General features: G+C 39.5%; 1 protein-coding gene across 1 annotated transcript; it reads right to left on the bottom strand.

Moving 5' to 3' along the window:
• Nucleotides 1-24,794: 24,794 nt before the first annotated feature.
• Nucleotides 24,795-55,393, bottom strand: LOC104257305 (transient receptor potential cation channel subfamily V member 5). The gene is given in 17 exon segments (XM_009812030.2): nucleotides 24,795-24,857; nucleotides 24,859-24,900; nucleotides 30,854-31,088; nucleotides 32,554-32,660; nucleotides 33,691-33,959; nucleotides 34,558-34,624; nucleotides 34,909-35,074; nucleotides 35,382-35,458; nucleotides 36,604-36,690; nucleotides 36,998-37,210; nucleotides 41,709-41,855; nucleotides 42,744-42,919; nucleotides 43,136-43,234; nucleotides 43,775-43,915; nucleotides 44,828-44,950; nucleotides 45,498-45,595; nucleotides 55,263-55,393. Coding segments are annotated over 17 exon segments (2,241 nt in total).
• Between the last annotated feature and the right edge of the window lie 16,696 nt (nucleotides 55,394-72,089).

The raw sequence follows: 72,089 nt of genomic DNA, 5'->3' as shown, positions 1-72,089 counted from the left end.
TATCAAAAGCATCAGGCAAACAGCATTTGTCCTAGTTCTTTTAGGTGGAGAACAGTCTCTTGAAAAGTGCTTAAATATCAAGGGCCTGACTTTTGACAAGGAAAAAGTCTAAAAGGGGTGAAATCCTGTACAGCCCTCTCAAAACAAACTCTATCTCACTCCCTATCAACCATTTAGGTGCTTTGAAAGAGCTGGCACATTATCTTTACTCAGAAGAGTCACATCAGACACAACATACAGAATTTATTTTCCTCACAGTTCAGCAGCCACCAAAACAAAGTACAAGTTTATCCACAAGAGGACACAGACAAGTTTGGATGCCACAGCATTCACATTGGTGCATATACCAAGGGGGAATTCCTGCAGACCAGTGATGGGGCTGAAGTAAATGTTAGAAACATAGCAGTCAAACTGAGAATTATTGTTTTAAATAAGGTTACTCCAACGCACACAGGAAAATGGAAATTTGTCCAGACAAAAAAGATTATGTAACAAATGCTCAAGAGGCTGTTTGATTGACTGATTTTTCCTAAAGTTTGTGGGGAAAATATTTTGGAATATTAAAATATTTTTCTAGTGTTTTCAAAAAACATTTCAGTTATTTGAGTGCAGATAGGCTTTTGTCCTTATAATTTAAAATTTATCTTTTTCCTCCAAATTTTACACTATTTTTATTTTCTTGATGGGGTACTTTTATTTCTGGCAGCTATTTCTCATCCTAGAAAATTCAGCTATGCAGCAGCCTGATACATTGATTTGACTGAGTAAGGAGGCATTCTTTTTATCAAGACTTTCAGTGTTTGGAGTGAGAGGGAAGACCTAACAGGAATGAATCAAGCTGCAAATTGCTAGTGAAATGACATGACCTGTCTCTATACAATACTATTGCTGGTCATCTAAGTATGTTCCCCTCACACTTGTGGGTGTCAAAAGCATAGATAACTGAGCTAGACTTCTGATTCACATCAGAGTTTGGATTTAAGTGTTCAAATTTTTTTTGTGTCTTTAACACCAATCCAGTCAGTGCTGCTGAAAAATATAAAGGTCTCAGAATCACAGAATGATTGAGCTTGGAAGGGACCTCTGGAGGTCATCTGGTCCAACCCCATCCTGCTCAAGCAGGGTCACCTAGAACAGGCTGTGCAGGACCATGTCCAGACTGCTTTTGAGTATCTCCAGGAATGGAAACTCTGCAACCTCCCTGGGCAGCCTGCTCCAGTGCTCAGTCACCCTCAAAAAAAAGTGTTTCCTGAAGTCCAAACAGAGCCTTCTGTGTTTCAGTTTGTGCGCACTGCCTCTTGTCGTGTCACTGGGCACCACTGAAAAGAGCACAGCTCTGTCCTCTTTGCATGCTCCTTTCAGGTATTTGTGCACATTGATGGATCCCCCCTGAGCCTTCTCTTCTCCAGACTGAACAGTTAGCCTCTCCTCATAGGAGAGATGATCCAGTCCCTTAAGCGTCTTTGTGGCCCTTTGCCAGACACTGTCCAGTATGTCCATGTCTCTCTTGTACTGGGGAGCCCAGAGCTGGACACAGACTCCAGATGTGGCCTCACCAGACCTGAGTAGAGGGGAAAGATCACTTCCCTCGACCTGCTGGTAATACTTTGTCTCATGCAGCCCAGGATACCATTAGCCTTCTTTGTGGCAAGGGCACATTGGTGGCTCATGGTCAACTTGGTGTCCAAAAGGATTTCGAGGTCCTTTTCTGCGAAGCTGTTTTCCAGCTGGGTGGCCCCCACCATATATTAGTACGTGGGATTGCTCCTCCCCAGGTACAGGACTCTGCACTTCCCCTTGTTGAACTTAATGAGATTCCTGTCATCCCATTTCTCCAGCCTGCCAAGGTCCCTCTAGATGGCTGCGTGACCCTGAAGTTGATCTGAGCCTATCCAGTACATATTGTGTATAACCAGCAGGACAGATTGAGGAAAAGATGTTTCTTTTACTTACTACACCACTATATTTATCTCAGGTATTATACTAAAGTGACATTAATGTGACAGCAGCTGTGCTGCCAAATACTTTTATTTCCTTGGGCAGCTCAATTCTAGATCTCAATTCCATCGTATGCAAAATGGGAACAATAACACTAAATTTTATTTGTTTTAGTGTAACCAATTAGCTCCCAATCTTCAATGATAATCTCAAATACTACTATGGTAAATGGCTTTTATGTCCTTAATATTTGTAACTCTTTTTAGGCAAGAGATGCTAGTAAATGCTTAAGAGTCATTGTGCAAGGCACAGAAAGAGTATCAATTAATTAAATACTGAATTTGCTGTGCTGATGGTAAGAACTATTGCAGGGGGTAGGGAGAAGGGAGTACGTGGTCTTGTGGAGGTTACAGCTTGCACGGGAGTTAGCAAGGCAAGTTTAAGCCTAAGCAGGCTATGGTGCTACCTCTTAACTGTAACACTAACAAGAACCTTCTCTCAATTAGGACTTCATCATGAGTTAGCTAACTTCAGGTGAGAATTCATTCCCACATTCCCATTTCCTCCCTTCCCTCCATAAAATGCATCCAAGAACAAAAATCTGGTATTTGAGGATACTGATTGTATTATTTTCTTATTCAGCCATTTTAAATTGTAGTTCAGCTTTGGGAAGTGAACCCTAAATATGGAGCCTACACAGACCTCCATACTTATCATATACTCTTTGGTAGTACCCTCTCACATTCAACTTTTTAATTTGAAAATTAAAAATGTCTACCTCTACATTAACTGTCAAATTTAAAAATTTAACCTGGGGACTAAGAGGCAAGCATTCTTGTTTCTTGTTCTCCAAATTTAGTCATCTTCTAAAATAAAATGTTGCAAGGCACACTAGGTATCAAAAGGGTAACAGATCAGCAGTGCATGATGACAACTCTCACACATTGATACAGGATTTTGCATAGTAGCAAATAAAACAGATACATTAAATTGTGATGCATTTCAAAATCAGATAGTAATGGCTCTGCTCCCTGACTGGATTACTGACATTTTTAAAGCATGGAAATAACAAATGGCTCAAATAAGGAAACTCTTTTTGGTGCAGCTTTTCAAATCCTAATAATCAGACAAATTTAAGGACTGATAGACATTTGTGAATATAAAAGTCTTCTCAACTGAAAAAAAAGTGTTCCAGGAATAGCAATGGAGTGAGGGATGTGACGTTCACAAATTCTTCTCTGGAGAATTCAAAAACAATCTCTAGATACCGTATTCAACAGTTCAACAACATCACTGAATGTTATATGGTCAGGTTCCCAAAAGGTATGACGTGCCAGCCATATCGGTAAGTCTGGTTACCTTTGCAACTCCTGCTACTTTCTGAAGTAGAGGATGAGGAGAACAAGCTAAAGTAACATCTCATAGTGAGTTGAGGATGAAGAGAGCAAGCTGAGCTAGTGAAAAATACATAACGGAAGGATTTTGATGGGTGGAAAGGAAGCAAAAGCCCTTCAGAATGAGGAAAATAGTTAGTGAGTAAGCAGAATTGAAGACACAGCCCAGAAAAAAATCAAAAGTAAACAAACAAAAATTCTGAAGAAATAGGAAAAAGTAGTAAGAACATTAAAAGGAAATAATCCTGGAATTCAATGTAAGTACAGTCTCTCATTTACACTTTAGGGAGTTGGTATTTACAGTATTTTAAATTTTAATCTCATTTGGAAGGGGGCTACTTACAGTAAATATGAACTTCATGCCTGTGGAATAATGTCCTGCGTTAGAAGTGAGCTACTATGTGACCAGCAGTTTCCAGTAAGCCTTCTTGACATGCTAAAAATGCCTTCTGGATTTCTGATTGAAAAGTAGCCCTAACTTTGATATTTGGAAGCATTCAGTTCATACTGCAAATGAGGCTATTGAAGTCAAAGCAGAAAGCAGATCTACAAAGTGATACTGAGCCAGGTGATAGAGTTGAGCTCTTTTTGTTTTCTATAATTACAAATTGTCCAAAGTGCAAACATTAAGTAAATGGACACTTTCAGTATAATCTCAAAAAAGGCAAAGTGATACCTGTTTAGGTGTGTTGCGCTTCCACTTAGAAAGGGAAAATGAAAGGAAAAACATGAAAGTTTAAGCTTTATCTAGTTTGCCAATGCTGTTGTATTTCTGGTTCAAATGCAGCTGTGTCTCTTGTAACAGCTGTCTAGATTTTTATCATAATATAGAAAAGGCTCCCAAGTGGGTGAAGTGATTGTTAAAAAGTAGACCACTTGCAGAGGAATCAAAGCTGAAATATACACCCCTAACTGTTGTTACTTGCAGAGTTCATAAATAACCATTAACCTGCAGTTACTGTTAATTTAGACCGGTCACACATGCATGTTTTTAAAAGTAACAAGTATCTTACCGCAGCAAAATCCTGCTAAGCAAGTGAGCTCTAAGGAAAGAGACTTCCTTGAAGCTCAATATATTAGGTCTTGATTGGTGCAGAGGCAGATATCTAATCTAAATGGTAGACATCTGTATGTCCTTAGTCTGATCGTCAACAAGTTCCCTCTGTAACTGAGACAGGCTTCCAAGGCAGGATGAGTTCCCATCTGAAGCAGTCTCCCACTGCAGACCATTGAGAAAAACTGACATAGAGCAGCTGCCTAATATTCACATGATTAAAGTTAAGGGAAATCCACCACCTGATGTCAAAAATGAACTTCTGGGTAGGTTTAGTTGGAATTGAGTAGATGCCCTTGTGTGCAGAAGTATGTCTATGTTTTCCATTGTAATTGTTTGGTATGTTTTTCACGATTCTCTATTTGTTTGTTAGATTTCTTTATTTTTTATTGTTTGTGTGATTTATTTAAAGCTTGTTAAGTTTGTGAAAGGGATTATATGGTCATATGGTCTTGTGATAGAGAGGCATCAAACTCCATGACCCTTCCTGCCACATAGTATACATAGTTTTGCACCGTGGAATTTTTTACCTCTCTGCACTAGCAAAAAAGCTAACATACTTCCTGCTTTAAAAACAATCTCTAAATATAGTCATATGAGCAAACCCTGACATGATCTGTATATAAGGAATGAAGGAAAAGCCTTTTAACATGTTCTTAAATTGCATCAATTCCTGAACAAAGAGGCTTTAGACAAGGCAATTACAAAGGGGCTGTTGGAGGAAACAGTCCACTTGAGTGCATTGTTAGGTCATCTCTGCTCTGAACAGAGAAACACATTCACTTAGCTATGCATCATTAGTATCATACACCTAGAAGCTGATAGCCATCAGTTAAGTGGTTGGTATCTGAAATTTTGTTACTATTAAAACATAAGATCTGGCTATAGAAGACTATAGAAGACTAATGCCTTTAAGATTCCTTGTAGACAGAGTTGTTGTCTATATGAGAAACAGGTTTAGAGTGTTCTTATATGGGCAGCTGCACTACCAATTCTCTATATGTCCAACGGGAAAAACAAGCTTGAGTAACAGAGAGTTGTAAATTACTTGGAGATTTATGGACTGAAGAGAGCAATGCATTGTCAACATGGAAAATTTCCATTAATCAACTTAACCCCTACCTGCTGCTCCTGGAAAGTAAGTGCCAAATTACTCTGTTAAGTCAGATGACGTAGTATGGGAAATGCTCATTCCTAATGAGTACTATAGTCAATCTTAATCTAGATCAGTTTAATTCTCCACAAAGAGTCAAATTAAAAATCTCAGTAAAGCTGGGCCACAAGACATTGCCATAGGAGGTCATGACAGGAAGACAGTCCTGTGGTTGGAACATGTAAGAACAAAGAGAACAGCAGTTTTCTGTGTTGAGGTCTAATAGTAGTTTCTCATGCAATCTTGGACAGTATTTAGGTTGAACACTCAGGGATCTTTAGATTTTGTGTGCATGATTTGAAAGATGCAGTAACTAAACTCCCTCTAAACTGTGGGAATTTTAAATGAGTCTACTTTTTAGTTCCTTAAATTTGATTATTGTTAGGATGAATAATTATGTCCCACTTCATAGGATATTTCAAGTGTTTTGACATCTTTGCATGATTCAGGATATGGAAACGTAAAATCTTACTGACAGCCTAACACCCAAGATAAAGTTACAAGAAAGCAGGTGAAAGCCTGTTATATATTACACACTCCTGAAACAAAACAGAGGAAGGTTTTGAGCTGAACTGACCACTGATTTTGTCTTAGAGAGCAAGATGCAATTAGAAATTGGGAGCATATGTCCAGCATTATAAATGTGAACTCTTGTCTCCACAATGGGGAGAGTGGACACTTCCACTCTCCATAGGCAGGCTGCTTATTTATTAAAGCCTTTACAAGAATGGTCACCAAGTGTCTAGAATTACTACAACACTTGCCCCAGTTCCAAAAAGGCTGAGCGGTTTATTGCCTAGAACATCTTCTAACCTCCTTTGGGATCCAGAGAATAGGAGATCTATAGCAGAAGACTTCTGATGAGCTTAATCTGTTTCCTGAAAGTGCTGATTCTGCCATTGTTTTCTTACAGACAGATATTGCAGAAGAGTTGTTTGTTAAGACAAAATGTTCAATGTTTTCAAGACAATGTTTTACCTTTACAAAGCAACTTCTATCGAAGATATTGAAGAAATTGCACAGGAAAGAGAGAAATTACGGAGAAATGTAAAACCATTGCCTTCTCTGTTCCATTCTTCATCTACCTCTGTAATAGCTCCTGTAAAGCAGAGGAGTATCTTGTCAATATGGAAGGGCAAGAAGAGCTAGCATACTGGTAAGGTCACATCAGAAGGGCATTATTTTCATTACAAAACCAAACTTCCAGACTTTTCGCTTCTTCATGTGAAAATACTAGTGTCCTGGAATTAATTGTCTTATTTTAGTTTATACCTTACCAAGGAAGTGGCAGCTTAACTTCATAAAACTATACTTTATAGCACTGAGTTTTCTCAATGCTCTGGAAAATGTAAAGGCAAAACCAGGGACCAGTGTAACTGATCAGCATGCAACTGGATTTGCATGAAAGGAAGGATGATTAGTGCTGCATTTGTTACAAAGATCCTCATATGCAAAATCCAAGGTGTCATTGAAAACACTTCATATGGTGTATTAGAGATGACTATGTGAATAGCTTCAAATATGAAGGCTTGCAAATGTCTAAAAATCTGCCTGGCTTTTACCCTTTCTTACATGACAGAATGATAATTTAACTTTCTGGATTTTTGCATATATGTAATTTTTATAAATTAATTTGAATATTGTAATTGATTTTTTATAAAACTTTAAAAAATTGAGTTGAGACGTACTCTTACGTCGTTGAGAGCTGAAAGAAAAACATGCTAGAAAACACATCTGTCATTGGCAAAATTTGAATCTCTATTCCAAAATCCTAATCATCATTGATTTCTGTGATGCCATAACAAATTTTTGTATTTTTTAAATGGTTTTCGGTATAAGACAAATTAATACTGTCTTACCATGTCCCTTCATCTGATGTGTTTTACCATTTCAAACCAATTGGTGACTATGGATAAAAGCACTATACAGGCATAAAACCGGAGCTGCTATGACAAATATCTTATTTGGATGGTTACCTTATTTTGACTACTGAATTTTCCATATGCTCTTCTGTTATGATACAAATAGTTCCCAAAAAATGTTTATGCTCTGTGGTAAATTTGGAGGGAATTTTACTAGTACAGAGCATTGTCTATTGAGAGATTTTTACAGTGTAAGAAGACAAAAATAAGATATACTATTAGTTTAAAGAAGGACGTATGAAGAGAAAAACGGAGACAATGCTGTTCAAAAAAAGTAGAAAGGGAAGTTAACTGCTGGTGAGAAGAAAGATTGTCTGTCTTATCAGGCACACTGACAATCAAGTCCAGTCAGAAAATGGAACCAAAAGTTTGGATATCACTTAAGGTTGTAGCTGAGGATGATTTGCTTAAATCTGTGTAAACAGAATTATGAGGGGGTTTTTTTCATTTCTTTTTCATTTTTTTTCAAAAAAGGAGACAGGACAATTCTGTATATAAGGTTCACCTACACTAACAGCTGTAGATTTTCTAAACATTTCTTTAAAATTTTATTTTCCAGTGACCTTTATTTTAAGAAAAGGAAAATCTGTTTTGACTTTTTTACTTTTGTCATTGTTTTAATTAGAGCAGTCAGCAGCTTCCAACATACACACAAATTCTATTCTTTCTTTCTTCCCACACTTACCTTCAAATTTGACTTTGCAGTTCTAACTCCTAGTTTATTTGGTTTAGCAAATGCATTTAATTATTTTTTTTTTTTTTCCCCAGTTCCATTTATCCATTATCATTTTGCAGCATTCATATTTTCCTCAGAGGAAAAGTTTGACTTATACATTGTTGTTTCTCTTTGAAGCATGGAGGTCTGAATACTAACATGACCCAACACGAACAGGTACTGAAACTGTCAACTATGATTTAACAGTTTATTAAGTAAATTAGGCAGCTGTTATGAGAAAGAGCTGTTGATATGACACCACTCAGCTAAAAACATCACTGATATATAAATGTATCCCTAACAGATTGCCACTAGACTGACACTGACCTTCCACAGGTATGGAAGGGAAAAAAATATGACAGAAGCTGAAAGCAAATTCATACACATGAATGTGCACACATGAATATTCACAAAGTGACAGGCACACAGATATGAATGAGGCCAAAGCTCAGAGTCCTTTGCATGCTTACCTAAAGGATAACATTTTTTATTTTAATCTTCTGTAATGAAATTGCCATCCCTGTTAAGTGCTGTGGGAACATCCAGCAAGTCATTGGCCCTCTGAATAGTCAATAGTTTTTCTAGTTTGCTTTTCTCTATTTCATTTCATGGCCTCATAGACACTTCTCTGTCTGTAATGAGAAGTCAGAGCTATTTTCTACTTCGACCTCCTTCAGTCTACGCCGGATTTTTTCACCTCTGCATTCTTTGGCATCACTGAGTTCACAGGGAGAAACATAATAGTCGATCTGCCTTTAACCCCTCTGATCCTCTGTTATCTTCTTTGATCTTTAAGATTTTTAAGGTTAAGCCAAAACAATACTTCATAGTATGTCTGACAATCCAATTACTGAGGACTGTTGTCTTCTATTTATGCCTTAAGCAAAAAACATAAAGGAAAAGGCCTGGCAGAATCTGGTGTGTGCATTGCATTGGATCCATCCTCATGTCACAATGTTTTAGGGTTTCCTGTTGCATTTGCTCCATGTCTCTGGGAAACATCTCTCTTTCACATATGTACCGTCGGTCTGTGAGCTCACTTCCGAGAGATTCAGCTTCCACCGCTCATTTTAATTATGGGTTGGCCAAGGCTGCTGATCAGGAAACTGTCAGCCACAAATGGAAACTTCAGAATATCTTTTAATCTTGATTCGTGTGGATCTCTGCTGTGCCAGGATTTTAATATATGTTAAGGACAATAATTCACACTCCTATTCTAGCAAATCTGGGCAATGTTTGACCTAGCAAATTATTGATTCTCTCTTTTCCACCTACTCTTTTTGAGATGTAGCTTGAAAGAGTAACTAATGCCTTTATTTTCTAAGTACTGTGTACTTATGATGATATTTGCAACTCTTAAAAAAGCCCCCCAACATTGTTCTCTTAGACAATACACATTGTGAAACAATGTCTATTGTGTTGACAAACAGAAGAAACAAGTTACTGGAAAGGAAAATTGACTTGGCAAAGAGGATACCACATAGCAGTAGAGGAACAGGAATAATTGAATCCACATCTCCAGATGGAATGTTTCATGTATTTTCTCAAATAAAAAATAAATCATACACACAGCTCTGGAGCAAGCTTAAGAGAACCTAAACCAGATTCCTCCGAGCTATCCTTTCATAAAGAAAATACTTCAGATGTTCTTTATTGCTTTGATGAGAAAGGATGAATGCTGGGATTTACCAATGCTCTGCTGTCTGTAGCAGGAGCACATCCACACTCTGTTGGCACATCTACAGATGTTGTTTCCTTTTTTATGATCTTCAAATCAAGGCTGTATGAACTGAAGTCCTGCACCACCATTCCAATGACAGTTCAACCAGTGATACAGAGCAGAACTTCACTTGCTTATGCAAAAACTTCCTATGAAAGTCATACCTCCTCCAAGACTAATACAAATTTATATCCATTATACCCTCCACTTTCTTCAAGCCTATATTCCCCTTTGCCCCAAGATTAAGGCAAAATAGACCATGGACCATGGAAGCCTTTCTTTTTTTCTGTCTGTGATGCTGATGTTGTAGTTCGACTTTACTAAACTCATATGCCCCATGCTTACAAAATGAAAGAAGGAAATCTGGGGCGATATTTTTATTGTTTCTTTTTTATTTCTGAAGTTGTAAATGCGGATCACAATACCATTGGGTAGAAATCCCACCCCTTCACATCTTCAGTGGAAACACTCATCAGTACTCCCTGCAGATCTGTGATCACATGGGTGGTATGTGAACAGGGTTCAAGCTGTGTTTTAGAGGGAGCATTCACTTCCTGTGATGATGTTGGAGAAGCTTTTCCTTATTTTCATTTTGGCATAAAATCTTGTAGATCTGTTTTACACCTTTTTGAGAATTACTTAACACTTGCCTTTTTCCCTTTTTTTTCCTCTTATTTCTATCTGTCCTCTATGCCTTCATTTCTGGTCCTATCATTTTTCCTTTTTCCTTCCCCTCATCTTCTCCCACTTGAAGAAACATATATTAGAAATGTGGAATGTAAGAAAGTAGAAAGACAGAATGGAGAAAGTCTGCTTGTTCTAGTCAGACAGTACTCTGAATCTACAATTGTCCTCTTACAGCTAAAAATTGCATTTCTGCTGTCTTACACTTAACCCTCCAATTTTGATTCCAGTTTCTGGAGTGGAGGATTGGAGATCAGTTGCCAGACTTCCCGTATAATATCAAAATTCTGGGCTAAAGTGACTTATATTCAGGTATTCAGGAGTCTACTTTTAAGGGAGGATTGTTTGGGGGTCTGCCTGGGCTATGGGCATTACTCATCTCACAGGAAGTCAAGAGGGCAAATGTACTAAAACATGTGAGGTCTTCATATAATATGGTAATACAGTCTTAAAAACACTCAGCAAGGTGGACATTTCTTTACAGATTTTAGAAAAGGATAAGATTACAATGTTTACTTAGGTTTAACTTTAACACCATAAAATAATCTTGAAGACATGCACTGAAATTAATTACATTAAAAAAGAATTTAAAGATTGTCTCAATTTTGCCTTCTCAAATGTAGGTCTGAGCTTAGCAGAAAATTTTCCTTTACAATCAAAATGATTATACATCTAGTTCCACAGTCACAAAGCCTTATGAAAATATCCAGGTAGTACTAGCACTGTAGAGAACAAGGTTGTTCTCAAGCATAGCAGTTCCTGAATGAAGCAGTTACAGCACTGGGCCCAATTTTAAGCTGCATCTTTACTAAATGAAGAAAAGTTAAATGAATCCTCAAATGGACGATTCTCTGACAACTTCATGATGTTTTGATGATAAAAAATTTCCCTTTTTTACTTGCTAAAAGTTATTTTTAACTGCTTTCTTCTCATAGTTCTGTTTTTTCTCAGACACATTTCTAGTTAGTCAGTAGAAATGTAAAAATGTAATAAAATTGTGAGACTTGCCAACCATCATTTTGCATAAATTCCTAATTTCTAGAGACAAGTGTCTTAACTTACTGAGCTGGCGTAACTTGAATAGTTAGGCTAATGTCAGAGGCCCACAGTCTAACCTTCCCTATGTTACTATTAGGGAAGTAACTTTAGTTAAATAAGCACAATTAGAAAGGTGTTATAAAAAAACCCCACATAACTGACAGAAAGAAAACTTATACAAGAATATTTGTCTGGCTACTTGCCATACCAGTCAACAGGAAGCAGCTTGAAGCAGTTCACCAAGCAGTAAAGATCGAACTATTTGGAAGATGTTCTCCACCTCATAGAAATGATCCACCTCAGCACAAAGTGGGACAGTACAACCCTGCCATCAGGGATATCTGACTGTGGAGGATCTCCAGGGATGTCTGGGACCCAGCCTGACCTGACATGGAACGCCCTGTTCCTCCCAGCTACTGACAATTGCCATTACGATTATTCAAGAAGCTGGAAAATAGGGCCTGAATAAGCCCTAACAAATAGGTGTTAGCATCAATATTTAAAGTCTAACATTAATATTCAGACTTTCACAGCTGGGAAGCTCATTCAGCCTCATGAAACACTTGGGGCTGGTATTCATGGATTATTTATTTTCTTTCTCGCCTACCTTGAAAACAAGCTCTTCATCGTGATGTTTTGAGAGAAAGCCACAAGGGGATTTTTTAAGTAGAAAAGCTTTAAAGAATTGAGAGCTGCCAAAGAGTCTTGTGGCACTCTGGAAAACATGAGTTCAAATTCAGACAGGATATGGGATGTAAGAGCTGCAGCACTGTGTCCTCCCAAGGTGCAGGCTAAACACTGCCATGAGCACAGCCTGAGAACATGCCTAGAAGATTGTGCTTCACACTGAGGTTTCCAGGGGAGTCTGAGAATCCCTCCAGGGTTTAAATACTTTATAAATCAGTGTTGCCAGGATTTGGGTAATTGTGTGCATGTCTTGTCAAAGAAACGTTGGCAATTAGGGTACCTCATGAGCAGAAACATGGGGTGAAGAGTATTTAGGAGTCTTCAGCATTAGACTGCACCCGTGCAAAGGATTCTGTCAGAGGAATGAGCAATTTCTTTATTACCATTTTCAGATCCCAATAAATAATTTTCTTCATAATTTTTGGATGCCTTTGTTTCTTTTTTTTCTTTAGTGATACTTAGGACCTGATCCGACAAGACTTAGTATCAATTAAGTGCAATTGCACTGTAACTTTGATGTTATACTTGGAGATTTTCCCAGCATCTATGTGAATAAAGCAGAAAGGGTTTGGTTCCCAACATGACAGATCACCAAAGTTTCCATTGCTCCATATGTAAACTTCCATATACTACTTCTTTTTAAATTCCCCAGCAGAACTACATAAGAATAGTTCCATGTTCTTCCTCAGCCTCAACTGTAAAAGACCTGCACATCTTCCTGTTCATTGTTAAGAAATATTTACAATACAGCAGTGCATGGTGTTTCCACCCTGTAAAACCACCTCCATTAATAGGATCTGAACTCATCATGGGCTCTGTTCCAGTTACTGTGTAAAGTCAAATTACTAGGAAACCACAGTCACTCACTGCATTGCCTGCGATTATGTTTTCTGCACTCAGTAATACGTGGAAAACCCCTCATTTTCTTCAAGTCTTTTGGAAAAGCACTTATTTTCAATGAAGTTCTCATTGCTTTAATTTATCTATGCACGGTCAGCGCAGTGCAGACAATCTAGTATGAGATTTTTTCCACTTTTGTCCAAGGAATCTCTTCCTGCTCTAATGCCAAGGGTGTATATCTCCTCTTATCAGATCTTACAGTTTGCAATTCCCCATGACTGCATAATGTCTTCTAAATCATCTGGGTCTTACTGAAATAGACTGATTTTTAAAAATTTTTTAACTTAGCTCTGGATCCAAAACATTACATGTAGCCACACTTCTTCATGCTAATCACTTCAACTCAAGTAGCTGTTGTAATTAGTGAAGAGTGAATAGAGTCTTATGGCTGTAAACTCTGTAACAAAGCCCGGCCTCTATCATAGTTTGAATAGTAAGCACAATACTCTCGTCTAGTAGCTGTACTAAACCTCGTTTTGTCTATGAACTGCTTGGCACCTTTCCTCTCCACAGCTTTAACAGAAGAGATCCTGAGTCTGCTTTTTTTATTTTTAGTATTTTACGAGCAAATGTTCAGTCGTGGGAATATATTCCCATGATACTATGCTAAAGTTCAGTCTGAAGCAAACTGCGAGCACTTCAAGATCATATAGGATGCTGATGAAAAGCTGAGTTTCAGCGTTCTTCCTTTGCTTATGCTTCCATCATCCATGGTGACCTGACTTTAATTCAGATGTGTGCTTCCATTAGATAAGCAGAAAGTGAGAACACGTTTATGTACTGAAGGAAGACGAAATGTGTACTTACCCATAAGTGACCAAGCAGAACAAAGTTACACACACATACTGTGATGACATTCAGTTGCTTAAGGAGCATCTTTCAGATTTTGCTTTGTCAGTCAGCCATGTGTTTGCTGTGGATAGATTAATACAGGATTTAAGGAAGAGACGAACATCATCCTATTTATCCCCATTTACAAAGAAGGCGTCTCAGATAAACACCAGTAATAGCTGGGTCTGACCTGCCTTCAGCGCATAAGCCTACCCACACTCTGACGCAGACTTAGTTCATATGTATTCAGACTGTTTGCATAAAAGATCATGCCCCAACAAGGATTTGGGCAAGGTGATAAAGATAGACAACATAGACCCAAACATGGAATTGTTTAGAGTATGGATGGGTCAGACACATTCATTCCTCTTTAGTTGAAGTCTAGCACCAAGCATATCTCGTAACAGTTTGTCCTTGCTCAGCACTGGATAATAAATAGGGCATGGCTGTTGAGGATGCTCCCTCCTAGTTGCTGTTATGCAGCAAAGAATGTTGAGGTAAACAGGACAGCCTGAACTTAGCAAGGGCATGCTGTACTTCAGCACCGGTACATTGGCTTAGCTGGCTTTCCAAGGGACAAGCCACCCTTTAGGTCATCATCACACACAGCCAAGGTGGCCTATCAAAATGAACTTAGGAAACCCTCAGCAGCAATAAAACACACCATTTTTGGTGACACTTTGCTTCTGTTGGTATTACATCTAGTATATCTGATGGATGCATTCAGTATATTTTCACGATTATTATGCCTGAACGTAGGTGGATAAGAAGTTTATTCGGAGAACACCACTATATCATTCCTCTACTCTGACATGGGTAGTTTTTAGGTAGATTGGAAGAATACTGTCTGGAGGCAGAACGGAGAGATTACTGTCAGGATGTCTTGACTCATGTCAGCAACTTGTGTTGATTCATTTTGCTGGATGTATCAAACCCCCGAATCACTTAGATAACTAAGCGCCCAATGTGTTACATGTATTGTATGATTACATTACAGGATGCATTGCATTACAGGGTGACAGCCTCTATTCTTAGGACTTACTTTGCACAGCTTTTCCAAATTAAGGCACATTCATTCCAGCACAAAACGTTTCACTCTTTTTGCCACTGTAGTGAAATACTACCAAATAGAGAGTACCAAGTACTGACTACAAAAGGATTATCAAGGCTTCAAGCATCTCCATGTGCCCTAAGGAACACAGACCCTATTTATTATATGGATCAGTATGGGAATTTACATAAAGCCTGGCCTCACAGGCTAACTCAGCAAAATCACATCCAGGAGCACAGAAAAACTGGGCATGGAAGGGCTACCTAAGCCCAGTGTTGCCCACATGAAAAGGAAAAAAAAAAACCCCACAAAACCTCGTTTTGTTCTATCATACTAAATCAGTGAATCTTCAGTTAAACTCTTGTTGAATTATCATGCAGCTACAATGAAAATGTTCTCAGAAGGACTTAATAAGCAGGAAGAACTGGTTGCAGATGTGATAATCAGTGGCATCCTTGAAATAGGGGAGTTCAAGGTACTGAAGGGTGTGAGAGTAGCAGCGTACAGACCCTGGATTTCAGGTGAGCAGATTTCAATTTCTCGAGGGAACTGGTGGGTGGGATTCCACAGGAGGAGGATCTAAAGTGAATTCTAAAGGAGCTCAGGAAAAACTGTAGGTCTTTAAGGACAGCATCCTCTAAGTGCAAGAACAGTCCATCCCAGTACTCAGGAACATAAATAAATGTCTCAGGAGATTGGTTTGGCTAAGCAGGGAATTAATGATGGAGCTCCAGTGCAAAAAGGCAGCATACAGCAGTGGAAGCAAGATCAGATTACAAAGGAGAAATATTGCATAAACAGGTAGGAATCTTGTTAGGAAAGCTAAAGCTCAACTAGAGTTGACACTCACAAGGGCATCGACATCAACAAAAAAAGCTTCTATTGCTATGTTAGTAGTAAAAGCCAGAACAAAGAAAACGATGGCCTGTTGTTGAATGGGAGGGTAATTTAGAGTCAGTGGACATAGAAAAGACTGAGGTACACAAGCTCTCTTAGACCTCTGTGCTTGGCAGAAGAGTTCAATGAGAAGGAAAACTACCAGTGGAAGATTGAGTCAATGATCACAGGCTGGGGAACGTCAAGCTGAATAGCTTCACTTTAGTCACTGGACAAAATCATGGAGCAAGTCCCCTGGGGACATGAGGAGAAGGTGATTTGGAACAGTCAGCATGGATCTGCCAAGGTTAAATCATGCCTGACCAACTTGATTGCTTTCTGTGATAAAATGATCTGATTTGTGGGTAAGGGGAGAGCAACAGATATTATTTACATCAAATTTGGCAAAGCTTCAATGCTTTCTTGCTCAGTATTCTCAGTATTCTTGTATTCAAATTAGAGCATTGTGGTCTAGATGGGTGGACAATCACATGCATAAAAGCTGATTGAATAGTCAGGCTCAGAGGGTACTGGTTAATCAATAAGCAGACTGTATTCTGCCTGGAGACCAGTAACCAGTGGGTTATGGCACTGGTTATTCCTGCAGCCTGTCTTATTCAACATCTTTATCAATGACCTGGAGGAGGTGACAGAGTGCTTGCTCATCACCTTTACAGATGATGCCAAATTGAGAGGACCAGTTGATACATGTAGGAACAGGACTGCCATCCAAAGTGACCTAGACAGACTGGAAGAATGGACCAAAAGGAAGCTTCTGAAATTCAGCAAGTGTACATTCCAAGTCTGCACTGCAACAGTGCAGGCTGGGAACTGATTGGCTGGGGAACAGCTCTGCTGAAAAGGATCTGGGGAGTCTTGGTAAATAGCAAGCTGAATATGAACCAGTAGTGTACCCTGACAGAAAAAGAGGCGAACAATATTCTGGGCTGTATTCAAAGGCACATAACAAGTAGATTGGGAGAAGTGATTACTTTCCTCTGTGAAGCAATTCTTAGACCACATCTAGTGTACCGCATCCAGTTTTTGGTTCCCCAATACGAGGAAGACAAACTGAATGAGATGAGAGGAAGGCCACAACGATAGTCAGAGGAGTAGAACATTTGCCCTGTGAGCAGATGCTGGAGGAACTGATCTTGTTCAGCCCAGGCAAGGGAAGGCTTCAAGCAGACCTAATACTAGCCTTCAAGTACATACAAAGAAGTTATTGAGAAGGTGGAGCCAGGTTCTTCACAGAAGTGCATGGTGGGAGGACAAGAAGCAAGAGACAAAGTTAAAATGAGAGGTTCCAACTGGAGATAAGGAAAAAGCTTTTCACTATGAGGGCAGTTCAACATTGGAACAGGTTTCTCAGAGGGTTTGTGCAGTTTCTTTCCTCAGAAGCTTTTAAGATCAGATTGGAAAAAGCCCTGAGAAACCTTGTCAGGCTTCACAGATGACCCTGCTTTGAGCAGAAGTATGGACAAAATAACCTCCTGATGTTCCTTCCAACCTGAATTATTTCATGATCATATGATCCTAGTTCTCTAATCATAGGAACTTGCCCCAACAGAGACTATGTCAAACAAAATAGATTGTACCCTGTTCTATCCGTGTTCTGTATCACCTCTTAAAGATATAGAATAAGATTGTTAGAGAGAAGATTCTCAGTACTATCCGCGGGCTTCCTTGGCTAACTCTTTTTGAGCTCTTACGGGAACAAGGACCTAAACTTGAAAACTCAAAAGTCTCCTTTGAAAACTAAGTCATGTCTTCTCCTGTAGCTTTATGATCCATATCATGAAATGGGGAGCTATTCCATACTAAACAGCTCTACCTGGTTAGGTTTCTTTTCTTTTGACTTTTCAGTGCCAAGACAATGGATGAAACATCACCCACAGAAAGGTTAAATAGTGGTTAATCACTTCTAGATTTGTTTCATGCATTCACTTTCCTTCAAATCACTTTTTAAAAACTCGCCTGTCCTTAATGGATTTTGTTTTGTTTAGTGACATGTAGAACTAGTCAAACAGGACTCTCACCATTGCTGACTTAATTTTTTTTATGCGTGACAGGGCTTTCCCAGTCTCAAAGGTAAAATATACAAGTAGGTGGGAAATACAAACAGGAAAGGGTTACTGGTATGCACGCTGAAGTTTGTAAGTGAAGAAAGTGCTCAATGGTTGCAAACAATCAGTTCCCACTTATGTATATGTGGGGGTGTTTGATGTGATCAAAATGACTAGAAATAGACTAACCAAGTGCCTCCAAAGGTTCAGAAATCTTATTTCAAAAGGATGCAACTCATAAAACAAACATACTGATTTGAAAATGGAAGAAAAAGGTAGAAATTGAAGATCAGTTGCAGATAATAGAAGAGGACTGAAACAGCATGACTAAGGAGCTCCCTGAAAATGTATGAACCTTAACTTATGGAGACTGTGAAGGCAAATGGGAGCAAGGAGCGCATAACAATGAACTACCTGAAATACTCAGGGGGGAAAAAAAAAGCAAAGACTGCAGGAATTCAGGTACCATTATTCAAGAGAACAAAAACTACTGAGCTGTAATATTGCACTTCTCTTCGTTAGATCTCATAGTATTTTATAAATAATGATGAATATTAATAAAATCTGATCAGAATACAAGTAAAACACTAGCACATTTACTCTGTAGTTTGTGTTTTTAAGACACTTACTTAGTGTTCAGAAGGTCAAATCCACATCTTTTTTTCAACGACTAATTACAAAAAGGTTGACTAGCTTCATGAGGACAGGCTGAAAGAGCCACAGCCTAGATGTAATGGCTGTGTATTCTGGTTTTGTATCTTGAAAATAAGTTGAACCATTTTTAGACTCCTAAGTCCAAGGAAGTTTTGAGAGCTGCCGAGATATCTCTCTTTGATTTGACGTTATCTGCCAAGAATATGCAGGACTGTCTGGTCATCTCTGCTTCCTTGAGTGTTTCTTATTTTCTGACTCAGATGGTTTCTCAACCAAGTTCCTGTGTAGTATGAATTTCTCTTTTTTTTGGCGTTTCACTGTTGTGGGTTAACCCTGGAAGGCAGTTAAGCCCCACACAGACCCTTGGTCACTCCCCCCTAGTGGGATGGGGGGGAGAATTGGAAGGGTAAAAGTGAGAAAACTTGTGGGCTGAGATAAAGACAGCTTAATAGGTGAAGAAAAAACTGAATATGCAAGCAAAGCAAAATAAAGAATTCTTTCACTACTTCCCATCGGCAGGCAGGTGTTCAGCCATCTCCAGGACAGTAGGGCTTCATCACGTGTAACAGTTTCTTGGGAAGACAAACATCCCCCTCTTCCTCCTTCTTCCCCCAGCTTTTATTTCTGAGCATGACATCATATGGTCTGGAATATCCCTTTGGTCAGTTCGGGTCAGCTGTCCCAGCTGTGTCCCCTCCCAACTTCTCGTGCACCCCCAGCCTATTCACTGGTGGGGCAGTGTGAGAAGCAGAAAAGGCCTTGATGCTGTGCAAGAGCTGCTCAGGAATAACTAAAACATCCCTGTGTTATCAACACTGTTTTCATGACAAATCCAAAACATAGCCCCATACAAACTACTGTGAAGAAAATTAACTCTATCCCAAGCAAAACCAATACATTCAGTTAATTTTCTCTGTATATAATTGTGCAGGAAGCCTAGATGGCTAAATGACAGCAGAAGATAACAGCGCGTGGGAGAAACCCCAAAATTAGTCAGTACAATAATGATATAAGACAAGAGCCCAGCCCCCAAACCTCCAAACTCAGCCCAGATGTCTAATGAAGTAATGCGCAGCCCCAGGAGAATGCGTTAAAGCAACCTGCATTAAGTACCCAGTTACCTTATGTGCTTCTATATCCTATTTGCATATTCTTCAGGTATGCTTACAGAAAAGAAAATACTATGGAAATTGCCTGAACTTTTCTGTAAGTCCTATGTTACTCTGTAGTTCTCAAAATGCTTTTGAAGCTGCTATGCAATTCCATTACAAATAAAGAGTCTAATAACAATGCAGCATTTGTGTCTGACCATAAAGACGAGTTCAAGAGTAAAATTGCAGTTCCTGAGAAGAAAATAAATATGCTTTGTATAAACAGAGGAGAACTTAGGTGTAGGTGTCTTGCAAAAGTGATGGTATTTATAGATAGACTTATTAATGGATTTCAGCAAATAAGAGTCTGCAAAGGTGATAATGGAAAACTGATTTGCAAATTGGTAAGCTATCTCACTTCTGACCTTCGGCAATGTCACTCTGAATGACAAGTTCATTATGAGGAGGGACATGGTAGCTTTTTTCACATTACTATGGAAAACAAATGCTTATGCCTTTGTTCTCGTGGGCCCCATCTTTTTAGTACATTATTATACACAGTCAGCACCACAGGTGCAGTTATGTTTCTCTTTATTTCAGTTTTTTGAATTAGATTCCTTTGCTTTTTACATACTATTCAGCCTACACTGAATGTACTGGTTTGCATACCTTTTGTATAGGGCTCAGTGCATAAGTGGAGGTGCCCCACAGACAAATACAATTCTAGGCTTCCTTGAATTGTATGTCAGTCCAGAAGAAGTTTGTGTCTGAAGATGAAATTGATGCAATTAAGAGGTAGACAGAAGACTAGAAGACCCAGGGGAAAGTATATATGTGAGGAATATCTCAGAAGGTTGAGATTTTTTCTGTATTTTTGCCCTAGGATAAAAGATCTTCCTATAAAATCTCATTTTCTAACAGGCTATGCAGATTAGGTTTAGTATCAGGTTGCATGTGATATTAAAAAGGGAGCTTTTATTTGTCACAGAGCTGCAAACCCCTCTAAAGCAGTTTGTAAGCCTATCATGCAATAAAACTAGGGAAAGTCTTGATCATATCTTTTCCTGTCAGGGAGTGGCCCCAGTGCTACTGATCAACAAAAGGCATTTGGGATAAAAATAAAGAGTTTTAAAAGACAAGATGGCAGAGTATTCCATACTCAAAGAATTATATGGAAGTATATAGGGGAGGAGCTGCTGGAGTAGAGAACAAAGAGAAGGACAGAAGGACAGAAACAGAAAAATATTTCTTTATTCCTACTAAAGAAAATCCAGACATATGGGAGGTTAAAAGATGAAGACAAATGCACAGCTAAAGGAAGTATTTTTTAGCATAGATCATCAAAAGGAGTGTCAGAACCACTTATCACCAACAACACAGACACAACTGTTCTGAATTAAAGTATTTATTTAATCAGCTATTAGCAATATAATCTGACCAGTCAATAGGAAAGCTAGTCTCACATGGGCAGACACACTTAAGTATAAAGATTTTATTACTTCAGCGCTCGATCATATGCCTGAGTTTTTGGACATAGGTCTTTGGAAAGCATTGGTGATGAAAGGTTTTAGAAAAAGATCTTCCAAGAAAATACAGAGTTCCTGACTATATCGCTTTACACTTTTGCTTTTAGTAGCGAAGAGTTGTGCTATAGTTAGAAAGTGCCCTCGCTTTTCAGCATTCATATATATTTGAGTTTAAACAGGTCACCTATTTGTATTGTGAGGAGGTAGTTCTGACACTAGATCATTTGGTCTGTATTGATTGTTCTGCCAATAAGAGAAGCACTACTGTGGCTGCATTTGTACTTTCCTAATGGAGCGCTCCCTCAGGCTCTCCCAGCACCTAGTTCACCAACTACTGATATTGGAAAGCCCTCTTAAAAACACTCAAAAATCGATTCCAGTGATGCTCGCTTTACCTGAGCAGTGTTCAAGACTATAGATCAAATATTAACGAAAGAAGACATTGAACAAAGCCATAAATGGCACCTCCTGTTTAGAGTGAGGAAGAGGGGGAAATACATTGCTACTGTATGTAAAAAGCATTTCAAAATAGCCTATCTTTGCCCTTCCCAGATAATAGGAGAACATCCAGGCCTGTTGTGAAAAGGTGGTGGCTAAAGATCTCAGCACAACCAAGTAACCTGGCCTGACCACATGCCTTCTTTCAGCATGGATTCCACCAGACCATGACTCTGATGAAACTGTTATGCTCTAAGTCCAGCTAGGATCACCATCTGCAAGCTGATGAGCCACTCCTTCCATCATCCCCTCCCTGGTGAGATTAGTATTTGTTAAAGGTCACTTGCTTTAGAATTATGATTGACACCCAGATACGTGCATGCAGGCTGTCCAGAGCCAGTGACAGCTGTTGACACAATGCCATGAAGGTGACCTTTTGCACATTGACATTTATGATCCATTCCTGATTAGTTAATATGGGGAATATCATGTGGTCTTAGCAACGGGAGGTGGTGAGGCCCATCCCAAACATTGAGACACAGGAGGAATAAGCATGCCAGTGTTCTCAAGCATCTCAGCTACATCCCCAGTGTATCACATTAGAGTGAGCCAGTCTCGATTGCTTCAGCAGTCCGGGGCACTGTCCCCAGGAGACCAAGCAAGATAACAGTATCATAAGCATAGCCTGAATAAAGAACTAACTCCTGTCTGAATCCATTAGATTCTGTTTCGTGTCTGGCATAAAGGATAATGTGTGGAAGCAGTATGTACATCTGTGTGCAGAAGTAGCATAGATGGAATTCTGGGAAAATTATGAGCAGCTGTGATCTCATTGCTTTGTAAAAAAAAAAAAGGAAACTTAGAATAATAGTTCAAATTCTGCTTGCATCTGCCTTGCACCTCCTTAAAACCTATCCTTGTCATTTTATTATCTTTCAGTTCAAGTGCAAGAAAATTAATTATATCCCACTTAGTCTTTTAATCTTTGAAATGTTTGGATTTGTCACATTTAGTTCAATTTGTAGCATTTGCTATGTAAGTCATCATAATCTACAGCTAAAAGTTTATAACAGGTTTCTTCAGAAACCTAGTCTGAACTCACAGTTCATAACCAGTTTAAACAAATAGTTGAAGAGAAAACTTTCAGCCTATAATGCACATTTCTCATTGATTTAGTGTAAAAATTGCTTCAGGAATTGGCTGTCTGTGATTCTTTTCTCCTTTTCTGACTATAGCATTAGTATGAAACTCTTTCTCTAATGAGAGAGGAAAAAAACCTTTAAGGAGATGCAGACATTTTTTGTAGAGGCAAAGTGGCCCTGCTGTCACTTATTAAGAATGGATTTTGCCTTGGTCAGGTAACAACATGTAAACTCAACTTCAGCACTTCAGATGAAAAAATAAGTCATATGGGCCTCCCCCCTGCCCTTCCCTCCCTCCCTTTTCATCCTCCCTCCGTCCCTCCCTCCCTCCCTCCCTCTTTCTCTCCCTCCCTCTTTCTCTCCCTCCCTCCTTCTGCCCTTCCCTACTTCCTTCCTCCCTCTCCTCCCTCCTTCTCTTCTTCACTCTTTCCCTACTTCCTCTCTCCCTTCTTTTCTTCCCTCCCACCCTTCCCCGCCTTCCTCCCTCCTTCCTTCCTTTCTCCCATATGATTTGATCGTATCACAAACACCCTGATATCTAAACACTCATATCTGTTCCTTGTTAATCCCCCACTTAGTAAATTTTTATGATGATCACTAAATTCCATTCTTATTTCTGCCAAAGAAGTGTTTCTGATTTTTGGAATCTATCAACTCAAAGATATTAAAAATGTACCACAACATCGCGATATTATAAAGATATATTCCTGCTGTAAAGCAAAGTTTTAAAATGGTGAGCAACTTCCTCTAAAGTTAGGAGCTAAATAGTTGTTTTTCAGTGTTTACCCATTTTATTGTCCCAAAGTTTGGAAACAAAGTTTATAAAAATTGACTTTCCTGACTTGTTCACAGGGACACTACTCTGAGAACTGTGTGATAGTATGACACAGCAACCAGTTTCTTCTCCAGCATGTACAGGCCTAATCAACAGTGCTGATACCTTTTCATTAGTCTGAGCCCAGCCATGGCCAGCAAGCCTGAGACGACCCTGGGGTGGTGGAGTAAATTTTACATGTATGTGCTGTAAGCTTGGTGAAACCAGGGAAAGGCTGAATCATGAACTACAACTTAAGAAAAAGGTGCCAGGCTAAGGTGGGGTGCAGAGTCGGCAACTTAGGAGGAAACCCTCTTACTTTCTTTAATGACAGGCCAAACTATTTAAGTCTTATTTTCTGTAGCACATAAACTGCAAACCTTGCAAAATACAGTGAGCTTAGCACTTTCAAAAGTCTTCTTTGAGGCCACAAAGCAAAAAAAACCCTTCCGTTGTCTTGTTGATGTGACTTAAGCAAGACTCTCAGGGAGCACAGTTTTCAAAATTCTTGTTCTTGTCCTAATTATCAATACACGGGGTTTTGTGTGAAGCCTACTTGGAACTTTATGAAGACCTATACACTCCAAATTACTTCCAGAGGCCTTTCAATATGCTACGGCTGATGTCCTTCAGCAGGTAAGGACTTCACAAATTACTTGTTTGTAGGATGACCCATAAGTCTATCGGAATGGCACTATCAAGTATATCCTTAACCCCAGGGGATACAAGGTTATTGTTCATACTGGGGATCAGAAAAACACCAAGACAAATGTCCAGCTTTATACTATTTGCTAAGTGGCATTAAGTAAAATTTTTTTTACCTCAGATTTTTCACCTGTAAATATAAAACTCACCTCTTCAGTACTGCAGTAATTAATGTGGTTTGTATATGTATGTATCTAAGCCTATACAAATGCATACTGAGCTCTAAAATGCTGGTGGAGGACAAAATATAGGCACAAGACCAGATGGGAGAGGGAAAATTACAGGAGACAGTAAAGATGGACTTGCAATTTCATTTTATTTTAAATCTTATTTTCTGAGGGGATGAGGATTCAAATTAAGAAGGCTATTAATGTCTGAATAATAAGGGACAATGATCAATTGTGACTTGAGAGGTTCAGGTTGGACATTAGGAAAAATATTCTCACCACAAGGGTGGTGACAGCACAGAAATAGGTAAACAGAGGATTTTTGGATCTCCATCTTTAAGATTTTTGAGACTCTGGAAGATAAAGTCATGGCAGACATGGTCTTATCTTGGATGATCCCAGATATCCTTTACAGCCAATTCTTCTATGAGCCAATGGACAAATCTTCCTAGAAATCCCCTAACCTCAAATCTTTAATTAATTTTTTAATCACTTACTTTTATCTTCAAGCTGACTTGTAAAATTCTCCCATAGATAATGCCACTGATTTGTGATCAGAATCACTGGTGTTTATTTGTGGGAAGAATTAGTCCAGTCTATTTCACCTACAGGTGAAACCCTAGAGTTTCATTTGTCAAGCACTGAACACTAAAAGAAAGGGTGAAGGGTGAATAAGTCAAATTTCCTCCCAGAAGAGTTTTTCCGGGCAAGCTAGTGATTTTTTTATTATTTGCCAGAAGCATAATGGGAAAAGCCAGAGAATAGTTTACAATATAAATGAGAATAGCACTGGGCAAGTACTTTTTGTAACTTACTTTTATTTCCTGAAAGGCAGGACTGTTTCTTCTGCTCCATAGAATTTGCCATAAAATTCTTTTTGATGCAGAATCAGCTCTCATCTTTTTCTATTTAAAAAGTTTGCCAAATGGAGCTAATCTGAAACAGTGAGGAGACAGTAACTAATACCCTAACATCTGGTTGAGTCTGCGGGAAGCCTGAAACCACAGCTACAAGAGGTGTGAAGTGCCTCACTCATCTCAGCCAAAGCTTTAGATATTCTGTACTTAAGGAGCAGGACAGTTTGAAAACTTCTTTCTCAAGATGCTACAGAAATTAGCACATCTGACAAGGAATCTCTAACTTTTTCCATCTGGTTGCTGACATTTTGTTTGCCCAGCTATCCACTTAGGAATTCTAGGAAGCTACCACTTTCTCTTCAACTTTCCCTCCATGTCCTAGACAGAAATGGGGCTGGAATTAATGCACAGCATGGTTTTGCCAAGTGGTTGTCAGTCCAGCTTGACTATACTAATAATGCAGTTGATTAGTATGTGTTGCAGATATTGCCCCCCTAGAAACTTTAATTTATTGATATTTTATATTAAAATTCCTAGATCAACTTAGAACTTCTCAGAGGTTTTTAAAAATCATTCATTCTGATACTATGGGCAGGTTGAGCTTATGGAACACTGTAGTATTTTCTTTCCCCATTCTGCTTCTTTCTGAGATACAGTCTGAATTCACTGTAACAAAAAGAGAACTTCAGCTAACTAATGCATTTGATTGCTGAGTAGGAAGGTGTCTAAGGACAAGGGTTTCATGTGTGCAGAGGGATGATGGTAAGTGTTCTTCTGTTGGAGCAGCAGAGAGGAAAAAATAGAAGCAGATCTTAAATACTTTGCATTTATCAACCTAGCATAAAACAGTAGCAAGACAAGAGGCTTATCATATGGCCCATCTCAGAGATGCTTGCTTACATCTTCACTAGGTTCTTGTCTTGGATCGCAGATTTCTCAAGGCAGGCCCAAAACTCTTGCCAAAGAGTTCTGTGTGCACAGCTGAGAACTTGATTAAAATGCTAACATTCTGGAAATAAAAATAACATTATTCTTAAAAGCAAAAGTTAATGGCTCTAAATATTACCCTAATCTTCTATGAACCAAGTATTTGTTGGATTGGTTTATTCCCATTTAGAAAGTTTTCAAAAAATAAACTTAAGCTGTTGTTTTAACTTGTTTACTTCTACACAAGGCATAGATAAGGATGGTTTTGTTATTGTATTTATTATAAAAATCTGAAAAATAGCATATATTACTGGGACTAAAGTTAGATATTGCAAACAAGACAAAAAACAAGTGCAAATACAAAGCCCAATTAAACTATTGTTTCAGTATATTAGCAATTTTATTGATATCTAATAAACAAGCAAGACCCTTTGTTTACGGCTGAGTTTCTCAAGTTTACAGAAGGCACTTCAATAGGAGTTTATGGAAATTCATTAATCAGGATTCATCCCATTAGTCTCACCTGCAGTTTCTTTGCCTTGTTTGCTTTAATGTGTAATATAAGATGAAGCCCTTAACCAGGCTAGAAAGGAAATCATAGTAATCATTTAAGAAATGGTCTAAACATCAGATTCAGCAAACCATAATTATACAGGCCAAACTGGGCTACCTGTATCTGTTTTGCATGTGTATTACTGAGAAGACTCTCTGTACCTATGTGTATTTTATTGCAAGCAGCTATAGCAAGGACCATCGCCTCACTGTCCAAAGTAGGTGATTCTACCAACACGAAAATATGGCTTCTTCTCCAAAGAGCTTGTACTGCAGTTTTCACTAAACACTCAATGATGACTTTAAAAAATAAAGGCCTTGATAGTTCTTATTTTGAACTGGAAATCATAATTTGAAACTCTATACGGCTTTTGTATAAAGAAATTTCTGAAGTGGATTGCTGTGGAAAAACAGCTTTAATCCCAAAAATTTAACATGGACCCAAACATGACAATCGAAACAATTTGTCAACTAATGTGCGTGATTGCTATTAGAGAAACAAACACAAAAATTGGCCCATGATATTTATTTTAGACATGAAGAAGCAGACAAGATACTCCATATATTTAATATTTTTATTTTCAGCAAAATACTTCTCATTTTACGACAAGCAACTGGATCAAAACATTCATTCTTATCACATTATCATAAACTCAGAAGTTGCTTCAGCAACACAGAAGATAGTTTGAGGTTAGCAGTTTCAAGGAGGGGAGGAATGTCTGCTTTGAAATTATTGCAAAAGTGTTAGGAGGGAGAGGAAAGACACCTTGCAACAGCAAGGAGGAGCAATACTGTTTCGGAATTTTAGGATAGAACTCAAAATGCAAAAAATTGAAGCAAATCCTGAAGCAGCACATTCATGCAGAATATTACAGCAAAAGTGCTCTGCCTTTGTGTGACTGTAGTCATTGCTGTTTCCAAGTCTGAGCCAGATTGCATTGAACCAGCTCAAATGTTTGTCTAGTGCCTCCTATTACTTCATCATCTGAGGTTCACATGGGCACAGCTCACGTGTGTATGTCCTAATGGAGGAGAGTAAGTATTCCACATTTACATGTTAAGTTTAGTATTTCCAGCTTCTGGTGTGCCCATCTGCTGACTCTTCCCACTTCAAATTTTCTTCTATAGCTATTTATCCTCCAAATAAATTATGTTAAAAACTGTCTGCACCACTCATCATCAACAAAAAGATTATGCAAATTTGACTGGCAAATCATTTACTACTGGTAAAATATTCTTCCCCCTTTTGTAGAAGGTCTTTTTCCAGGATTTTTTTGTAATATGCAAGTCACCTCAGGAAACTGGAAGCCAAATTCCAATAGAAGGCAGGAAGAAATATTTTTACGCTGAGGGTGGTGAAACACTGGCCCAGGTTGCCCAGAGAGGTGGTAGATGCTCCATCCCTGGAAACATTCAAGGTCAGGTTGGACAGGGCTCTGAGCAACCTGATCCGGTTGAAGATGTTCCTGCTCATTGCAGAGGGGTTGGACTAGATGACCTTTAAAGGTCCCTTCCAACCCCCAAAATTGTATGATTCTATGATTCTCTACCTTATTTACATTAGGCGACTCCAAAGACAGGAAGTAAATTGCACAGTTCTGATGCTGTTCTGTGCATGGGTTCTGTGCAAGGAGTTTGAAAGCTAACTGTTACAGAATGTAATTTTACCAGAGAAGGCACTTCCTTAAAAATACCGCTACTGGATTTTTTCTTTTCTTGCTGTGGAAACCAGATACAGAAATCTATAAAGGCCTAGCACTGTTAACTGAGTACTGTTCTGCCTCTTGCAATGTCAATATGTTGTTTTGAGCTCCGAGATCAAAATTCTCATTATTGTTTAGAGCAATAAAGAAGAACACAAAATCAGAACCAGGGGTTACACAGCTTGTACTTCAAACTAGCTTTTAAAAATATTATTATTATTGTTGTTGTTGTTGTTGTTGTTGTTATTATGTCACAAAGAGGAGTCCTTTTGTAGAAACGGCTCTATGCGGCTCCACCTTAATCTTATTTCTGCAGGTTTTCAAACTAATGAAAAGACTACCATACTTGGGGGCAGAGGGAGGAGGGGGAAGCCATCAGTTCTCCCCTTCCTGCTATTTCCTATTCACTATGAAATAAAATTTGTCTACAATTACAGCAGCAGTTCACAGTTCTGGTTAATGTGCCACATTGTTCCCATCTCCATAGACCACCAGTACAAACCCCAAAGGTTTTGGGAAGGACTGACAATGCTTAAGTGAGCAAGACCAGGCAACACTTTCAATTCAACAAAATGAGTCAACTCAAAAGTATGCAGCTGAATTCCAGAGAGTCAGTCTTCCATCGGAGCATAAATACACATTCAAGTAAGAGACAGAAGACACTTAAATAAACACACATAATTGCAAAGATCATGATGCTCATTACAGCACCTGCAAGAGATGAGATGTAGGAGATGTTTGCTGTGATATTTCAATACAATCAGAAATCCACTGGATTCAGCTTTTTCATTTTCTGCTTTGATTATCACAGGGTGATTTGGCTCAAAGTCTAGTGCTAGATAATGGTCCCTGGTTTCTTAAAAAACAAAGTTTCTGTTACTAGTCCTGTTGGAAGGAAATGTTTAGACCATGGATTGCTTTCCACTTACTTCTGCTGTTGGAATGAAACTCCACACTCCTGAGAATACAAGAAACCCTGAAATGACAGTCCATTTCTCTGAACAGTTCTCCATTTTTCTTAAAGTGGCCCTAGGCAGATGACAAACTGACAGACTGGCACAGCATCATGCCTGGAAGGGAACTGTGTGAATGACTCAGTTGTTCATTGGATAGTTTTAGACTTTCAGAGAGAGAGAGAGAGAACGCACCAGTTTCTGAACTGCCTCTGCAATAGCTCTTATTCATCTAGCCAACATTTCCTCTCCATTTCTTTCAGTATTAGATTGTAGCTCACCATGCAACCTTGATGGCTCAGTAATAAGTCAGAGAACTACGGTCCAAAACCCTACTCTTCCACAGAAAACAAAAGACCAGCTTCAGCTCACTTGGAACATTAATAGCTCTGCTGAAATTTCACACTGCTGAAAGTGACCTAACCAGGTCATACATGCTCTCATTAGGAAAAGAAGTTCCCACTTCAGATCCTTCAGAATCCTCCCAGGAGTAGCAATCACTTCTTTTCAAAAGCTTAAAGTGCATTTATATGACAACAAAATAAAAGAAACAAACAAACAAAACTACCTCCAAAAAAAACCCTGAACAAGCAAACCAAACCAAAACCCAACCAAACCCAAAACAGTCCTGCTAAGATAGCAATGTTGAAAATGCAGCTAATAGAGACTGCCTTTCTTCAGAGGGCAAAATCTGTCTAGCCCTGAATGCCAGCTGAGTAGTTACAGTCCATTTAATCATCACAGTGTCAGCAATTACCTTCATTCCTGAGCTTAGTTACAGGGGTTTTTTTCAGTTCTGTACCAAATCATAAAACAGGTCTTCAGTCAGCTCTCTTTGCTATGAGAGTATTGGGATTTTGTGAAACTGGAGGGAGAGATTATACTGTATGTAACAGTCTGGGAGAAGGCTTACTGATCACTTCTTTGTAAATGGATGAAATCCCATTCCTGGCTTCTTTTGCTCATTTCTGTAGGGCATTAAAGAGCATAACAAACCACCACAGACCTTAGCTCAACAAGCCCACCGGCTTGGTGCAAGTATCAGTGCAACAGCAGGGACACTTAAAACTAGGAGAGAAAAGACTGCATTCATATATCACAGCACAGATGCCATGAACTGTTCATGAACTGTTCACCAGCAGAATTCTTCAAGGCTGACAAATGTGTGTAGCATGCTGGAGTGTGTATGAACAGTTGGAGAAGACAACTGTTGTGGCAAAAGTGATCCGTGTTGTGGAGTAGAAAAAGGAGACTTCTTAGACATCATAGACCTCCTCTTCCATGGCATGACAGACCTCTCCACGAAGTTGGTGGAAGGTGTTGCGCCTCAGGATCTCCCAGCCACGGTGAGAACTAGTCCTGGATGTGCTCCGTGACAATGACAGAGCAGACAGTTCCTTCTTGTACAGGATGTTCCTATTGATCTCCAGCTTTTCCAAACCTTTATCATAGTTATCCCTATCCTGAGCCTTAAATGCTTCTGTGTAACGCGTCATCTTGTGTTTGTTGGGATCAACCCTGTCTTCAACTCTGTAAGAGGATTAAAAAAAATAAACTGAATGAAGTAGAAACGTGCTAGTTTGTCAACAAAACCAAGCAGCCACAAGAAACACGCCCCTTCCAAAAGTATGCCTACTGACCCAGACATTCCAGAAAATCTACAAAGAAACAGGAAACCGATTACAGGCATGGTGCTAGCAGCTGCTAGCACACAATTATCTCCTAAACCTTCATCCCTGTCATTGACTTCAGTACCCTTATCTGCCCGTGGTTTCCTGTACTTTAACTAATTTCCTAGTCATGATTTGCCCTTTCCATCTTGCCAGCTGTAAGCTATTGGCAGACCTACCCCACCTGATTCTAGCTCCAGATCCTTTGTATATACACATATATTCATCCATTTCCTTTGTTCTTGTCTATCCTCTGATACTCCGTGGTTGCTAGCCTCAGGATGTCACTTATCTTTTGCTGAACTTCTATTTAACTGCTTCACTTCCACCAACCCTTCTCTACATTACTTATAACTTGTCTTCTGGAAAACTATCCCATACTATATACAACAAACATACATGTAACTTGACAGAACTAGATCACACCACACTCTTTTCTCATAGCATCCGATGAAGAATTGTTGTTGGGATATTGCTTTTGCAAAGTTATATTCTGTACCTGAAGGTGTTGCACATTGGTATCGCTTTAGGTCTAGTTGTTCTGCCCAGCAAACCTGAAAATCCACAAGATTCATTTCTCTGCTAAAACCTGCAGAAAGTCCTATTTCATACAGACACCACTCCCCCTTCTGGCTTTATCAGCAAAAGATGATGCAGTTAGAAAAGACACATGCCCAAACAAAGTTTAATCTTTTCTCACCCTTGTATAAATATTGATTAAAATCAGAAATAATGAGGAATCTAGCGTTATCTAGACTACAGCTTGTTTGTTATTTCAGTTCCTAAACTGAAACCCTGGGCCTAAGACTTTGCCACCTGATGCAGTCTTTGCAAAGTATAATATAGTTACTAGGTTCATGCCAGAAAGAAATCTTGCCTTTAATTATCCCTGTTCTGTTCTTGAATCATCTGCAGTGCAGTTCATTGCTGCTGAATGCCTAATTGATTGATTCTGCCTCTGCCATTTCATGCATCTAATAGAGACAGCCAACCAAGCACAGTGGTGAAGCTTTGTGATACTCATTATAAGAAGTTTGAAAGAAAAATTCAGGCCTTATAACCTGTGCAATTTCTGGGGTCCGTCTCCTGTGACTACTGGATAAGAAAACATCAGCTGATTTCACAAGGAATTGCACAGCAGAGCTTTCTGAGGGGAACAGTGCTTGTCTATCAATCACAGACAGAAAACAGGTCAGGGTCTGTATTCTGGAAGGGAAGGACTCCAAACACTCCTCCCCATGCCACTGGAAAGGCTGTTTATTAACATCCATACATTGGATTCTTCTTCTGGGATCCTCACGTGCACACACTAGAAGAGAACTCACCTGAGATACCATCGGTCCCCTAGCCCATACTCCCGCCCACAGATTCCAGACCGAGGCCAGAGACACCGTGGCAGTTTCCGCTCCAGCATGACCGTAGTAGCGACAACCTTTAGAATAAAAAAAAGAAAGAACTTGGATGAATCAGAAAAAAATCAGACTCTCTTTGAGTTTCATGAGTACTGACCCATTACCTTACTTCATTACAGCTCCATATGTAATGAAGAAAAATCATAGAGTCAATACTCTGTTTATTATAGAGCATTTCACTATTTTAGTCCTAACTGTGCCATGTTTTGAGGAAGCAATGGTGCTCTTAAAATACTTTTAAATTTCTTTCCTTTTATACCTGATGGCAATGAGTAGGGTAATTAATTCGCAAGCTAGAGAAAAGGACAGTATTTATTTCTGTATTAACTCTCATCAGAACTTACCAATGTGGCCACACAACTACATTTAACCATTTGACTTACTGCTTTCTCACAGAAAAATACTAGGAAATGGATTTCCTGTTGAGCAGCTATGTAACTGATCTGGTTGAATTTTTTTGCCTTTTGAGCAAGGGAGTCAAGCCAACTTCTCTTAATGGATCTAAAGATATTACTGACCTACTTGTAATCATTACTTTGCATTCTATCTCCCCTCAGTCAATCCCTATAATTATAATTTAAATCTCAGTTACACAGAAATGTGATTTGTAAAAAAAGGATGCAACTTTAATGCTATTTAACAAGAGATTCCATGTGTAAGGAACAAACACCTAGGGAGACACAGGATGGACTAGAAAGGCTGGATGGGCTTCTAGCTGCTCTTTGAAATAAGGCAGGAATACCCGCACAGCAAAAATATACTGGAAGACAGTTTCACATGGGAAGATGCGCATGCACTTAGACACTTCAGACTCATAGAAAGGACGAAAGAAATTTGGTGGCTGATGTACAGAAGCTGTAAAACAGAATTAAAGGACATGGCTTATTGTATTAGCCCCTGAGAAAAGTGAAGGCCAGGGAAGGGTTTTAAGGTACCTCCTTTAGAGCACAGATGGCAGAGTAAGTAATTGCACTGTCAAGCACATTTTCTCTGGACAACTTTTCCCCTTCTTTATTCAAAGTGAACCCCCTACCACCTAAATTAGATTACCTGGGCTCTCCAGAGCTCATCCCGCTCATGGGCCACTCTCCAGTGGGTGTCACCCATCATGGCAATTAACAAGTTGAGCATAAGGAGGGTGGCAATGATGGCGAAGGCAAAGTATACCACACTATACATAAAGGGCAGGTCCACATCATAGTTTGCAGGGCCGTCAATGATAGTGAGGAACAGCTCAAAGGTGGTGAACAAGGACATGGGATAGTTGTAGAACTGCCCAAGGTTTTCAGGGTTCTCTGTCTGGAAGATGATGTAAAAAGCTAGAGCAGAGCAATGGGGAAAAAAAGAGAGAGATAGTTTAACAATGGGAATCACATTCCAAGAGCAACAACAGGGTCCTATAGGAGATGCTGACAACACAAAGTGGTCTGGGAAGGACCTGCGCATGTTTCTATGCTAGTGCGGTACCCAGCATAACAAGGACAAATCCCTGACTAGAATCACTGGTCTGCATTATAAAATGGCTCAGAATTACTTTAATTATTTATCTATTCTCAAAATAGTGACCTTTTCTTCTTCAAGGATATAATAAAACTACATCTGTTAATCTCATTTTCCAAAGACAAATATCATAAATGCAGTATGCCTTTAAACCTTGACTTACATATATGTGGAATTATCTGGATTGTCCTAATTTCTATTACCCTGGAAAGAGCAAGACTTGAAAACCAAACTCAGGAGAACAGAAATCAGTACTGTAAAGTGATCATGCTCAAAGAAACAGAAGCTATACATCATCACCACCTCTGCCAGCTGACTCAAAGGGCAACCCTGGAATACATCAAAACCCACTCACTTAATTCATACTAAAGAAGTTGGCAGGGGTAACAAAATGCTGTTTTCCTTCTGTAGACTCACCTGATGCAAACCCTAGTATCACCACAGCCATGAGCCAGCAAAAGCGCATAAGATCTCCAAATATCATCTGTAGAGCAAAGACAGAGTCACCGTAAGGCCCAACTGTCCCGCTAAGCCACAATGCAACCCTAGGTGAAACATTTTCCAGATTCTAAGACCATGAGTGGACTAAAGGAAACTTCTGCACTAAAGAGAGAATGTGAAAGTCCCAAACCCTCTGTGCAGACAAGAACTTGTCCATTTGGCATTAATGCTAGTCCTGAGGGAGAAAAAGTATTCTTTCAGTTTTCCCTATCTGCAAAGAGGTGTCAGGATGTGTGTAACAAGCCCATATTTGTTTGTGTCTTATACCTTCTGGATCATGATGGTAAAGGGTCCGAGCATCTGGAAGCCTCGTGCGAAGTACATGACATTGCACCATCCTAGCACCAGGGCAAAGGACATGGGCACCACCTCACCAGTTGTGCTGGTGAGGCGCATCACCATGGTTACTAGAATCATGCAAGCATATGTGATGCTGCAAGGGAAGAAGAGACAGTGAAAAAAGTTCAGTAAAGGAATCTTACCCTCCTTTTTCTTTTCTTTTAACAAATTCCAAGACAGGCACATATTGCCACAAGCCCCATAGCCAGAGACCTCTCAACACTATCAACACTACCTGTCCACTCGCCTGGCTTCCTACACACCAGCTGAGCCAGTAAGAGAAGTAAATCAAGAGAAGGAATACTCTAAAAGAATGGAGAAAGTGACTCATATGGCAAAAGACAGCAGTAGGGAAAATGAGAGACAATGTATTTATTAGACTTAAAAAGTGGTGTACTTACACAATTATGTGAAAAGGCCCTCCTAGGATGGTTTGTCCAAAGTATTTCGCTGCTCCAACTCTAAGGATATCTGGGATCTAAGAGAGACATCCTATTGACTTTAGGACTTAGACGGATTCCATTATACTATTAAATGTCATGGTAACCACCAATATTCACAGGATCTTGGGGCCAGCTGCATCTGCTTTGTTTGCTGGTTCACAGCTTGATTTCTGTATTACTTTAAAAACTGAATGATTGAGTCAGGTGGGCCCCTCTCGGGATGTGACACAGATTGCTGTAAAATCTAAGAACGCTTGGGCAGATTGAGAGACTTTGGCATGTGGCAGAGGGATGTTGCAGCACAGAGCTGTGAGCCTGAAGTTCATATAGGTTACTGAGAAGAGACCAGACAAACAGCTGAGCCTCAGAAGTCAAGACAAAAAGACCTTCATGAGTAATCAAAAGAGTTTGCTATAATTCGGACTCACTGTGTTACTTGTAGCCCCAGCTGCCTGACCAAACACAGGAAGAAGGACCTGTCCTTCTGGAACATATATGGGCAGAGAGAAAGCTGTCTACAAGCCCCATTTTACTTCAGTTCACCCTGACATCACCATATGAGTTTTCTCATACAAAAGTTTCAGTCTTCTATTTCCTATTATAATAAAATCAAGCAGGGGATATATTTGTTTTAATTTTGAGAACTTTTGCTTTTTTTTTTTTTGAAGAGTTCATGGTCAGGAGAACACCTAAACATGTCCACCTCAGAACTCCGGTTGAGTAAGGCTCCTGTAACAGGCCCATACAGTCACTGATCTCCAATTAAATACAAACTTTACTGTGTATGCACAGAAATCACTTCAGCTGGCACCCCTAAACATATGAGTATTTAGGGGTGCTGGGTGAAGAACCTCCAAGCATCTCATGCAAGAGCTGGGATTCAGCTGGACCCACCGATGGTGCTAATGGGAACTGTGGTATTGCCCTCCAGAGAGTGTCTGATAGCACGGCCAGTCCTTCTAATCACTTCTTCCACACCTGGAGTCTTACTAGTATGTTGTTACAGGTCTGTTTCATCCAACAGATACTCTTGACAGCATCTGTTGCCACAGGCATATATCAAAGCACTTAGACTAAGCAAATAACCCCTACCAAGTCGTGAGCACAAACTCATGTTTGTCTACTAAGTAAAATCTGTCTTGATTAAACTCGAGACTATATAGATCACTGTTTCTCTTACCTCAAGGACCAAAATTACTACAGCTCCAATGACTGTGATCAGCTCCCCCACCAGCCTCAGCTCATCCTCATATGTCATATATGATTCCTGAAAAAAAGAAAAAAAAAAAGGAGTGAAAGGAAATTAAAAAAGAGGAGTGGGGGGAAAAGATGGCCCAGCATTAGTGTAATAAACATGACTAGGCTTGACAAGGCCACAGGAACCAGCCCAGCCCCATAACGGAGAACAGAGCGTACCCCATGTTCCTCACTGCAAAGGTCAGCTGGCGGAAAGAAAGAAGGAGGACAGCTGCAATAGCTGGCAACTGGGAAAGGCTTGGACTTTCCAGTTGGGTAGGTTAGATTGGAATTGGCCAATGCTGCCTGAGGGGCCCTGACTCGTATAGACGTAGTACCTGCAGCATTTTCTGGACATAGATTGTATTGTCTCTGCTGCTTGTTTTGTTGCCTGTTCGGGGTTTCAGTGGTCGGTAGACGCAGCACATAGTGAAGCAGACCATGTAGAGTATATAGAATAAAGCCAGGAAACAGAAATAGGGACGGCCATACATATTCCACTTCAGGCTCACCAGCTCCTTCACAGGTGTTAGGTCCAAGATCTGGCGTGCCTGAGAAAGACAGAAAGAAGGAATTAATTGCCATAAGGACATTTGTTTAAGCATCATTCACACTGTTTCCTGGGAGAATGGTAACAAACTATTCACACCTACTCTATTCGGCATTAGGAAGATGAAGTTATTTTGCAAAAATGGAATGCTCAAGTGGGTTTGGATTTGCTTAGTTTGTCAGGAAAGAACTTGGAAAAAAAGGTAAAAAATAGATCCTGCAGAGAACAGCCTTTGAGTACCAGTGGGAAGTGCAAGAGAAGTGTGATAGACACTGAAATAAGTTTGTTGTCTGTGTAGGCCTGGACGCATATAAACACTTGAGACAGACCTATGATCTAGGTACATGGATGCAAATATATGAGGATGTGTTACAGAAAATAAAAGTTGTTTTTTCGTTTTTTTTTAACCATATATACATCTTGGGGGTGGGCTAACTTTACAGTATCAGAAAGTTTATAAATCCTGCGAACTCTAGGGATTCAAATACATACAAAACTACATCAATTCATTAATTGTCTTTTACTGTAACTGGAATAAATTTTGAAGCATATTTTGTGTTAAGCAAGACAGCACAGTGCACTTTACAGCAGACAGATACTCTCCTCTGCACAAAATATACATCATTATTAGAACATAGAATTGAAAATAAGATAATTTGGATTCTATTTTCAGCTACAGAAAAAAGTTCTTGCGCAACCTTGTGAAATTCACTTAGATTTTTTTCTCCAAATTGGAGTTCTGCATTTATACATGTAAGTTAACATTGGTTTCAACAGCTATTTCTAACAACTTTGGTGGCATTTGTGGAAACTCTTAATCTCTAGGAAATATATCAAAAGGTCCTTTAGATCATCAGCTCTCTTTGAAAAACTGACACTGATATTACCTTGATTTAGCAGGCAACTAAGAGGACTTTGGAGAGATTTCCAAAGTTCCTTTATTCCTGTCTAAATGCAGCCTGTTAATGAACTGGATTTTCAAAAGTTTTCACCATTCAGCTATAATGATAAAAACTGCAGTATACCCACAGTGAAATATATACTGTGAAAAAACCCAGGCTCTTTCAACTTAATTCCTTTAGATTATTTATATGTCATATTCAAAGTCTGGGTCCTTCTTTTTAGAATCTCAGTGGTGCAGCTCAAATATATCTAGAAGACCACATACATTTCCAGGAATTAACAGAAGTTTCAGCGAGCATCTTACATGATATGAAAAACAGTACTGCTGCATAAGCTGGGGTTGTGTTTCTGACAAAGATCTGCATATATCCATACATACTGTGTAGCTGAGGAATTCTATACAAAAAGAAAGCGTCATCAAAAAAAGTTGAGACCATAGTTTTAGAAGTGACAAAGAGGCTCTATAAAAAGTAAGAGCAGTGGAGTTATGAGCACTGGAGGGAAGAATCCTCTCCTAACATACAATTCTATTTGAATAACTAACAGGAAGAATCCAGGAATTTTCTTAAGTGCCCTTATGGTTGATCTGGTTAATTTGCACACATGCATATAAAGGACAAAGAAAATACAGTGAGATGATACAGAAAAAAATTCAGTATCTTTTCCTCTATTGAACATTGCTAATTTATGCCTCTGAGTGAATCTATTGATTTGCTGCTGGGATGACAACTATAAAACTTGGAAAGATCAATGTCACTCCACTCTTTTTAACTGTTTTCCTAGGACAAGATGAAATTGTGGCTACATGAACTATCTAATAAATGTCATCATTAATTCTTTCTACAAAATTTGCCTCATCTATGTCCTTAGAGTATCACCACTACAAGTAACCCCATCACATAACTTCAGGAACTTAAAGGAGGTATCTTCGTTAGTGATGTGGTTATCCTAAGATTTCTCTCCTTGCAGGCAATAGGGTCCTACAGACTGCCATTCAGCTCACCTAAGATCTAAATTGCTCTCTGGAGATACTTAGTTACGCGTGTTTCTTTATCAACCATATGTAAAATTTAGGGAATCTGTATTCCTTAATTAAACATCTCAGTTGGTGACAAAAATTAGATGAGATAAATCTAGGCCAAGTGCACTTCTTTAGCTTAAATTGACCAATGTGAACACACAATATTGTGTGCAAAAAACGTAATCAGTCTCAAGCCCACCCAAAACTAGACGTTCTGCTTAGTAAACTAGTCTGTAACGAAAGAATGAACCACAAGGGAAAGATGTTCATTTTAGTATGTAATGTACTATTGGATGTTTTCAACACTGTAGTGACAAGAGCACTATGCTGATACGAATAAAATGGGAGAGGGAATATTAGGGTCTTTTCATACTGAGTTCTTTTGAAACATTTGGCCCATGATTCCCTAATGGTCATAAATTACATAGAGTCCCACTGCAAGGAATTATGTTCCACAGAAGTAACAAATGTTATTTTCAAACTAAATGGATGAGACTGACTCAGGTTATCATGGCCTCCAAGATCTGTAGTAGTTGAAGAGCTAGATCTTTACTTTGGAATCAAATGGATCACCTTGAATTATTCTCAAAACAAAATTTTCTTTTTCATTCAGTTATAAGCCATATTCTGTTACAGTGAAAGTAAACCAACGATATTTTGTTTATTGGAGCCTGCAAGCCCATAAAATCAGCATGGAGTCTTTTTGTGTTTTTCTGTCATCTCATTATAACTGTTCAGGGTCCATTCCCAATTTGGAAGAAATCAGTATAGCCAAACTGAAGCTGTAATTGTAATGGTTTCCTACAGTTGAAGAGTGAGCCTTTAGTCCTTTGTCTGTCTTCCCTATGTTGAAGTGTAATGTAAGTAGAATATGTACATACTCAAAGTGTAGAAACAGGACTACAGCTGGTATGTTTATGAAGGCTCAAAGTTTGCTTCATAGGTCAAGGGCTCAGTCTACTCCAGAGAGAGTCAAAAGCAGTTGGATTCAGCTACTTTAAGACAGTCAGTGTTATTTCATTTGCAGTTTCTCTACCTATAAAAAGGGAAGAATTTATTTGGCCATTGTCACGGAACATATGCAGGGTTCACATGAGCAATAAGCTACTTTTCCAAGAATTCTTTTTGATGTTGCCAACCAAGCACCAAAATGTCAACAAGACTTTTTCTGTAAAGGGGAACCAAAGGCATATATATAATTGATTGGAAATTACCCTCAGTTCTGATGGCATCTTGAGGGTAAAACAAAAGACTAACAACTAAAATCTATCTGATAAACCTTTGAAATATTTTTGTTATGTGTGGGAGCATAGAACTGAAGATGACAGAATATTCCTGTTAGTACAGCAATACACGTCTTTTGTATCAGATGACTTAGGATAAGAAAATTGGAACATTTTCCCAATGAGATTAGTACTTGTCTAAAGCTCCATGCCTTACATAAACATATTACATTTTAAGTTTCTGCATTATTATCTGGATGATATTTAATCGAATCATCTATATCAAGCCTTCAGCTTCTGCTAGAAGACTGACACAGCATAAGTAGGATAAATAGGGTGTACTTTACACCTTGCTTATGAATTTGACCCACACACTTTATTAAATGCTTCTAGACCTAATTCCTATTGTAATGTTTAGGGGACCACTGCAATAAGCAAGGAGACGTAAGTCAAAGTGGCATGAGTGGGTTACTTTGAAGGAAAACTTCTTATTGCACCCTAGATGTTTTCCTTCTTCTGCTACATTGCCCTGTGTCCTCTAAGTCAGCCAAAGACAGACTGCGCAAAGTGCAAGGAATATGTATGTTTCAGTAAATGGATGTGACTCTTGAACAGCCTAAGAAATATCCTAAAGGATTAAAAGGAAGTGAGAGGTAATGAACCTAGCTAGATAGCCTTAGGTGTTCTGTTTTGTGTAGAAATCAGTATGCTAGAATTCTTTGCATAGGAGAGTAAATTTCATTTTCAAAAGGGTGATAGAAGTTTAGAAGCTTACTGTAATCTTCCTGTAGCTTAGTTCTTTTCTATTCTTGCCATTTTTCATCCACTTGAGGGTCAGAAAATGTATCTTAGTACCTATTTGTGTATGCATCCCCCTTAATACAAGAGGACCCTGCTTCTGTGGCCTAAAGATGCTACTCTAGTATTCTTCTTTCTTTTAGGATTATGGTCTAGTCTTCTGGACAACTTCTAAGGTTATTCTATTTTTTTGACATAGACTTCTTTGCCTTGACTTTCCGTATGTATCACCACATGTAGAAATTTAGAGGATTTTTAATAAAAGCAAATGAGAGTTTCATAGACTTTCTCCACATTGTGCAAAACTCTCCAGTAGCTGAAACTTTTGTTAGAGAAGTTTGACTAAAATTTTGATAGATGGAAATAATACAGGATGGGTAGAATTGTGCTAATTAAAGTGTCTTCTGCTACATTTCATGTATTCCCTGCAGCACATAGTACAAAGTCCTTGCTCTATGGATAATATAAAAGAGCTTGAACCTTCAAACTCATCATTCTTCTCCTTTTATAATCACCATGGTCTGCACATAGAAAGCATGTGGTGCCCACAGTACCTCTCTCTTCTTGGTTGAGACAATGAGCTCAAGGAAGGACTGATCTTCAGCCCAGGAGTCAATCTCTGTGAGATCATAGAGCACAGTGGTCAAGGGGCCAAAGGACCAGAGATTGTGCTTCCGCTTTTGCATAAGGTATTGAAACATCTGAGGAGAAAAGAAGGGGGTGGAGGATATCAGAAGCTTTCCAGTATATAGTGTATTTGCAATGAAAACAAATAAAGTTGTTAAAAACCCTTAATTACAATGTATTTTCCTTGAACTTGGTAGTTGTTGTGGTTCTCATATCTCTCAGGAACAGCAGGTTAAGAAGTGGAAGAATTTTTTCTTACTCCCATTTGATTATTAGCTCATGCTTGAGGTAAAGGATGAGTGGTTTTTATTCTAAGTTCTAATCAAACTGCTAAAGTTTTTTGACACAGTTATACATCTTGGCAATAGATTTCATATGGAATTATATGTTGATTAGAAAAAAAATTTCTTTTATACTCTTCTACAAGTTATCAAGAAAGAGGTGTGGCAAGGGAAATGAACCTGTCCTTTGGGGATCTACAGAAGAAACACTAACCGCCTTTGTCTTTTTGTTAAGGGGAAGGATGAGAGTTTACATTAAATATTGAGTTCTTAACTATGAATAATGTCTGTGGATACCTGAAGAAGTTTCCTGTGTGTCACATTTAGGGTAATGAAATCTAGACAACAAAGACAATAATTTCAGTCAGACTTTTAAAAAATTACTTGGAATGGATCTTTCTGTTAATACCTGTTTAACTCAAATGCTTCAAAAATTGGGTCAAAAGATCTATTCTTTAAGCATACATTTCTTTCATTAGGATAAAGAAATTTCTTATACAGGTTTTCTGGTCCTACATGAGACTTCTGACAAAAAAAAAAAAAAAAAAAGAAGGACTTGTTATGTATCTTCTACCCACTAAGAACATCCACAAACTTGCTTGGTCTGGATCATGTTATTTCAAGTTCTCCACTTCTGAATAATGTCTTTTATATGGAGGCAACTGTGTCACTTAAACTCACCACAGTGTTGCCCTCAACTCCAGCCAGTTTGAATGGAGTAAGCCCCTCATTGTTAGGAATCAATTCAAGTGATCCTGGTCCCTCTTTGTTCCTGTCATAGGAAAGTATCAGGCTGTACATGTGGCAGGCAAATGTCTTATTAGGTTGGAGAACCAGGATGTGAAGAACAGTGTTACCTATGAAGGAAGCAGACCAGATAAAGTATATGGAATAGCCCAGCCCTGTGCAAAGACTGGCAATTGACTGATGCCATTAACAGTAGCTTTCATTTTCCTCACATCCCTCATCCCACAGCTGTTTTTAATGAGAGAAAAATATGTTCATGCACAGATGACGGAGTCTGAAGTGTCCAGATCCACTGTATGCAGTTCACTATGCCCCACAGCACATACCCAGATAATCTTGAGCTCTAATGTCAGCTCCATTTTCAATGAGCAACTGTACAATTTCCTCATTTCCCACACAGGCAGCAAATGATAAGACATGTTCTCCTGCAAAAAAAGGAATGGGAAGAAATAACATTAAGACCCCAGGAAGCAGCAGAGGTTGAAGCACGCTGGGGGAAAGCTATCCATGCTATGAAGCCAGAGGTTATGAAAGGAAGAGTTACTTTAGGTAACGTGTAAATTTCCTGCCCCATTTCTCATCCTACTCAGAAAGGAAAAGAAGACTTGCCCCACACAACACTGAAAGGAAGAAGTAATCTTTTCAGATTATCTTCATAAAAAGATTGACAACTTGCAGTATATACTGCTAGGAAGAAATTAAATCATAATTCTTATGCAATATATATTTTTTGTATACATGCAAATATATAAAACATGTATGATTTATAGGTTTGTATTTCTGTAGTATTTACATACTCAGATGGAGTCTTACTGTCTGCTAAAAGGTGTGTGACTGATGACACTTGGAGACAGGAGCCTCTGCTTATCCTGTTTAGATGGGGACTAAAGCAAGCCTCCCTTATAGTCCCCCATCACCCTGCTGGTTCCCTCCCATAGCAGCAAGGGGAGAAGATAAGGCTGTACCGAAATAGAGAAGATTCTGGGAGCTGCGCCTGAAGAAGTGCCCAGTGGCCTGTGCTGTGCAGGCATTGGCCCCTCTCTTGAGTAAAGCCTTCACCAAAGTGATGTTCTGGTTCACTGCTGCAATGTGGAGAGCTGTCTGCCCTGTAAGACAAAGAAATAAAACCTTGACTCCCAAGAAAGCAAATTCAGGCTGATCAGTAGCCTGCAGTTCACATTTCACTCATAGTAAATCTAAGTTTTTTGGAACTGCATCCATAGTAGCTATATGATTTAGCTTTTAAGTTATCCCTGTTGTGTGCAGAAGGTTGGACTACAGATTTTCCAGAGGTCTCATTCTATTTAAACCTTTTATGAATTCATGAAAACTGGCCTTACAACCTGTCAAACAGAACAACAGGATGCACTTTCTAGATTGTTTCTGCATGAAAACAAGACATGTCTCTCAGAAAGGACTATGCTTTCCTTCATGGGACATGAAGGCCAGGTCAAGACGAAGCTCACAAAGAAGACTTGCTCTAATCCATCAAACTAGGTATTAGAATTTTGAAAACCCCATCATTATTGTTTTAGTGGTTTCAGGATTCTGTCTGGCATTTCTGTGTAGTCAGTCAGAACCATTCTTTAAAAACCTGGCTCAGAGTCTAGACTCAAAAGCAGTGGCCACATTTGCTTTCAATCCCTATTCTTCATCAACCAGAGAACCATTTTTTCTCCTTTCAGAGGAGATCAGGTAGGTGTCCACTTTGTTACACATGACTATGGCAGAAAGCAAACTGTACATATCCTTGCAATCCCACTACAACCAACAGACCCACCTGTCGTGAAGAGTTTGTCAATTATGCATTCGCATGTTTGCACATGTATGTACTTGGGCTTAATATAATTTCGCCTTCCACAAATGGTCAGGAGCCATTTGTATGTTGGTTTTGCTGTGTAACAGTTTAGCAATATATTGAACCACGAACAGTATAAGCCACTTTCCTAAATGTGCAGGTAGTACTTCCTCCCCACCCTGCAGAGAATCCTGCCCATCATCATTCCCTGAGATGTTACCTTCATAGAGCTTTGATGTCATCCGCTCATTGACAAGCTCGGGAGCTGCTTCCATCAGAGTCACTGCAGCCTCCACATTATCATACAAGGCAGCTACATGAAGGGCGGTCTCTCCCACTGCACCTAAAAACAGTAGGAGAAGCATGTGAGTCATCTAGACATTCAACCACATGGGACAAAAGCAGAAATGGATTTATTGGGTTGGAGAATTATGGGAGTGCTAGGTCCTCCCTTGAGTACTGCCAGGTGCCACCTCATCATATGACGTGGTAACAGCCACATAACTGCATAGTCCCTCTCCTTCACCCCATCAAAATCTGAAAGCTGAATAGAGACTTCAGATGTTTGCATGTGACAGCAGACTTAGGCGTGAAGTGAATGTGCATGCACACAGCCCTTCCACTGACCACCTTCCACAGTAAACCACCTCCCTCCATCCCTCTAGAAAAAAGACCCGTTCAAGCTGTAAACCTCTGATCTTCACCATTCCTTTAGGGTTTGATGAGCTCTCCAAGTTAGAAAACTCACTTTGTTGCAAAGCTGCTGACATACTGTTAAGTAGTTTGAGTCTGCTTATGCAAATGCTTTAGCAAACTAACAAACATACTACTCTGTTGTAGCAGGCTCTTGCCTTCCACAGAAAACCGTTTGTAACAAGTAATTGAGTTACCTCTCTGATAGATATCACATGTTCCGTCAGTGAGAAGTTTCCTAATGGCTGGGAGGTTGTTCTCCTTGGCAGCCTGGAGGAGTGGGGATTCCCAGATCCTGTAGTCAAGAAAAAGTGGCTGATGAGAAACACAGTCAAACACATGGTGCCTCTCTCCAGAGCTGGTGAGGGGCATTTTCAACACTTTCACTGAAAGATCAGTAATGCACACCTACCATCTGGGGTATTTTTTGAATGCAAAAAAAAGGAACCTGCAAAAGCAGAGAAGTGCATTGCTAAAAACCCGGGTAATTCATCATCTCTTGACTTACTGACGCTTGACCATATGGTGGCAGCAGAGGAAAAGATAGGAGAAACGAATAACCAAAATGTTTCTGGTTTATATAGCCCACATTTTGAGGCACAGAAGGTAGTGAACAATGGGCCATTTGATACCCCTCCTGTCAGTAGACTAGTTATCTCAGGAGCCAGAAAAAGCCACTAGTTTTTTTACACAGCACAATAAATCAAAAAAGGGTCGGCATCTGAATTACTCCCATAATGGATGGAAAAAAGAAAGTACAAACAACAATTCCCCCTGTGTCATAGCAACGCTTCCTATGGTATAATTAAAAGAATGAGCTCTGAAATGTAGTTCCTCATCATACAAAGTTATGAAGAAAAATCTGAAAGCTTAGCTACACTTTTTTTTTCTCTGATGCTGAGAAAATTGAGGAAATTGTTGAGAACTGAAATGTATGCCTGTCCTGGGAAAAAGCATGCCATCAAACAAGTTCCAGACTGAATGGTTCACTTTTAGTTGAAGAATGCCCTTGGGTCTTCCATGAGGCTCTGGGTTATTTCAGTGGATCCTTTGGGGCTGATGAAGAATTTACAAGTACAGTCCCCAAACTGCACTACAGCCAGGTCCTTTGATGCACACAGCAGGTCAAGGGAGGTGATCCTCCCCCTCTACTAGGCTCTGGTAAGGCCACACCTAGAGTCCTGTGTCCAGTTCTAGTGTCCTCAGTACAAAAGACATACGGAGCTACTGGAGAGAATTCAGTGAAGGGCCACAAAGATGATTATGGGACTGGAGCATCTGTCATATGAGGAAAGGCTGAGAGAGCTGGAACTGTTTAGTTGGAGAAGAGAAGGCTCAGGCGGGGTTCTTATCAATGTGTATAAGTACCTGAAAGGAGGGTGCAAAGAGTTACCTGCAATTCCTGCTTGCTCAGCATCCAAATAAACTTTGCCAATGTTCAAAATAATGAGTTGGCAACCCAAAAATCACAAAAAATAGAACAAAATCTACTAATTTGGGGTAAATATTTCTGTTATCCTTGAATATTTTCAGATTTATCTTTAAATTCAACAAAAGTGTTTTGGGGTGGGTTTTTTTGTTTTGTTTTTATACAAATAAAGAATTCTAAGTAGCCCAAGTTCAGGAGCTAAAGATGAATGGGGAAGAAAGACCCTCAAACCCAAACAAACAGCCTACGCCTCAAGAATTTTCAGTATGAAACAGAAAGACATTCCTCTCTGCAAATAGGATAAGTTGTTTTAGATCTCTGTTCAGATGCAAATTTTGTGCTTTTATCTCACTTCTGCTTTCTTGTAGTATAGATGTTTAATTTGTTCTTAATTATCTAGCACGGCTCAGGTCAAGCTGTAATGTCTGATGTGGAATAAGTCTAAGGAACACAGCAGAACAGTGACAAATTCAAGCTGATACAAACAAGGAGAACACCAGCCCTCATTTTCCTACCAGGCCCAGTCTGTCATTCGACTTCAATCTAACACTCGCCAATAGACTGCGATGTTAGTCTCTCACACACACATACACACAAAAAAAGCATGTGGGACAAATACATTAATCAAACCATATACCTGGAGACATATTCAATGATTTCTCCTTGTGATGTCCCAGATTTCTTCCTTGTATTCTGGTATTATTTCATTACAATATTTTGGGGATACAGTTTATAGAGCAAATACTCTATAAAGCAATAGGTGTTTTGCATTAAGTGATAATACTGCTGTTAGAATACATCATCTATGACTATAACTCTATTATAAGCCACAAGAAAACCCAGAAAGAGAGACTATAAACGGCCTATTGCACAAAATGTTTTCTCAGAACTTGTGCTTATTAGGTATAGGATAATTTAACAATAAAACCGTAGGAAAACAGGCAACGTAAAATCTGTGGCTTACAGAAATATATATTTCTTGCTTTAAATTATTCTTTTATGAACAATAAAATCTTGAACCAAAAAAAAAAAAAAATTGATAGGCCATTATCTCTGGATTTAATCCACCTGAAAGGTGCGAGTTCTGCACACCTTTATAGCAGAAAGATACTGACACACTTGAGAGAACTTAGGAGATAAAATAAAACGAAGAGAAGTATCAGAATTACACAGATAAATAGGAATAATTTGAATAAGTGTAAATTAATGGGCATGGGCCACAAGTAATAAAAGCATAACTGAACATTATCATTCCATAAAAGAAGCATTTTCTGTCACCAACAGCACCCCATTATCTAAGTCACTAGAAACTAGACCAGAAAAACGCTGAAGAACAGAGGAGAAATAAAAAATTCAGACTATAAAGAACCACCCTGAACAAACCAGGAAGCCATTCTGAGATATTTTTATGTGTCCTTCAAACTCTTGGCCTTGCTGCTTTGAGAAGTATTCCTTCTTTAGATCAGTCATGAGTCAGTTGCACTAGTTGCTAATTACAAGATGATTTGATGAGAACATTGCATCTAGAATCAGACAAATAGGAACAAAATAAAGATGCACTCTGAGCAAAAGTTGTACGGTTCGATATCAGTGAAGCAAGGTTGCCACGTCTGCCATTGTTTTGGCTGAGGAAGGCTCTGTGCTCCTGGAGAATGTAGTTTCAGAGGCAGGAAGTGGGAAGGAGATGGAGTTTCAATAGCATAAACAATGCTACAATTAATATGTTGATGCTTTACTGGGTAGGCCTTTATCCCTCAAATGACCTCAGAGAGGAGGAAGGATTGGGCAAGAGACAATGTGGGAGGACACAAACACAATACCTTTCTCACAAAATTCTCCAAAGCCCTTGTAAACAACTAATTAAATAACAAGCCTGCTAAGAGGGAGACACCTAATAACTACTATACTCAGCTTTCAGAAATTTAGGGCAAAATTGTCAAACCTTTCTACTTATTGTAGGAACCTCCAACTGGGCTTAAAGAGCCAGAGATCCCAGGCCAAACAGCAGGCTGGTGAAGAACCCAGAAATGTTGGTAAATGTTACGGTACGCTGCCTCTGATGCCTCAAAGGTCCATGACTTACATGTTTATACCATATGCTTTTACTCTCATTTAATTTTCTGTCCCATAATTGGGGAAACATTTTACTCTCATTTAAAACACACCATTATAAATACCAACTCATTTTTAACACATTACAGAATGTTCTGAGCATATAAATGTCAAGTACTAGGTGAGCAAATTCACTAATATAAAAAATAAAACAAAGTCATCTGAGTCTAGAAACTTCAAAACATTTTAATTTCCTTAAGTTTTGCATATTTAAACAATTTTCTTCCTGACCCATCAAATACAGCATGAATTTTACATTTTACAACTGTAGTTCCTGTATGTCAAAGCAGCAGCAGGTAAAACCTCCAACTTCGTCTCTTAACAGAGCGCCCTATGGTAGATGCTTAGTTTCCGTAAAGTACCATTATGTCACTGGATGGAGAGGGTGGCTTTCAGAGAATGATTCAGCAGAGACCTATTTAGACACTCTGAGAAGAGAATTCAGCACATCTAAGTTAAGCTCCCTTCATCAGCTATGGAATCAAGGCACACGGAGCTCCTCATTTAGCCAGCTAAGTTAGGTCTGTAACGCCAGGCAGTACTGATGTTGCCTCACAGGATCAGTTTAGGATAAGCACAGCAACGTAGCTAACCAGTAGTTCAGATGGGCAATGAAAACCACAACAGTATCCACCTAGAAGTGCTCCTGTGTTCTTCTGACTGAGCTAAGGAATGCAGCTGTGTTGAGGCACTTAGTAAGCCTTGATCATGCATTACTATAAGTCAGTTTTCTTAACTGATGATTCAATGATATGCTCGGGAAGCTGTGAGTTGTTTTTCAAATTAGGTGAGGACAAAATCAGGAACACCCGAAAATCCGTTGTGAAACAAAGAGAAGATAGAATGTAGGTCGGATTCTGACTGAGGGAGTCATATAAAATAGTTTTAAACAAGGTTGAGAATTTCACAAGCACTTTCTGCTGGTAATATTGTACCCTTTTGGATTTACAGATTCTTAAGCACTTCCTTTGGAGTGCATCCTGCTCATTACACTTATGAAGAGATAAAGAATGCAAGGACAAGTCTGTAAGTTTTAACTCTGTTATAAAAAGAAGAATTTGGATTTATAGGGTTATTCTTTTAAAACAATATGTTAAATATGTGAACTGTCTGGGCAACAACCAATCTGAAGCTTGTCTTTCAAGACTGAGCTCACCAGAGGTGCAACGGAGCATCTCTTTCTCCTCTTTCCTTCCCTCAGATTCTACTACTCAAGTCATTCACTGTATGGAATTTTCCTATTGTTTGCTCTAGTTTAAGTTTGGCATCTGCTAGCTTCATGCTTTATCCCCATAGCTATGTCAGCTACTGAGGGTCTACAGCAATTCTTTCTAACTGAGCTATAAATTCATCATCAGGATATTATTTCAGCTTTCTTTCCTTTCCCTGTTCTGATGGTCTTAATATCCATGCTCAACGCTCCATCATGAAATTGCCGAAGGAGATTCGTCTTCTTGCTTCCTTCTGCTAGTATGTTTATGTAAATGTGTGCAAGACTTCAGGAGAGCAGCGCTCAGAGGAAGCTAACCAGCCAGAAAGAAGATCAATGCAATCATCTAATAAGATGCTAAAGAATGAGTTAGGAAGTAATAGCACAAAGTGAAAAGGAGACAGATAACAGGGGCTTGGACAATCAATGCAGGGACAGGATCAGCAAATTTCTCCAGCACTGACAGCAAGACTCAGCAAATTAACTGGAACCTCTTGTGCATGTATGTTGAAGCCCCTTCAGCTGACAGTAAACAGAGCTTCTCTGGAAATAAATTAAACAGGTTTCTAATTGCCAATGCTACTAGACAAGAAACTGATAGGGAAGTCTTATCCCTTCAGATATTTAGCTATCTACCATACTAAGCAATAGAAATCTTGCTCAGTCACTTCCAGCAGGGCAATCTCCTTGCATTAATCTCCTTTTTTTTTAATTCTACATCTGAGATCATCCTAAGAATAATCTCATGCTAGACCTGGATTAACAGATCAGCAGATGGTAGTTATTATTTATTATCACTGAGTTATTCATAAAACAAATTTGTTCTCTGAAGCATAACCTCATCCTGCATCAAAACTTCCAACCCTCTTCAATAGGGATTTTCTTGCAGTTTTATTCTAGGTTGTGTTCCTCACCCTGGGTCTAATTAGTTTTCTCTAACAAGTTTTTAATTTGGGGTGGGGTTTTTTTTTCACAGCACAAATTTCATGTTTACTTCTTCACAAGAAAACTATAGCCAAGTTTAAGAAGGCAAATAGCTTCCTAAATCTATGAGCCTAAGCCACGTCTTAGGTGCTGAGGTCAGGTGTGTGTATGTCTGTGTGCTGTTGGGGAAATGTGAGTTCTGGAGGGCCTTTACCGTTGTGAAATTAAGGAGGCTTGTTTTCCATTATTAGACTCAAAACCTCCATTAGGATGAAGGTGTAACAGCATAAGAAAAGACCAGAAATGCTACCAGTAATGCCTTTGACTTTATTTTACATGCAGCAGCAGAGTTTCCAACAGGCTGTTCTTTGCATCTTGACTACTCAGAAGCACTGTTACTGAAACGTATTACAAATGAAGTGGTGGAACTGGGAGCTGGCATCTTTATGTCCCTGTCACCTTTGGGAGCAAAGGAATCGATTAATACTGACAAGCACTGTGGATTTTAAGACAGGACAGTCCTATGTTAATTTGTGCACTGAAAACTCAGTAATGTTGTTTAGACAAACGAACAGCAAAACTATGGTTACATCTCTCATTCACTACTAGCCTGAGAAATATTTGTCTAGAACCTGAAGGCTCTCTGTGTCCCTGTACAACTCTTAAGCAACTCAGTTTAATAACATTTGGCTGAGCTACTTTTTATTTGTGCCATGTTTGTTTCCAGGTAAACAAAGCATGCTTTGCTAAAGAGCCACAAAAAAATTTGGAAACTAAAGGGGGCATAAAGCTTTTATTGTGACATGTTTGGAATGACCATAGCTCTCTGCAAGTTATGCAAATTGTCCCAAGCACGTCTAATGCATTATTTCTCACAGCACAGATTTCTATAGTTAATGAATGTGTAAAAATACTTTGTTTTGGTTTGTTTGGTTTTTTTTTAATTTACCACACAAGTCAAATGTTTTATTGTCATTAGAACACTAAGCCTCACAAGCATCCCACAAAGGCCAGGTGATACAACTAATCCCTAAGCAGCAGCTGTGAGAAAGAAGAGACACACAGAAGATAGGCTATTTATCAGTCAAAATTATAGAGGCAGGCAATAACAGAAAGAAAAATATACCATAATTGTCAGGCAATAACAGAAAGAAAAATATACCATAATTGTCCTGGATCCATGTACTCACTTGCTTTAATCTATTTTTTAGTTATTTTTTATGAACAGTGCAATTCTCCTATGAAGGAATTTCTGAAATTACATGCTAGGGAGATTTTGTTCACATTTCCTTAGAACCTCTTGCACTGAAAGCCAGACTAAAACAAATAAATCAAGCAATGGCTCTCATAATTTCTGGAAGATCTATTAGACTGTGACAGGCTATCTATTAGACTCTATCAGGCCTGAATTTTCCTACGTATTTATCTCCTTGTTCCCTGCGATTATGAACTATGTTCGATTTTTATGTTCATATGCTCCAGGCTATGTAGATCCCAGAGTCTACTTCCAAAGATAATTCTAGAAAGAACATATGAGATGTGACCACTGTCCCCGTGCCTCCGTACTGAGCTACAGGCTGTTTAAAAAGGAGAGTCCTGAACAGAAAGAAACCAGCAGAGTAAGGCAAAATAAACACAAAGTCCTCTTTAGTATTAGGAGATTGTATCACATTTCCTGAACTTGGATGTCCCTTTGGGAAATGTTATAAAGTGCAGGATTAAGCCAAAGAAATCCCTCACTGTGGATAATGCTGAGATCAGGTGCCAGTAAGATTCAAAGAACTATTACACATGAAGAAAGAGAATGAAGAGCAATTCCAGTGAAGGTGAGAACTACCAAAACGGTTAGGTTTCAGGTATTACCATCACCAGTTGTAGGACAGGAAAAAGCATTGTTCTTCTCTTGCAGGCTTTCTGTGTGCCGTCAGAGCATACTAGTTAAATAGTAACATATTTACCACTGTCTTTCAAGAAGATAATAGTAGAATTTAATTGCTGCTTATTACCTATTACTGCTTATTATGTATTCCAGCACCATTAACACTAAGAAGAACTCAAGCTGAAGCCATGACACTGCAATTCTACACAACAAAATGACAGGATGAAGTAAAAGCCCTCTTGGCTTACAACAGTATTTCCACAAAAGCAAAGGTTTTGTAAGAACAGTTCCCATACACAAGTCACCACAGAAGGTTTTCCTGTTGTGTTTTTCTATCTGTACATAATTAAGAATATGAAAGCAATAAAACTGATTCCAGTCCTCTTCAGACTGTTCATTTTCTTTCTGCTCAAACTCTGAGCATCTCTGGGGACAAGAAAGGAAAGGAAAGAGTAGGTTAATAAGAGGGAGAAATGGTCCTGTCCTTCTTTAGGAAAAGAGTATCCACATATTGGCACCATGTAATTTCTGACCAAATAGCAGAAGGCTAATTTATGTTAGTTGAAAGCTGCGGGAAACATATAGACCTAAAATGGAAGGGAACAATTGCGTCCCCATGCAACTCTGAATTCACAGACAATGGTATCGTATGCACTATATGTGTTGTTACGCAGAGTTTTGTAAAGAAACACAGAAATGGTACTTTTGGGGACCACTGGGATTGCACTATAGTGATCTAAGAGAAGTTTATGAAGAAGGGTTTATATGCCTAACAGTTTTTCTGTTTTGCTCTATCAGTACATACATACAAGATGTTCGTGGCCTGCAGCACATGACTAATGAGGATTGTCAAGCAAACAGAAGGTTGAATGGCAATCTAATAGCAGCCTATGTGAAAGGGAGCAACAAAAAGGAAGGAGCTACCCCTCCTTGGTAACAGTACATGGTAAAACAGGGGCTACATCATCAAATGATGACTTTGGAGGTTGAGGTTGAGCATTAGGAAAAAAACCTTTTTCACTAAGAGGTTTCTACAACACTGTAACACGTACCTAAAGGTATGGTGGAATCTCTGTCCTGGGAGGCTTTCAAGACTGATCTAGACAAAGCCAAAGCAATGTGATCTATTGCTGCCAATAGTCCAGCTTCAAGCAGGTTAGATGGAGACCTCCAGAGGTCCCCTCCACATCTCTATGACTTAAATATGGAGATAATGTCATAATTGTAAAAACATTAATGTATTTAGACATTTCTTTTGCACACATTCATTTGGATATTACAGAATCTGCTGAGAACTTATTTTTCAGTTACCTGTGATGCTTTTCGTGAACATACCAAAGTAAACACTTCAGCATTCTATGGAGACACTGTTGTTCCCACTGTCCCTCCCATTTTAAGTGTATTTAAGTCCCACTGCTCTGAAGTAAAATAGAACAGGCTTTTTTTATTTGTCAGAAGTCAGATGATTATATATGTAAGTTCCTTCCCTAAAGACAGATACGTACATTTGTCCCTCTTAAGGTACTGTCCTACTTATTTCTATACATATATGTGTGTATTCATGCATATATATGTACAGACAGATAGATTTTATCCCACACAGCCACCTTTTTGTCCTCAGAGATGTTCAGAGTTTTGTGAGGAAAGAACAAATTTTACAAGGGAGTGGAAGCAATTTGTTATTTGAGTACTGCAGTGTTTGTGCATGCAGAATTGACAAGGAACAATGAAAAACAGATTCAGCTGGATTTCCATGATTACTCCTGCATTCCTGTGTGTGGAGGGAGCAACCATGCACAGCAGTAACAAACAGCCTTGATTCAGTATTTACATGTGAAGACACAGACAATCTTCTTGATAACGTAAGGTCTAAGAGGAGCCACTGTACATGTTGACACCCGGGCCGTGGGGGTGAGAAACGGCAGCGCGACCCAGCAAATGACTGACCACCAGAACGTGGAACAACATTAAGTGCACTCTGTCTCTGACCTTTAGAGACAGAAAGCAGAATCCTTGCAAAAAAGCCATCATTTCAGCTGACTGCAGCATATATGTCACACACACTCTCAATAAGAATTAAAAAAAACAAAAAACAAACCCTCATGCATTTCCTTGTGAGCTGTACCAATGAAGCAGGAAAGACAAGAGTATACGTTATTAATTTGTGACTGAAGTCCTGCGCTCAGGGTAATTCAATTGCGACCTGGTAAACCCACCTGTGAAAGCAGATAAGATTGGAACTCCAGAAGCATTCCACCTTGAAAGAAGAAATCTGATAGAGAAAAGTGCTCCAGGGTTGTTTAAAGTTTATCTACTGGCAGAAAAGCCTGAGGGAAAAGAGTGAGAATCAGCTACAGGGAGAGAGCAGCAGAAGAGAGGGAAGACAAGAAGGCTGAAATGCACTGTACCTTTTCTGCTGGAGTAAGTAGATTTCATCCAGATGTTTATCCCAGGATTTTTTGCCTTGCAACTTCTGACTTAGTCCATTCCAGATCCGGAAATAGAAGGGCTTGCTATCCCCAAATAAAGGTACCCCCATAGCACGTCCCTTTTTCTCTCTTGCCTAGCTGCCTGAAAGCCAGCAATCCCCACTTTGAAAAAAGTCCAGGAAAGCTCACTACAGGTCACCACTCCTCCGCCCCAAGTCTGCTACTTACAGAGGAGACTGTCCGTCAGCTGCATCAGCTGATCAAAGTACATGTAAAAACACAAAATAAAATCACTTGTCCCTAGCAGACCATACCTTGAGCCTCATCGAGCACTTAGTTTCCAAAATAGCCCAACCCAAAGGTGTGTCTGATTTAGAAGTAGCTCAGCAGCAGCCTTACCCCTCACAAAGACCCTACACAGCACTGAAGAATTCATATAGTATCAATGTCCTAGGCTTCTAGTATTTCCTTTCTGAAGTCTAGAATTTAGAAGTAATCATCCTCCTTACGTATCTCTGAATTCCTCCTGAAAGCAACATATAAGCAATTTTGAAATAGACAGCTGAACAAGTCAGGCAAAACACCTTTGAGGTGAGTGAACATGTGGGAACGTGCCCTAAAAGACACTCTGGGAAGGTAGTATAGAGGAGGACACACCTCCCACCCCAACTGTCTGCAAATCCCATTAAAGAAATTATCATTATAGACTCCACCTTCTCTGCGTCAAACAAATTCACTTCACAAGTTGGAAGAAGAGCTTATGTAGATGAATGTGTAAACTTTGCATATTTCATTTTCCTTTAATGTTCTACAGTCTCTCATTGTTTCTTCACATTTCTTAACATTTCTTCCAGAAAAGCTTATTTAGGAAAGGGATGAAAATTTGTATTTAACAAAAACTAGGTTTTGGTATAGAAAAACATCATCAAGGTCATGGGGGGCGGGGGGGGTGGGGGGGTGGTGTATCTGCAAAGCAGGAGAGAAAATATCAAAATTAACAGATGAGACATCCCTCTTCCTGTGAAGAAGATGGAAGCTACATGGGAGAAAAAAAAGAAAAGAAAAAAAAAGCTCCTAGTTTCTAATCTTCTTTCCCTAAAGACTTGTCCTAATATTCTTGCATCTGGAATCAACAGAAATTTCCATTCTTACTCCTGCTGTAGAGGAAAGGGATTCTGTTCAGGGTGCCTGGATCTAGGCAGAATCAGTAAGGGAGAAAAGTGTGTAAAGCAATAGGGCTGAGTCATCTCTTTGAAACTCCTGGTTTATTTAGAGGTTACTTAGACTTAACCAGGATTCACATCCAAACTTCTGTAAACTCATGATGTATCCTATCCTATAAAAACATAGATCAGCACAAAAAAACCACAATGCTTTAAGGCAAACTTGAGGAATTGTATCCTAAAAGATAAGTTTCACTGAATTGTCCAGTTCTAGGAGGAAGTGTCAAGTTAAACTGTCATAATGGGAAAAATTTATTACTTGCTGCATTGAGAGGTTAGAGTGTAACACCAGCCAGATGTTATGAGTAAAATGTGAGGGGTTTTTAGCAGTATCAACATTCTTGAGGGAGGGAAGCAACTCCAATCAAAGTTGAGAAGGATATTTAGACGCTGAAGTGTTAAGTGCCTATGACAGACAAACACAATCTCTATTTTCCTGGGCTGTTCTCCCAAGCAAAGAATGCTTTCTACTGTCTCTCCAAGGAGTAAAAGCCCTAGAAGACTGGAATCAGCAGGACAAGCAAGCAGTGACACATTCCTTTCTCTTCTGAGGAGCAGTGCTACTGGCACCCAGACAGCAGCTCTAAGGTACAAGAAGTGAATAACAGTTAGACAGCAGCTTGAGGAGTTCTCAGCTAGCCATGAAGGCAACAGCTGCAGCAGGCAGGGCAGTTCAAACAACTGCAAACCAGTATCTCAGGTGGACTCCCCACATTGTCATGGATGGCTCATTACAGCTCTCATTATAGCTTCAGATTGCAGTAAATCTGCCTCAATAGTTTTCCTTTACCCACTTGTATGCCTATAAAGTCTTAATACTGCAGAAGAGTGTTTTGTTGTAATTCATGATAGAGGTAATTTTCAAAGGTAATAGAATACAGAGATGAACGATGGATGAAATATGTAAGAATATTGCATGGACCAAAGTCTCTTTAGCTGATCATGGCCATACCTCTTAAGCACTGCTAGACTTTCAGTCTAGCAGGAGGCTGTAAACAGTTTTTCAAAAACTAAGGACCTGATAAGGCCTAGTAGTTGAGGGAGGGATTGTAAGTCTGTACACTTTTGGTGTATGTGGTTTTCCACATACCTGATATCTGCTTTTAGCTCTTTGTATCCCTTTCCACGGCTCCCAAGTCATACTATGACTCTGACTCCTAGCCCTCATTCTCAAGGCTTACCTTGAGCTCCTGCAGTTCAGTCACCCCATGGTTCTAGGGGATCTATCAATATTGCATATGGCACAGTTAGGATGTGCTGCCCTTTGCAGAGCTATAGAAACAGTATAAGTAAGCCAACATGTGGAAATACTTCAACAACCAAGGAATTCCTATTTTCACATACCTGATACAAATATGAGGAAACAAGAAAGCCACTTTCGCCATTGGGGATTGTGATCTTGCCAGAGACACTACTCTAGACTTTTTTATAATGCATTGCATTTCTTTTAGGTCAGCCTAGATTTAAAATAAAAAATAGCATCTGAATAGCTGAGTATGAATGAACTGACTTTTGGTGATCTGGAACCTTAAGTTAGCCTTTTCCAGTACCATGCCTGAAAAGGAAAAAATATTACAGAAAAATTATAGAAAAAGACTACAGGAAAATTTTCTAGATAGTCCCCAGTTTTCTTTTAATCCCAGCCACCTCTTCAGTTCCTTCTTTATTTGAAACATAAAATAAAATGGCTATTTACCTGGCCCATTACAAAAGTAATTTCAGTGCTAACGTAGAGACAGACATAATTTGCACAGTACATGGCATGGATTCTTTTCCTTCTGAATGGCCCTGACCCTGACATTCCATGTTCTCACAAAATGCCTGTTAACCTTCCTGGAAATTTTGAGTGCTGAAGGTATGTAGGATTGAATCCAATGTGCTTATCTGGTGACAAATCAGGATGGGAGTGCATGTTCTTTTTTCTCTTTCTCTGTTTTTCTCTTTTGTCTGTTTCTTGGGGGGGGCGGGGAGGGTTGGGGAACTGCAAGACCTGGGTGAAAAAAGAGAAAGTCAACTTATTTATTATGATGAAGTGAAATTCTCTTCTACATTTGCTTTCCAAATTTTCCCCCCAAATCCATGTTAAGCATCTGGTAGATAAAGTAGTGTAACTAGGTGCTTAACACATCCTCAGAGCATTGTACAGCCATTGAGTAGCCAAGTTGTCTTGGCTAGCCTATAGCCAACCCGAGTTGTCTATGTCAGGGATAAGCATTGCCCCAACCCTTCTGCTTGGGCAAATTTCAGCACAAAGATGTGCCTGTTTTGCTGTCTTAGGGACAGCATCAGAGCCACAGGCTGCCAGGCCATTTCAGAAGCTCTTATTTTTCCACTGCATATTTCTCCCTGTCTTGTTCCATATATTCTTTCTGAATCACATATATGCTCAAACCTTAAAAATAATATGTCATTTTCTATTTTTCACTCCAATTCACAAAAATCTTTCACCTTACCTCTCATAAAAATTTGCTCTTAAAAGATTCCCACTTCGAAATCACAAGAGAAATTATGTCATTTCAGCAACAGCAAAAACAAAGTGCATGGATTCCATACCCAAGTTTAGGCTACCATCTTAAGAGCAAGAGTGGAAGTGCAGCCTTCAACCAGACTTCAGTCTTTCAACATCACCCCTGTACATTTCTGTTTGTACTGCAAGCCTTTGTTTGAAATTGCAGCATCTAATAAAAGCTCTAAAAATATGAGTTGTGAGAGAAAAGAATGAGAGAAGCAGAAGTACAGGAAAAAGTAGTGAAAAATAACAGTTTCTGAGTACAGACAGAACACAGAACAGAAAGTCAAAAACTTGCCAAGTCAGCAGTAAGCAGTGTTGTAGTTTCTCCATGTGTATAATGGATAATCTTCCAGCTGAGAAGGTTGTAATAATGACTAGCCAACAACTGCTTGACGTATTACAGATATGTTAGGGAATCCTGTTGGACTGGGATATTTCCAGTTGTTCAAGTTACGGTATCTTACATGTGTAGCATAGGAAAACAAAGTTGTGGATGATTGTATGCAAATGCACAGCATTATGTAGTTTCATATCACAAAACTGAGTGGTGATATATATAAAAAGCAAAGCTAAGTAACAGAGGAAAAGAACTAGGTATTCCAGAAGAAGCATACTAGTAGTGTTATCTCCACCAGTCTTGAGAAACTCTTATCTTCACAAGATCTTATCTACTGTGTAAACAGGAATTACTTAACCCCCAGTAAATCACAGATAACTCAGAAATAGAAGTAACTTAACAATGCATTATAAACTGTATCAGGTCATAGGTGTCCTTTAAGGATCTATATGTTATGCAATTAATCCTGATGTGTAATTCTGTGAATCCGTCCCCTGGCCTGAAGGAGTACAAAAGGCTGGAGGCAAGATTGTTTTAAATAAAACATTACACTGAATTATGTTAATTAATAGTGTGTGTTTGTAGTGTGGGAACATGTGTGTAGTAAGCCTGGCTAAGAAGAGACTTAAAGTGGAGTGGGTCTCCACTTCTTGACTTGGAGTAGCAGAAGCAAGACCAACTACTTGTGGTGGAGAATGGCAGCAGAGGCACAGATTCCTTGGAAAGATGCGTTCCCAAGGTCCTGGTGAGTTCCGTGAGCAATCAGCAGTTGTTCCATTGGCTGTTACAGAAAATCCTGGTGCAGCAGCACAAAGATCACTAGACTTCATAAGACTGACCCCACCAACATTTGCAGCAGACTTTGTAGCATTTCCAGGAAAAGCCAAAAGAGACAATAGCAAGAACTGAAGACCTCTGGTTAGTGCAGCTATATTGGCAACTTAAAGGAGAGCTCTTATAGTGAAATAAGATCACCAAGAAACTTCCTAATTCATAAGTAACCTTGAATGAGTGGGTCAGTAGGATTCTACCTCACTGGGGAAGCCCGGGCAGGTGTCCTGGATGTTTTCCTACTGTTGCGATTTGAGCTATTAGCTTAAGTCAGAAACCTTTCTGTTGGTGAGTTGGGAAGCTTACTGTTGGTTTAGGTGAGTGACCAATCCCCCAGCCTCCTGTCAAGGGACAGTGTCTCAGGGACTCATGTACTCATTAAAAGCAGAAGCATATTCCTTTGGAAAAGATGGAATGAATGAACATGAAACAGATATTCTAGTCTTGCACATAGGGAACTGGTAGTGGGTTCTAACTTAAAAATAGGTAATGTAGAAAAAGTAGAAAAGAGCTTGGAATCTCACCTGGACTGTAGACTAACATAAAAATAGTGACAGTAGGATTTGAGGCTATAAGATATTGAAATCAAGCCATGAGAACCTTCTCATTTGGATTTCTTCAAAGGAGCTCTGGGATTTTAAGGTAGCCCAAGGGTGTTACTAGGAATCTCTAAATCAGCCTTTAACACAGTGGGACAAAGCATTAGCAAAAAAGAGGACCTCACTAATTAGTTTTACCTTGTGGTCAGAGGTGCCATAAGAATACCTGTCTTTAATGCAGTAACTGTAAAGTTCTGTGTGTCAGTCTTGGAATTGGCAGACCCTGCTTTTTTAGTAGAAGTTCTTCTTGCTCCTAAAGATACACAAAAGGGTGAAAGTATATATCTGGGATGCATCCCTGGGAATGTTAGCCCCCAAATCTGTGGCTAGCAACATTTTTGCCTTTGGAAAAAGGAAGAAGTTAGTGTGACAGCTGCTTGGTGTTCATGCCTTATAGTGTTGAATTAAGACGGGGCGACTCCCAATTTCATAGCTGGCATCAGGCTTTAAAGATTCTCAGAAACCTCTGAAAAATGAATCCATCCTGATTTGACTTTGATTTTTTTGAGTCTTAACATGTAGTAATTGTGCTACTGTATCAGGATAGCAGACAGGAAATCAAATTTGGATTGTGACTGGTTTATTTGTGTGACAACAGATGACACCACTTAGTACTTGCAACACACAGGTCTGAGTTACACTGTTGTCCAAAACATCATTAGAGAGCTCCTGAATATATGTTTTGGTGGAAGAGGGAGAATTTGGAAGGTAACTGCTGATGACAAGGGTTCAGCTTTGGTCTTGGCTAACTGGGAAACCTGGGCCCTGTTAAATCTTTGTCTTTAAGAACATTGCTTGCTGATGGCTTGGTAGACCCATTCAACTATACATCACAGATTACAGGGCATGCTACAAACATTTGTAACGTGTGAGATCCCAGAGCAGAGTCAAAATATTTTACTTCTTTTTATTCCCTTCTCCCACCTTGGTCAGGTTCCTGAGTGTGCTAAAAGGCTTTAATGGCCCTGACCAGCCTCCCCTGGGGCCTCCACCCACACACTCATCACCTCAAAGCCTGTCCAGCCTCCCAGGTTTCCTAGGGGTATTTTGGACCCTTCCCCCTGCCCTGCTCTGCCCTGCCCTGCCCCAGAGCATGTCAGGGATAGAGTGAATTTCTGGCTACCTCATCCCCCCTTGCCTCTCAAGCCCACCCAGCCTTTAGGGTCCTCATAGGCAGCCGGAGCTCCGCTATCCAGCCCCAAGTCTCCCATGCCTTCTCTCTTTCTCAGTACCCTGTCCTTGGCTCTTTGTCCCCTGAAATAGTCCTATGAAAACCCACAACAATTAAACCACTCTACAAGCAGTCCTTTCGAACCCCAGATCCCTGTAAGGTGTGAGGACACATGTTGCTGGGAGGGGACACTGTTATTAGGTTCCTGAGTGCACTAATGGGCTTTGATGCATATACACCCTGTCCATGAGCATAGGACCCCCATTTAAGATCTGTCTTGGGCCTTCAGTTCCTGCCTAAGCTATTTTGTAGGAGCATAAATTTTTAGTTCAGCTACAGCTATACTTGTGTTTGGCTATGGTCTCCATTGATCTGGACCCTGACCTGCTGACTGACTTCTAGCTTGACTTCAAACTTGCCTTGTCAACATGGACCTACCTAGTGATAAGTGGACCTTGGTTACCATCACTGGGCATCATTCTGATCAATGGATTAACTTCGCAGCTTGATCTGAGACCTGCCTCATCACCACAAAATTGCCTGACAATCTAGGCTCTTGCTCAGTCCTGGCTACCATCTCCAGGTCTGCCTACTCACCTTGCTCAAGCAGTGTGGGGCTGTACCCTAGCTGATGAGGCCCCTGTAATGTCTGGTGTGAAGTCATGCTCAGCTTTCCATCCCTTCGGGTGCAGCCAGCCCTTGCTGCTTGCTAACGTTTCCCTCACAATTTAAGGCGTCCTATAAATACCTCTGCACTTACTACTTTTCAAATTGCAGTATCGAAGATTGTCCCAGTGAAGTCTTGACCTGTTCTTAAAGTTTTGGCAGTAGCAAGAGATCATGGGAAGAGGCCAGATCTGACTGGTTGTTCCGCAAAATTAACTTCGTCAACCCACTGTTCCTAGAAGTAGTATTAAAGTAGAAACAAATATCTCTGCTTACGTGAACTTGTTGCTTTCAACAACAGAAAAGAAATAATCACTGAAAAATGGTAGAGTCCACTTACGGTATCTGAAGAGCTGCTTATAGACTTTTCCTGATAAAGAAGTGACAAAGGAGCCAGTAGTTTCTTGCATTAACTATTGGAAGGCCTTTGATTAGGTGAGTATATCAGAGCTTGATCCCAAGCAGACAGAGTTTAAAAAGGTCCCCTCTGAAAAAGAGCAGAGAAGCTAGAAATGTTCCTCTCAAGCAGGTTATTCTGAAGAAGGATGTTCATCTAAAGGCTTGCCCATAGACAGAGGAAGTATTTGTCTATTAATCATCTTTGGTTAGCTAACCCAGGGAAGGTTCAGGTTACTGTGTTACTGTGTGAGTAATCCTGTTCTTTCTGTGGAGATATGGTATTAAAATAGTTAAGAAAGATACTAAAAGGCTGTAGTGCTCATTGTCTTGAGCTTCTGGGAAAAGGACTGTTATACACCTCATGGAAAATTTTATGGTGGAAACTGAAGAGCGCTGTACGCAAAGTGGAACTGATTCAGGGAGAAGGCAGTGAACTAAACTTCAAATGAAATTTTAACAGCATAGAGAAAGGAAATGACAAATCTCCTGTAAAATGGAACTGGTTGTTTTCTATTTAAAGCATTTATTAAAATAACTACTGAAACTAAAGTAATTTATTTGTAAATTTAGTTACTTACCAGCAATTAGTTATTTTCCCCCTTATCTCTGCTGGAAAAGTTGGTGGTTGAGATTTTGTTGTTGTTTGGATTTTTGTTTTTCCTCAGACTCTCCTGTTTTCACCCTATTTAATAATGCAGAACTCTTCTTTTTTCTGCCTGCCATAACACTGTGCTGGATCAGAGTGTTTCATTTCATTACCATTCTTTGGCACTTTTTGTAATATGTTGAGATTTTCTCCACATTCACGTTATCTGATTAGACTTCATCAGCTACTGAATTTTGAGCCTGATATACCACAACACCTGAAGAGCTACAAGAGCTGTATTTGCACTGGTGATTTGTTCCCCCCATCCCTGCCAAGAAGTTGAGAGAAGTTTTACTCCATAGCAGAAACAGGTTTGTCATTACAACCACATAATTAAGAACACGATGAATGATCAAAATAAAACATTACTTTCTCTTCCACCCTGAGAATGTTGAATATATCAGAAAGCTGTTCCCTAAAACAGACCTGCACTGTTTAAAAACTGAGTACAGAACAAAAGTTATTCTGAGAAGTGACATCTTCAGGCACTTGTACATACTCCAGGCACTGCCTGGGCTCAGCCAAACTGATGAACCTGTTGTCTCTGGGTCTTTTTTTTTTTTTTTTTTTTGCCAAGAACAGTTGAATTTTTCTATTATGCAGAGTCTCCTGAAGCATATGAAGCATATGCTCACAGTGACTACTAACTAGGTTCTTAATGGGAAAGAAGTTCCATTGACTTATGTAACTCTGAATAGGACAGACATTTAGAAAACAAACTATTAGAGAAAGTGTTCTATCTTTCTGAGGGTTTCTGAGAATAGAACTTGAAATAAAAAGTTACCTTTCCCTTTGCAAGTATGATTCATGACATTTTCCAGGCAGAGGCTCATTTATAGCCTCCCTGAAGTCTCTTACGGTAAGTGGCCACGGACCAAACGATCAAATGTGTTAAAATCTTCCTTAAACTACATCTTAACCAAGGATGTCTTTCTTTTGTTGTTTAGATGATCCAGAACAACACTTTTTCCTTGAGTGAGCAACAAAAATATCACTCCTGCTGCTGAAGGGAATATAGGTAATGTGACACAAAGATCACAACTTAACAAAGCACCACAAATTTGGTATCATAAAATGGCATTAGGAGATGACTCAGTAGTAACCTCACTTCTCCCTGATTCAGTCCTCATGTCTCAATATTGAGGAGTGGTCACTGTACATCAACTATCACTTAACACAAACTCAAGGCTCAGTGTAGTGCCCGACAATCGGATAACAAACATAAATGTGTATTTTATTTTAGTTATTCCCAACGGTCTCCATAGTGGGTGTCCTAGTTTTTAACCTACTTATCTATGAAACTCAACAAGAGCTGGTGTAGGGGTGGTACGTATTCTTTGACTTTCCTCTGACCTCTGTGGGTCAACTGGCAGAGACCGGCTGCCCTCTCCCGGAGTGAGGAAAGTTCGTCCACATTGTTGATGGTATCACCAATCCATTCAACCTACAAAGGGTGCCTTCGAGAAGTTCACAGATGACACCAAAGTGTGGGCAGTGGTTGCTATGCTGGAGGGCAGGGCTGCCATTCAGAGACTACGTGATAAAGTAACAGGCCAACAGGAAGCTCATGGAGTTCAACAAAGACAAATGCCCAATCCTGGGCCTGGCATAGAAAAACCTCTACATGTCAGTACAGGCTAAGGAAAGACTGGCTGGGGAGCATCCCTGCGGAAAACAGTCTGCAAGTTGAACATAAGCCAGCAGTGTGCCCTTGCAGCAACCAAGGTCAAATACGTGCTAGACTGCATTAGTAGTACTGTAGGCAGTATGTCAAGAGAAATTATTATTCCCTTCCATTTCAGTGGGGTTACACTGCATATTAGGGACTGCGTCCACGGCTGGGCCCCCCAGTGCAGGAGACATACTGGCAAACTGGAGCATGTCAGCCAGAGGGCCGCTAAGATTGACAACACTGTTCGAGTGGAGACTGAGGGAGTTGGGTTTGTTTATCATGGAAACAGCTAAGGAGGTGGGGGGGAGGTGGGGGGGGGTGGGGGGTGGGGGGGGTGAGGTTGGGGGGTGGGTGGAGGGGGGGTGAGGGTGGGTGGGTGGGGGGTGGAGGGGGGGTGGGGGGAGGTGTGGTAGTGGGCTGGGGGATGGCACAGGTCTGATTGCCGTGTCTAACTACCTTAAACAGGGTCACAGAGAAGATAGAGCCAGACTCTTCTCAGAGGTGCCAAGGACAAAAAGCAACAACTTTCATACGCTGCAGTGAGGATGGTCCAGCAGTGGAATAGGTTGTCAAGAGACACTGTGAAATCTTCATTCTGTGAGCTTTTCAAACCTCCATTGAACAAGAGTCTGAGCAAGCTGATCTAGTTTTGCAGTTAGCACTGCTTTGAACGAGGAGAGAGTACAGCCTTTTTAAAGACTATGAATCTATGGAAGTGCTTTTAAGAGCTAAAAATTTGACAGCTCTTTAAAATTTACATTATGTTAATTAACATATGAACTTCCTGTATCTGATCATTACCTGTTCACTGTTGTTAGTGCATGCTAGAGCTGTACAGCCATCAAAATTACATCACTGTCATCTTCTTCAAGAATTGCCAAAGCAGATACCGGAGGTGAACAACTATCCAATAAATGTGACTCTGTGGTCCTTCAGGGTTTTGGTGTGAACCAGCTCTGTTTGCATTTTCAGCACTTGCTGAGACTGAATACTGCTTACAAACACACTTCAATTTGTGATATAGTGATGAGTTGTAACTAAATCAACACATTGTATTTACAAGTAGTAAAGAGCTAAAGCTGCATCTCTTATTTTTGCTGAAAAATAGTTTTTAAAGGCTAACCTTAGGAAACAAGAAAAAATTCATTTTGTAGTATTACTTTTTAAATTATTTTCTGTACTGAAATATATGGGGTTTGGAGGATTTGAATTTTGCTAAGATAAACTTGCAAGATCTCAGTTTGCAGGGAAAAAAGAAGAATTTGCCTTTTGTAACACCTGGAAAACAACTGTCTTCCCAAGATGTACCCTCTACCAAATAATTTTAACCTTGACCTATTTGGAATATATACACACTAAGGGTACAACCTTACTTTAGTCACCGTGGTATCTCTGTGCATTAGCTAAAGGATTTTGAATAAGATCCTGCCACCAAGCAGCCACAGCAGCTCAGAATTCAGTGTAAACTGATACTGCTGCCACCAACCAAGCTAGCTAATTTAGAGCTAGCTTGGGTATCTCACCACTACAGACTGCAGGGTAAACCTGCTTCAACAAAGACCCTTTTAGCTTTCTTTGCACACAAGAGTCTCCTATGAACCATTCTGCTTCTTAATCTGGTATCTCTTGAAACACGTATGATCTTTGCATTTATAGTTAGGAAGAAGCAACTTCTCATCTGTTCCTCGTGATTTCAGAGTCAAGTTGCTGGAGGTTCAAGGCCATCATTCTCCAAAAGAATAAAATGGTAGCATCACATTTTTTTGAAATAGACCTCTTGAGGCATCCAGTATAAACTCTCACTTAGAGTGGGACCTACACAAACACTAAATCAGAGCAGCTGAAGCTCTTAAGTAGATTATTTCCCATTAATACAGCAGAGTAACCAGCATTAGGGCCCAAGTCTTTGCCCATCTTCTGATTTTAAGCCTGTAAGATCAGAGGTCACATCTCTAGAACTGCTGTAAGAACACTGTATCTGGGTGACCTTCATCCAAACCCTGGGGAAAAGACCACAAAGTATTTTTCCACCTGAACATCCCCTGTGCACCCACGGCATTTTTCCATAATTTGCCCTTTGGAGTCACCAAGTTTATTGAAAAAGAAATGCTAACCGAATACACTTATTCCATTTGGCTTCTCCTGTATGTGGGATTGCCAAGGAAAGTTGTTATGTGTTAAAGCCTTCTCTGCCTCTTAAGTTCCTTCTGAAGTCAATTATAAATGTTGACTCCCAAACTATTTTCACGTGATGCCATATACAAACTTTATTTGAAAACTGATTATTTCTATTACAGACCAGATCATCAGTTTAGTGTTTTGGTTCCAGTCTTTAAAAAGTGTAATGTCACCTCTTGCTCTTTTCTTCTTTGGGCTGCATAGCGTTTTTAATCTTTCCTCATTTGGAAATTTCCTTTTCCCAACAGTTTGAGGCATTTTCATTTCCACCATCCAGTAACAAAACTCTGATACCTGTTTCTTTTTCAGAAATAATGTAATCAGAACTTGGAGTACGGGAAGCATGTACATATAATCAATATGCTAGTGCTTATAAAACCTGTAGGAATTATTTTGCCAGCTCATTTCCACAGTTCACAAAACACTGCTGATCTGCAGATCCATAAGTGCTCTGCAGCTCTGCAACTATTTCATGGACACTTTTAGCTCCATAACATTTTTGGTTAAAAGTGCCTTTGAAAAGGGTACATTATTGTCAAGGAGAAGTTGAGGACTGATAGTTACTTATTATTTAGAAAAAAATTGGAAGCAACAATACTGACAATATAAATTCATACTGTATTTCTAAACTTCTTATGTGAACTGGTAGTTCCTTCAGCTACTGCAGCTGTGTCTGAAACTACCTATTTGGATTTCTTTGCCATGGTATGATGAACACAAACTTTTATCTGCCTTTTTAGTTCACATGCTGCCATACAGTGAGAGTTCCGTGAAGATGTTTTGGTGATGACTCTATGAACTCAGGCAGTCATTCAGCTACTGGTGCTTTTTTGCTTTACCTGTGGGAGACAATAGATTTTTTAATAACAAATAGCAAAATTATAATGTGATAATAAATTACAAGATAATTTAACACTAAATAATTTGAGTGATCAGAATTTTCCACAGCTATCTACCCTAGGGGAGTGATATACATTGAAACCTTACCCAAATGAACAAATGATGTTAACAACCAGGAATAACTTACAGTAGGGCTAATGAAAGATCATTTTGCAATTTTAAGAGTACTTCTCACCACCAGGAAGCAAATATAATTTATACCATTTTTTCTTTTGTGTCAGTTATTTAATATTGCCTATGCTCTGTGTAATATTATCCTTTCCTATGAAACTATATAAAATATTTTTTATATTAATAGCATATTGATCATGTTATGTAGACACAGAAAACATTCCAAGGAATGTCCAAACATTACCAGGAAGTCATGGGGAGAAAACCCTAAGAATATACCTTTTAACTATGTCATTTCCCGTGAAAAGAAGCTCAGAAGGCAATCACATAAGTTACTAAACATCAGGCATTTGAACTTCCCCACCTTTGGGGTTCATCTTCACAAAAACAATTCTGAATCTGTTATCTTTGGAAAGAAGGAGGAGCAACAACAAAAAAATCTTCAAAACAACTTCTCCTATTTGTTTCCCAGGGCTAGACTACAAGACACACACAAACTCAATATGAAGCTGAGCTCAGGTGCTGCAGTGGTGGGCACGGTTCACATTCCAAAACATACAGATCAGATTACAGATTGGGCATCACATTATCAAGAGTATTATGGGAAGAATGTACATTCTGGCAACTTCTGCCCTATGTTGCAATTCTGAGAAAGCATGACAGTATTATGGTACTAGGGAGTACTTCTGCCACAACTACACTTTCAGAACATGTTCACTTGCATTATAAACGGGAAATGTCATTTGTCGGCAGTATCAATGTATTCCCATTTTGGAAGGAATATCTGTAAAAGGGAGGGCCCCAGGTTTAAAAGAGCTTTATCCAATAGATAAAGAGAAGGTCAAGCACATTACAGAAGATGTAGATAATGCAAAGTATCTACGATCATATCTTTGCAGCTGCAGCCATTACTTGTCCAGTTTGTCCTGCCACACAGTCCTCTCAGTCCAAATGCTTCACAGTGGGACACAAATACTTCTCTCTCCCTCTCCAGACAACTCTGTTTACACAATTCAAATAATTTACCAAGAAATAACATTGAAACATTCAATTTTGGGTTGACTGATTTTGTTTCAGCAAAGTGAAAGCAAAAAAAAAAAAAAAGGCACTCTAAAACTTCTAGAGTACTGTATTGTGTAACCACCTACGTCAGACACCTTGAAGACTATTTGTAGTACTCCCACTTGGCTAGTACACATGCAGATACTACTTAAGCAAAATCTTGACTCCAGATGAAGCCATTGTTATTTTGCAACTGATTTCTCTTCAAAATCCAAATACAGTTACATTTAAAGGGGCAATGCAATCTCTTACATCTGCCTATTCCATTACAGCAAGTCAGTATTGCAAACCCAGGCTTATAAATACCAAAGGAAGAAACAGTAAGACTTGAAGAGTAAAACTTCTCTGAACAGAGAGAAACTGGAATGATACCGATCCCATGGGAAATTCAGAATTGAAAGTCACTGAGGTTAACATACATTGTTCCATGGCTATTTAGAAAACACAATCAGAATAATAAGAATGAAATAAGACTTATTTTCTTAATTATAATATTTAATTGTTTAAACACAGAATTATGTATTTAGTTCTTTTAACACTAAATAGTCTTCCTTGCTAGTAAGAATGACTGAAATATATTGCATGACACAGATTGTACAGCTTCAGGGGCAGCTCATAGTAACAGTTCTGACAGCAGTGAACTATCTGAGTCTTTCTTACAAACTACCTAATTATCTTGGATTTCCATCTTATCATCGTACTGCCCTCATTTACCCCAAACCAAATTACAACCTCGAAGGAGACTGCAGCTGTGATTTGTGTACCTTATCTAATGAATAGTTACATCATGTGGTCAACTCTGGAACAGGTTCAAGAGAAATTAAGACAGAACCTTGTATAATTGCCCATTCATAAAGAAAACATGTCAGAACAATGTCACTGATGTTTTGCCTGGGGACAAAGGGATTCAAGGCCCTGACAATGCACCTAATGACTTTTGTATTCCCATGGTAGCTATACCATTCCTCTTCTCTGTACTTTCGATAAGCGCATGGAGAGTTGCCTCACATTCTCATTTGTAAGAACCCTGGACATATGTAGCCTCCACCCATTTGGAGGCCTCATTCTATTGCCATAATGATATATATTCGTTTATGAAACAATGATGGCTAATTATAGTTATTAATTTAATTAAATAATCATGAAATTGTATCTTTTCCCACATAGGCCTTAGGTCACTTCACAAATGAAGAAAAACATTAATATCTACATCATAAAAGCTGAATAAAAAACAGAGGGATGGATATATGCAGATTCCATGGTAAATGAACATAACTTGCATTGTACAAGCACTACAATGCCTTCTGCAGAAAGACCTTCAAAGCCTATAGCACATATTGGGCTGAGTCCCTGAATTTTGCCAGCGTTTAAAAAGTTACTTCCTAAATTTCATTACTAAAAAAAGAACCCTGAAAATATTAAGCAAGCATATTCAGAGAGCAGAAGGCAAACAAAATTTCCCATGTTGTATTTCTTAGAATCTTAAAGATAGTTTATTAATTTTCCTAAGAACTTGCTTAACAGCTGTGACTTTCTGAACTAATAAGTAAAAGAAGCTGAAACTCTTGAAGTCTTTAAGGACTTGAAGTATTTAAGTCTTGAAGGACTTTAGTAAAGCCTTTGACACTATCTCCCACAGCATTCTCCTGGAGAAACTGGCAGCTCATGGCTTAGACAGGTGCGCTCTTCGCTGGGTAAAAAACTGGCTGGACAGCCGAGCGCAGAGACTTGTGGTGAATGGAGTTAAATCCAGTTGGCGGCCAGTCACAAGCGGAGTCCCCCAGGGCTCAGTTTTGGGGCTGGTCTTGTTTAATATATTTATCAATAATCTGGATGAGAGGATTGAGTGCTCCCTCAGCAAGTTTGTAGACACCAGGCTGGGCGGAAGTATTGATCTGCTCGATGGTAGGAAAGCGCTTCAGAGGGATCTGGACAGGCTGGATTGATGGGACGAGGTCAACTGTATGAGGTTTAATAAGGCCAAGTGCCACGTCCTGCACTTGGATCACAACAACCCCATGCAACGCTACGGGCTTGGGGAAGAGTGGCTGGAAAGCTACTGGGTGGAAAAGGACCTGGGGGTACTGGTTGACAGCCGGCTGAAGATGAGCCAGCAGTGTGCCCAGGTGGCCAACAAGGTCAACAGCATCCTGACTTGTATCAGAAATAGTGTGACCAACAGGAGTAGGGAAGGGATTGTGCCCCTGTACTCGGCACTGGTGAGGCCACACCTTGAATGCTGTGTTCAGTTTTGGGCCCCTCACTACAAGAAGGACATTGAGGTGCTGGAGCGTGTCCAGAGAAGGGCGATGAAGCTGGTGAGGCATCTGGAGCACAAGTCTGATGAGGAACAGCTGAGGGAACTGGGGTTGTTCAGTCTGGAGAAGAGGAGGCTGAGGGGAGACCTTATCGCTCTCTACAATTACCTGAAAGGGGGTTGTGGTGAGGTGGGTGTGGATCTCTTCTCCCGTGTAACTAGTGATAGAATGAGAGGAAATG

This window comes from Gavia stellata, chromosome 1 (genome assembly GCF_030936135.1).
Source record: "Gavia stellata isolate bGavSte3 chromosome 1, bGavSte3.hap2, whole genome shotgun sequence".
Classification (NCBI taxonomy): Eukaryota; Metazoa; Chordata; class Aves; order Gaviiformes; family Gaviidae; genus Gavia; species Gavia stellata.
The sequence above is the reverse complement of the archived record's forward strand: the minus strand, read 5'-3'. Positions and strand labels throughout refer to the sequence as shown.